At 43.2% G+C, this 70,182-nt stretch overlaps 2 protein-coding genes and 1 long non-coding RNA gene across 3 annotated transcripts; all 3 read right to left on the bottom strand.

Moving 5' to 3' along the window:
• Positions 1-10,250: 10,250 nt before the first annotated feature.
• On the bottom strand, positions 10,251-34,434 carry SMC3 (structural maintenance of chromosomes 3). The gene is made up of 29 exons (XM_068198029.1): positions 34,278-34,434; positions 30,315-30,390; positions 28,729-28,767; positions 27,835-27,902; positions 27,398-27,469; positions 27,131-27,210; positions 26,517-26,595; positions 25,035-25,152; positions 24,312-24,487; positions 23,623-23,703; positions 23,200-23,364; positions 22,931-23,052; positions 22,403-22,616; positions 20,686-20,789; positions 20,370-20,469; positions 19,753-19,913; positions 18,318-18,459; positions 17,864-18,014; positions 16,698-16,850; positions 15,651-15,802; positions 15,259-15,417; positions 14,463-14,570; positions 13,968-14,076; positions 13,220-13,467; positions 12,886-13,098; positions 12,013-12,204; positions 11,673-11,850; positions 11,035-11,141; positions 10,251-10,725 (listed from the first exon to the last, which is right to left on the bottom strand). The coding sequence occupies exons 1-29, from the start codon at positions 34,290-34,292 to the stop codon at positions 10,654-10,656; spliced, it is 3,654 nt and encodes a 1,217-aa protein (XP_068054130.1). The 5' UTR covers positions 34,293-34,434; the 3' UTR covers positions 10,251-10,653.
• A 4,824-nt stretch (positions 34,435-39,258) lies between these two features.
• Positions 39,259-45,725, bottom strand: LOC137478285 (uncharacterized). Its single transcript, XR_011001490.1, has 3 exons — positions 45,390-45,725; positions 44,006-44,064; positions 39,259-39,718 (listed from the first exon to the last, which is right to left on the bottom strand). It is a non-coding gene; the product is annotated as an uncharacterized lncRNA (long non-coding RNA).
• Positions 45,726-46,857: 1,132 nt separating this feature from the next.
• DUSP5 (dual specificity phosphatase 5) lies at positions 46,858-56,921 on the bottom strand. Its single transcript, XM_068198023.1, has 4 exons — positions 56,356-56,921; positions 52,055-52,197; positions 50,427-50,646; positions 46,858-48,633 (listed from the first exon to the last, which is right to left on the bottom strand). The coding sequence occupies exons 1-4, from the start codon at positions 56,747-56,749 to the stop codon at positions 48,233-48,235; spliced, it is 1,158 nt and encodes a 385-aa protein (XP_068054124.1). The 5' UTR covers positions 56,750-56,921; the 3' UTR covers positions 46,858-48,232.
• Positions 56,922-70,182: the final 13,261 nt, after the last annotated feature.

The raw sequence follows: 70,182 nt of genomic DNA, 5'->3' as shown, positions 1-70,182 counted from the left end.
AGTAATCTGAATTTTATGGTTCTGAACTTTTCTCCCTTACAAGGAGCAAACAATTTTTTGTTTTGGTCTTTGAGGGATTATTAGTACAGAGGAACTATTATAACAACAATGAAGGGAATGTTTGATTTTCATTTCAACTCATAAGTCCATCTCTGTTCTTGAAACTGTGATCCCTTATGTTGTGGCATACACTACGAATTGATCAAAAATTGTCTCTAAGACTCATTAACACTTCAACACTAAAAAAAGCATCAGGAAAACACATTAAACATTTTATCAGTCACTCCACCACCAAACGCCCATTACCTCACAGTGAGGTTACATGCAGTGGATTCATTTTCTCTCCCTCTGGTTCACTCCATAATAACTCCCAGTAAAGTCACTGAGACAGACTTAAGGGGGTTTTTTTAAGCTAAATTCCAGAAAAACCAAGGCTATGTCTGTGTTGCCTGTTACAGAAGGGCCAAGGCTCCCTCGTGGCAGATCTACTAATTCTCTACAGCGTGGTCCTATAAGTGCCTGTGAATGTACACTCTGGGCCACATGTGAGGGAGTGGCACAGCATCCAGCTTCATGTGCCAAGACAGGCAGTCATGTGGCCTCACATACCTGTGAGTGCTCTAAGACCAACCTTTTAGTGCAGCATAAGCAGGACCTCATCTCAGAGCAGTAATCTCATCTGTTAATAGACAAACACAGCTGAGTCTGGGCAGGCTCTGATCTTTAGAAGAGGCTGGACTCTTCTCAAGGGGTGAGATCAGCTATTTGTATTTGCAATTATCATCCTTCAGCATCAACTTCTTCAGCTACTTCACATCCAGACAGGACTGCTTTGGACCCACAAGACAAACCTCTGAACACTGCAGCCAAAAGAGGTACAAAAACATGTCGTCAAGCTGAAAAAAAAAAAAAAAAAGGAGAGCTGAACATTAACAGCTCTTTGGAGTTGTTGGGTTAAATTATATTGTGCATAGAATTCACATAGCACTACACATAACTTTTCCTTGTCAGAGGTAATCCTGATCTAGAATAACACAAGAGTTATTTCTTTTCCATGCATGCTACGTCTGCTCTGTCATTTACTTTCTACATGAAGGAATTTCCTCCTCTTCCTCACTGCTGGTCAACTTCAATAAATCTCATTCCACCAATCCCTCTGCTAGCTCAGTATCACCTCTTCCAGAGGTGTTAATGTAAATCCATGATCTCTGTACCATCTTTTAGTCATATCACTGCATGGCAATTTCAGGTTCTGATTGGGAAGTTGTTCCTAGCCCTTTTGGGTACATACAACTGCTTTGAATATGGTTTGCAGGCACCTTTAAAGGCCAAAAGGGAAGCATCAAACAAAAAGAACCTACAGCCTTCTATTTAAAAACAAAGCCCCATCATTTCCATACACTCTCACTGTTTTTTTTAATACTTGACTCATCATCTTGCAACAGCACTGGCAATACTACAAAAGTCACTTCCCTGAGGAGCTGCCCAGGCACTTGTATATCCCTGTGGGGGCTGCCAAAAGCAGTAAATAAACTTTCCAGTCTTACACTCATGCTAAAGATCTAGCTATTTACAGGAAACCTTCCAAAAGATTCCCCAAGTGCTTGCAGACATTTTACTGTAACATAAAATCTTTTGCATCTACACACTTAATCTAAAACACAATTAAACTCCATTGAAAAATTTCCATTAATCTCAGAAATCTTGGACCAAGTTCTAGAGTTACTAGTGTTAGCCCAGTTTATAAGGGTTGACCTTCATACCTGTTTGGCTGCTGCTACTTATGTCACTATCATATATTTTTATTTCAGGCAAGGAGCACAATGGGATAAGCCAAGATAATTTTACTTGGCTATTTTTGTTGCATCAAAGCTTGCCTCGTCTCAGTATGTTTAAGTGCATCTGCATTCAATATTTTAAGACCTATGTTCAGTTCATTTGGTCAAGTGTCCTCTGCCATTTTAGATGCAAACCAGGAAGTGTCTCATTTATGATTTGAAAAACTGGTCCTCTTGTTAACTTTGGGCTTAAATAAAGTACTCTGCAAGCACTGGCTCTGTGTGTGAAGGAAGTTCCTATTATCGCATTCTTAATGTTACTGTAAACAGATCCCTCCTCCTTCCATGGCATCTCAGGCCAGTGGGTGCATAACATACTGGAGAATTACCCTGGGAAACTGAGGACTGAGCCCTCGAGGGCTCAGCAGCGAAGGTCACAGACTCAGCCTCCAGACCTTGACCTTGGCTGACTGTGTGACAGAGCCAACATACCAGGCAAGAGGAGAGTGGGGGAGAAGGGTCAGCAGACACTGGAGACAGATGGCCTAATTCATCATACACCAGAAATAAATAATAAAAAAAGCTGTTCCAAGCTTTACATGCACAGCAATGGTTGTAAATTCCACAACTGTGGAGACCTGCCAAGCCATTATACACATATCCATACTGCAGTCACTGGGTATAGCTCCTGAAAGGTGAGCTCAGGAGAAACTGCAAAGCATGAAGGGTGCTGAGGTCTCAGGAAATTGGTTCATAAAATGATCATCCAAGCCCTAGTGGAAAAACAGCATGCAGAAGTTAGGGATTGATGTGATATTACAGGTTATTTATGAACAATGCACTTATGCAATGCATAAGTTGTCTGTGAACCTGATACTAAGTATTTTATACCTAATAAGCTTCTTTCAATAATATTTTTTTTTATTTACTTTGCTCTTAATAGTTTCCCAGTTGGAGCTATTTGATGGCATGTCCTGCTAAATAAAGTTCTCTTGTCACCAAGCAGAGAACCTCATAGGAACTGGCAAGGCTGGTGATCCTGCTTTGGGAGGATAGAATGCAAACCAAACAGAGATTTTCCCAGATCATGTATTTTGGTTTCTCTGCAGAAAGAGCAATAGAGCATCCTGGATGCTGCCTTTCAAATTTTGGCATCTAGAAATCCACAGAGAGAAGGAAATAGAGTGGCATCAGTAATGGTGTTTGTTGCACAGGCTGACTGCTCAAAGTGGTTTTGTTGCACAGCTTCCCTACAAAGACAACAGCAGCCATTGAGTTACTGAATGTCACAAAGCAAGCGCCAGAGAGCTTGACCATGGCCTTCATCCAGCCCTTTAGCTCTCTTTCTACACAGTCCAACATCTGTGCTCTACACAACAGAGAGTTATTAATACAACGTCCACACTCAGCCAGTGTAAAAACCCACACATAGATCCGAGGGCTCCATTCAGGGGTTCCTTAGGAGCACATGGTATGGATAACTCTGCAAATTCTTGTCACTAATCTGAAACTGCAACCCACGGAGCAGCCTTTCCTTTTGCTGCCAGGTGACCTTGGAGGGATCAGACAGGAGAAGGAATTCCTTTCTGTACAAGTAGGTTCAACAAGAAAAATGCATTTAACAATTCAAGTATCCCTAACTGACTGCCAGTCTCCAAGTTTGTGGTTCTGGATTGGTCTCCTAGAAGGTGGTGCTGACTCAGAGAACCAACACAACACCCTCCCCGCTACCTCAGAGCCACCACAGACACTTCTCCTGAACTGTTATATAGCCAAGATAAAAGCCACCCTGAAGACCTGGCTGTCTCCTTTTATCACACCAGCTGTATGCATCCATGTTTTTCCCTTGTCTCACTGCACATTCCAGAAACAAACCCAAGCTGCATCACTCAGCAACTCAAACAGAGGAATTAGACAATGAAGCCCAGGTGTAGTGTGCTGAGTATCACCAGCTGATCCCATTCTGACAAGGGAACATTTTATTCACTGAAGAACTGCTCTACATCCAGGAAGTACCCCAGCCTCCTGAGGAAGAGGTAGGAGGAACTACAAGACAGAAAGCAGGCAAATATTCTCCGGTTTTCCCTCTTATTCTAGCTATCCACCAAATTATTTCTTCATGAAAACAAATCCTTCACCTCCATTCAGCTTGTGATCTCTGCTTTACCCTTACACTGGATACTGAGGGAATATTTATGTGATCAACCTTGATATCTAATCTAGGAATGGTTCTCTTATGGCTTGGACCCTTGACGTCTTATGTAACAGATTGAGATGTCTTCCCAGGACACGACACCAAATGGGTCATTTTGGATTCAGGTGCCTCACACTAATACAACCCCAGTTGTTTTATTTCTCCTCCCTCATTTGAAGAAGTACAATTGTAGGGGTTCCCATCTCTTTTTCACCCTCAAATTTGCAAGAGGCCTTTTACTAGATTTGCAAGACACCCTTCATCTAGATACACAGACCATTGTTCTTGAAAACTTTGAGATATATTCATCAAAGTACAGTTGTGAACACACCTTTTAGAGTGTCCCTTATTAAACAAGGGATTTAAATGTTGCCATACTTCCAAGTTGTGCATGCATCTACCCAGGTATCCATCTGAATCTTTCTTTAGCATCAAAGCCATCTTCAGCATAAATATCTTTGTGGGGTAAGAGAGGATTAATGAAGGCAATGAGACTGAGTAATTTAAAACTTGGTTTCACAAATACTGTCTGGTCCTCCATAGTATTTTTCTGTTGGAAATTTGTTCTCTGAATGAACCAGAGAACAGCACCAATCAAGGAAGATCAGTTTGAACCTCATCCTCAGCCTGTGTCTGGTATGGCTTATGCTAGGGATCAAAAATCCTGGAGCACTGACTAGAAGGTGGTCAAAGAATTGTCATGCATAAAAGAAAGAGGCTTGGCAAAAGACTGTTTGAAAGGGGCTGTAGTCGTAACAATGATTGAGTTTCTTGGTATCCTTTCAAGATAAATAACCCACACTATAACTCATCAAATATCCCCAAAGTTATCTAGGGGCAAACACACGATACTATTGTAGGCAAGCACAACTGGGAAATAAATGTTTAAACCCAGAACTGACATGGCACATGTCTTTTTTGAGCCTTCTTAAATAAAAAGTATTTTTTAAAGTAGGTCATAGATACCACCACTGTGCATTGCAAGAACTGTGTGAATGCCTCCTCTGCATTAGAAAAGGGGTTTTACCATTTAAGCAAGCAAACCCTATGCTGCTCTGTCCAAATTCACACAAAATTTAGAATACAGCTGTAGGCTAAACTTAAGAAGACTATTTCTTTACTATGTCTTTATATATTCTAGATGCTTTTACATCTATTATATATTTATACCTTTTAATATTACATATTTTATAATTTATACATATTATAAAATTTAGAAATCCCTCTTAGCTGTCATGGAAGCAACATAGAGTAACCCCAGCACAGTTTTGTCAGACTGACTGTAACTACAAAGCAATGGGAATGTAATTTATTTGCAAGTAACCAGTGCTGCAAATTACAGCTGTACTTGAGAGATCCCAGCTACTCAATATTTACAAGTGTGAATTCTAAAACTGGCCAGAAATTAATTCACAAGCTGAGTTCCCCCAGTTTAAGCAAGAGGATGTTTTCCTCTGCACTGTGAGGGTCTGCATCCAGCTGGCCAGATCTGAACACTGAGGGTCACAGATGCATTTTTGTTCTTCAAAATGTAAGCAGAAAAACCTGTGAAGGAACAGAGGCAGATTTTCATTGTGCTCAAAGCTCCAGCAGCATCTGCCTACAACCTTTAATGATATCAACAGCAATTAGATGTACTTCTGACTCAAACACATGCTCTGTCTGGAATGCCTCCTATTTAAAGCCCAGTGCACGCAGATTCTATATCATTGACATCCCGTAACCCAACAAACATCTAATAGGCATAGCTGCAGAAGTGAGGTCTAAATGCTCATCCCACCCAATGTAAATCTCATTTTTAGAATGGTGGGAACTGTCAGGCATCAGAACCTGAGAACCTGCATGTCATTTCTCATCATTACATTTCCCCACAGAGGAATTAAGCTATCCCAAATGCAAGCCATGACTACAGTAAGAAATTACAAGCCCTTATCTGAATTAGCAAACAGAAATTTGAGGCACTTAATAAATAAAAAAAAATAATGTCAAGGACAACTGAACAATGATTTTTGTTCTTCACTATTGCTGCATTATGTAAGAAACATTTGCCTGAGACAAAATACATAGGTAGAAAACTAAAATCAAAAACTCAAGGCAGTCAAGGTGACCAAACCCAAGAATTGTCCTCTTGTGGCTGCAGCCAAAATATGGGGAACTAAAGAGATCAAGAAGGAAAGAGTAAAAATGACACTAAAGGAGGAAAAAAGCAGAGTAACTAGAAATAAGGATCTTAGCCTAATTCAGTTTCTCTCTACACTTCAGCTGACTGTAAGAGGGAGAAAAGGGATGCAATGCCAGGACTAGACGAGAAATACCTCCAACTAATATAGTCCCCAAATACATTTATAATTGCACTAGAATAAGTGGCTACATATTTGCTTTTTTGTAAAACCAAATTCCCTCTTTCATAACCCTCCTGGAAGTTAAAATGCTGTCACTGGTGAAGTGAACTTTAGCACACACGTGAAAAAAGATTTTCATCTTGTAACTGGGAATACTTTTACTGGCTATTAGTGAGACTGTAAAAGCATCCATTGTGTCCAAGGAAGAAAGCAAGCAGATGCTGGAAATAAAGATCAATGTCTGAAGACTCTCAGCTTGCAAAATCAACAGCTATTTCCCCCCAGATGAAGAACTGTTATCCATCAGAACCTGGTGCTCCAAGCACAGAGCAGCTGTTCTTTGGCTATGCTGTTGTGTGCCTATGGAAAAAATACACTCAAATAGGAGCAGCTGAGAGGATCCCAGCAGATACTGACTTCAACAGTCAGGGCAACTCACTTCATACCTCCAGTTTGACAGAAGAACTTTAACAGGAGCAGCCTACCCCCTCTGATCATTGGTGCCTGGGGAATCATCACCTCCCACACCCACAAGTTCATCTGCATGAAGAGAACAAGGTTCTCAATCACTAGAAAAAATTATTAGTAATTTCTCATAGAGGAACCAGAATCAACTACCTTTGTGATATTTTGTTCCAATTTTTACTTTATCTGAGCAATGTTTATTCTTACATAAATTTATATATACTTTTTTCTAGATTGGCAAAGTTCTACCCAATAAGGATATTTTAGCAAATTATTAAAATCTAAAAGGCTTTTATAAATTTTTAAAGCAAAACCTGTGAATTATTTCCATTTACTTACATTCAGGTCCATGTAAAACTATCTGTAACTAGTATTTCTCAATTTGTTCAGAATCCTCACAACGACTGTAGAAGTCTCTGGAACTCCAAAAATCCTCACAGGAAAGCTATGATTTAGCCCTCAACTTTAACAATAAAGAAAACTTCCAGTTTGCATTTAGTCCAGTTTGGCTCCATCTCCTGCTCAAAGTTACAAACTACATATTGTAACATTTAGATAAGCTTAAAAATAAGAACCTCAAAGGTGTTAATCTTACAAAGTACTTGAAGAATGTTTACTGGAGATGAAAATTATCCTAAGATATTAGAAGTGATCAGTGACTCAGGTGTTAAATTTCACATATTGATAATTAAGAAAAAGAACAACTGAACACCTATATTAGTGAAACCAGTGGCATTCTGGATATCTACAATTTCTGAGATATCCAACATTTAAAAGCAAGTGTGTAGTTTCACTGAATTCTGCCTTTAAAATTATAGGTGGAAAAACCAGGACACTGAAGAAACTCAGGGATGTAGTAACTCTCAACAAAGCTTATTTTTAAAACTCTAGGAAATTTAAAGCACTGACAGACTGAAAAGGCAACTTGTAAACTCTGATGTTGTATGGAGCAGATATGAACCATTACAAAGAGAACACAAGATCATCCACCTTGGACACCTTACTCCAATCACTGCATTCCATAGCAATCTGAAGCAAACAGCAAGGAAAATTCTCTGCTACTCCTGACCTTAATAGCAGTCTTGGGGGAAAAACAAAAAAAACCACAACTCCTTTAGGTTATAAGTACTGGTATTTTTTTCACAACAATACTTTGACCTTTGTATATGGACTTTCCTTAAAAAAATACAGCAACAAATGAGGTTCTACTTTTCCTACTTTCATGCAGTTCTCTCCCATGCAATTAATTTTTCAACACAGTGAGCTGACATGGATTTTGCTACATAATCTGCCTGATTCATCCCTGCTTGAGGCCCTCTTTAATTCTAACGGTAGCTTTTAACCAAGCTCACTGCAGGGCATTCACAGCACTTTAGAGGCTGTACTTTCACATCTCGAGGAGGTGCTGCTATTTCAGCCTTTCCCATTCCAGTCTCGTGTACCAATTTTACTGCAACACACTCAGTACACCAGATCAAACAACTGGTGACATCATGTTTTTTCACAGTAGCTACACAACAGAGGCATCACAGCATTAAAAAGGAGCACGTAGGAAGGAGTATGGTCACAGGGCAACAAAGTGTCAACTAGAAAGTAGCCTCTCTAAAAATACCTTTTCAAGGACAGATTGAAGCTTAGCAGCAATTAAACAAAGAAACAGCACCCCTCTCCAAACTTACCTTGAAGAGGGATTCTGAAAATCTTGATTAATCTCCCAAAATTTGTGCAAGAAGTTCAAACCTTATTCTTTAGCAGATGAGAAACTGAATAATAGCTAAAGGCCTATTCTTCCTCTGTGCTGTTACCAACATAGTGCTCAGTTGTTTCCACCAGATTGTTGGTTACCCATTTTCCTACTGTGCTTGTTAACCCAATTTAATGCTCCACCCAACCCAGAGATCTCCTAACACAGATGAAGCTGTTCAAATGACTCAGGCTTCTCTACGCTGAGCATTGTAGGAAAAAAACCCACCAAAACAAAACCCCTTGCTCTAATCTACTTCACTTTAATGAGATTATGTGATAAAATTCATGATCAATCTTAGATGGATTTAGTATGACACTTCTTAGTAAGCACAGTAATTAGCTTCACGGCATGTGTACTTCTCTCTTCCAAAATTCAAACTAACAACTGTCGTGCTGATATCCCTAGCACTAGCAAGCCTAATGAACTAGCTGAGAGCAGAGCCTGCTACCACTACAGCAAGTTATGTATCTGGTGGTCATGGATTAGACACCTCAAGTGTGTCCTTACACACACTGGACCACGTGGCACTGAATCAGTAACCTGAGGTGCTAACCTGTGGCCATATTCTTTGGGTCCTTCTCTAAACTCACTGGCTTCACCTGTGAGTAATTCAGGAACACCCAGGTCTGCAGCAGCCACCCTAACCCTAATATTCAGAGCTCTGTTTGAAGAGGACAAATTTCAGATTCTTCAGGGTTCTCAAACATAGTCTCTTTCCATGCTAGAAATTTTGGGGTCATTTGGGACACTTTGTTTCTTCTCTCTTCACTGAGTCTTGTCTGCAGCTATTGAGACCCTGGAACTACAGAAAGCTTTATGCCACAATATCCTTCTCCTGGCGTAAGACTTACTGCAGGTAGTAATTTCCATCACTACCTGGGGAAGTTGCTCCATATCAGCTTCAGTAGTCTTCTCTCAGCCTACCTTGTGATGCAAGGATAAGCACTCCTGAGCCCAGCCATCACAGTTCATGCTCTCCTTTCCTGCACTTCCTGAAGTTCTCAGTGGGGAGCAAGAGTGTGTGCAGATCAAAACCGATCAGAGAGCTTTATTCATCTGCTGTGCTGAACGCGCCCTACGCAGAATAAATGCAACATACAAATTCACTGTTTCTCACTGTGCTACTGAAAGTCATGTATGCTATTGTTTAAGGTTATTATGTTCTTATAGGTGTACTGTTTTAACATCAGTGGATTCTCTTTTTACAACTGCTTTTCTACCTACAGAATTCATGGTTTGTGGTAAATCTTTTAAGTGCTCCAGGAGAACACATCAAACTATTCAATATCCCTTTGCCAGAACTGTAGACAGCAGGAAAAGATTTCACTTTTTGTCACTTGGCTCAAGTTATGCTGGTCTGGGGGATGTATGGGATGTAATTGGAGGAGCTGTTACACGGGACAATGTGCAGGAAAAGAAGGGGCTGTGATTTGTCTTGACACAGTTCTAGGGTCTTTTCAGACTTTTCAGGATTCTCTGATACTTACCTTTTTTCAGTTCAATAACCAGAACACTATGAATTTGGGCAAGCATAGGTCTGGGGCAGTTTTTTTTTTCTGGCACTGGCAATGTGCAGAAGAGGGGAAAAAGGAAGAGTTGTCTGGGAGAATTACTTTGTCTCATATTCTGAAATATGCCACTTCAATATGACTGAAGTGTTTCCTCCATCTCAGTGTATTCTTCTTCAGAGAGACAACATAAACCAAAAACTTAATATATACAAGTTACAGCCATAAAACCAACCACTTTAATTGAAGCCATTAAAAAAAACGTGTGAAGCAATATAAATGATAAAACTATACTTAAGAAGAAATAGCTAGCACTTTCTGAAAAGCTTTAAAACAGCAACAAACACTTTACAAAATATTTGAAGGAAGAGAATAAAATTTCCAAACTACAGGTATTGTATAAAGGTAACATTAACAATTATCTTATAAAATACAGCAACAGAGACAAAATGGATACTCGAGCTCATTTGAAACTAAGCCTTTTGAGGTCTTGGTTAAAATGTGAGTTCAAAAACTATTTTAAACAAGGACTAAATACTTCATCTTTTAAATGTACAGGTCCCTGGCATAAACATAGCACTATACACATCTTCCAAATAAGCAGTAATTACAAGTTCCTTTAACCATGCGTGGTGTCATCTTCTACGAAGTCTTTGGCCATTTCTGCTGTGATCACATCAATATGACTGACCTGATGGAACAAAGAAGCATTCCGTTATTACAGGACCTCCTGCAGAATAAGACAGACATTTCTGAAGGCTCCAGGACTCAGCAACAGGTCTATGATCGATTTATAATCCCTTTAAATAATGTGACATGGGACATCTGCAGGTATTTAAATTCTCTTTCAAGAACGAGAGAACTTTTAGTAGAAGACTGTGTCACAAATAGGAATTTATCAGCTGAAGTGAGTCTGATTCACTCTGAACTCTTGCTAAGTCTCAAATACACAACTTATCTTAATTAAGGTGTTTACTGAGAAGCCTATCATACTACTTACCTTGTTTCTGAATTTTACACCATAGAACTTGTCAGCTGACTCAAGCAGTTCCGGCCTAAAAGTTGTTGTAATAAACTGAGCATGTTCAGCTAGTTCCATAATCATATCTAAAAAAGAACACAAAAATTCTTTATTAATGTAGTATTTTCAATAAAGTGAGACAGACAAGAATAGCAAACTCTTTGCCTTATTCAAAATGAGGTTTTGGTTAATGAAGCAAACCTCACAAATCAAGAAAGTATCTATACCAGTTTCATTTCCCAGATAATACATACAAGTATTCTCATTAATTCCAGTATGAACTCTGACAAGTCCAGCCACTCAGCAAACCTAGTATGGTATAAAATCTCTATAACAAAAAACAGATTAAGCATTTGTCCGTTAATTTTTAAAATGAAACTAGACTTCAAAACAGGACTGTTTTTCAACACACTGAAATGCAGTAAGGAGACCCTTTAGATGCAGTAACAGAACAGAGCTTCTACATAAAACCAAATTCATGAAAACTTCCCCAAACACACAGTGGGCTTCTCAAAAATGTGTTTTTATGATCAAAAGCTTTATTCTTAAACATCAGAGATGAGAAGACAAACTATTACCTTCAATCACAATGAAGATTATTAAAGGTAGACAAGTACCTGACACAGCTTTTCTATGCTGGGCATCCAAGGCTTGATCAATTTCATCAAACAAGTAAAATGGAGCTGGATCACATTTCTGGATGGCAAATATTAGGGCCAGGGCCACTAAAGATTTCTGTCCACCTGAAAGTTGCTGCATTTCTCTCATTTCACCCTGCTTCCCCGTGAACGATACCTAAGAAAACAATGCAACAGCAAGATGAGTTCAAAACACTAAACCACAGCATCACTTGCTATTAAACAAATAGGATCAACTAAATGCTGCCTTTTAAAAATATAATTAAAAGACAACCCAAACAAACATTCAAAGGACTAAAAACCAAATATTTTTCTTTACCCTTATGCCAACTCCAGTAAACTGATCTACAGATGGAACACTGCTCTGAGATCCAGATCCCCTTTCGCTCTCAGTACTGCCTTCACCTTCATCCTGGGACTGACTGCCCTCCACATCTCCTTTCTTCATCACCAATGTGGCCTTACCACCAGGTACTAACTTTTGGAATACTTCACTGAAATTTTTTGACACCTGAAAAAGAAACAATCAATAAACCTACTCATTTTTACAGAGTGAAATCAAATGCAGGCAAGTGTTTTTGCATGAACACAAGAAGTATGTACTTCAAAGAAGAGACCCACATTCTTAAGCAGAAGTGAGAAATGTATGCTGTACAAAGCTTGGCTTAATACAAACAAGAGTCAGAACAACTGGTTTTGTAGTATGAGAAGTTTCAAAATTTTTTTCAAGAAAATGGTACAATTAAAACATAGAACTGTAGCAAAAATAAAATTTACTTAGTAACCTTCAGTTAAGCAAAAAACCTTTAAAGAGAACAATTCACACATTTCGTAGTTAAGATTCTTTGCTAATATTAGAATTACTTTCACTAAATCTGGAGAAGGGATTTGGTGTCATTTTTTGCCACAGTTCCCAGAAAGGGTCGTACACAGTATACAAGAGCTTACTTGACAGGAAGTATTTAAGAAGTTTAAAGCAAAGCTAGAGTTGTATTGGAGATGGGAACATACTGAAAATGGTAGCTTTATTTACTTTTCAGTATTTAAAAAACCCACAAGCCTCAAGTTACATGACACTGCCTTCTCTTAGTACAGATTTATTTAGTATCTTCTTCTCACATTGCTGCTACACCATGGGACAACTTGACTGATTTCAGCACCAGTGTCTTTACAATTTTTCCCATTTTGTTACCTGCTTGAAAGTCAGCTGAATAGCCTCATATTTCCTGAGCTCAAGGACATTCATCAGCTCCATGATGGATTTGTAGCCCCTGTCCAGCTCCTCTTGTCTTTTTATCAATTTTTCCTTCTGCTCTGAGAAATTCACAAACTGATCTAAAGCTTTTTTATTAACGTGACTGTATTTCTTCAGTTCAGTATTGCACTGCTCCAGCTTGCGGAATAACTGTAAACGGAAAACATTAACACATCAAAGTGACTTGCAATTCTAGCCACATTTGACATGCGAGATTCAGGTGACACTAATGTTTCAGGTCATAAAACATGAAACCAAGCACACTATTTACCTGCTTTAAACTTAAAGTCTGATACTTTTCAAAAGCCTCCTGTGGAAGTGAACCCAACTCTCGTATTTTCTTCATGCATTCCTCTTTCTTCTTGAGGAGCATGCCTTGCCTGTTTGTCATTTTTTCAAGTTCTTTTGTATCATGGTTAATAGCATCCATATGCTCCTTTTCCATGTTCTTCCAGCGTTCCATGCTCTTCTGAAGTTCTTTAATTCCTGCTTCTGTTTTGTCAATAGAGTTATCCAGATCTGCAATATTGAGCAAGAGTACAAAACCCAAAGCTTTACACACCTCTGTAAGATCAGCAATCATCCAACAAAGTATTTATGAAACAAAAAGACAGACTAAAGAAGATCTATTAAGGAACACAAGGTTAAAGTTCAGGCAAAAGGCTGAAAATCCCTCTTTTCTTCCCCATGAGTATATGGCTTTAAAAAACCCCAAACAAATGTACTACAGTCATATTGTTCAAGTCTAGAAAGAGAAGCAAAGGAAGTTTCAAGCCAAACAGATGTGATAGCCTATTTGACAGCAGCTGAGTTTTAAATGGGTTAGACAAAATTCAGGAACAATTGCACAAGATCTTGCTTGTAGGACAGCTGCCTTACAAGTATCACACCCTCAAGCTGGAAGCCCATTACCACCAACACAAGTTAATTACATTATGGTCTATTTCTAAATCAAATATGGTATGTGTGAACTTTCAAAACCCTGGAGAGTTTTCTTTCCAAAACATGATGTTACCAACCATCTGACCGTGCCAGTGTATCCTTCACTCGTTTGTTGATAGCTTCAAGTTCTGATGTTGTGGCAGTAAGAACTGTGCCACCTTCTGTTTCTCGAAGCTCATTCAGTTCCTATGGGACAAATAAATGCCACCAGGCTTCAGCATGAATGGGAACATAGGCCAGACAAACAAGCTAACTTCTGTTAGTCTACATACAACTACATATAACTATTACATAATATACTATTCAATATTTTGGTGATGTTCTAAGAGAATAGTTAGATTTTCAAACAAATTATTATAGTCCTATTGATACACAGGCAGCGTATTCACAGTAGCTTTTGGCAAAAACTTGCTGAAATTCAAATGAATGCTTAACTCAGTTTATACATAGGGAAGCAAACCCCACCACAGACAATGCAGTGTAACAAATAAGTATGTATCATTTATATGTGTTAGCTCTAGAAATAAACCAAAACCCAGACTGCAAAAGTACATTTAAAAGAAAATCCTTACTTGTTCCACTTGGTCCAAGCGTTTTCTCAGATTCTCATTGAGGTATGTTTCAACTCTTGTGATAATGCCTTCTAATTTAATCCTCTCATTCAAAAGCTGTCTGTTTTCCTGAAGAAAGTAGAGAAGTATATCAGTTGCCTTACCAGGACTAGTTTTACCTTGTAATAGAAAAAAAAAATACTACAACAACAAAAAAACCCTCCTCACACAATTCTGTGTGTTAAAATATCACAATTCGCTGGACTGTTCCTCTAAATTTAACTGACAGAAAAAAAACAAATTAAAAGGTGCCTAGTGTAAAAATCAACTGTACAGATCCCTGAGTTTATTAATCTATATTTGTATCTGAACCCAATTCTTAAACCCAGAAATACTTTAGAGAGTACATTAAAACAGTATTTTTCCAGCAACATGTGCATCAATCAAAAGCTTAGTTTTGTCTCACCTACCACACACTTATAGAAATTTTCCTTTCTCATACTGTGCATCCTCCCTTCAAATGATATCTATTTGTATTTATTGTTGGAAAGTCAATAGCAAGCGCAAGAAAATTGCGATGATTCCAACACAAATAGCCTTAATTCTCACACAATCAACTGGAAAAATTCACCTAGGGTTTGAGAAAAACTTGTAAATACCCTTTGCAAATGACAGAACGTTAAACACACCTACCTACTACTGATGAAACACTAATTTACTAACACTATATTCATAAGTGACTTTTCATACAAAAGGACAAAAGTTTATTGCTAAGAAAGGTACCACATTTAATGGCAAGATATTTTTGTTTCCTTACTTGCTGTAGTTGTCGAATTTCATCATTAAGAGCATCCACACGTTTCTGATCTTCAAGACTGAGCTGAGACAACAAATCTGTCCCCAGTTCTGCTTTTAACGATTCTCTAGTTGACTCCATGGCATGTAAACTTGCCTCCAGGCTCTGCAAGCTACGTTGCTATGGGACAGATAGACAGAATCACTCTTCAAAGCAATCTCTAGATTTCTATGAATTTCACCTGTTCATATCAACGTGTCTCTACTTAACTCTAGTTATCTAGTGACATATCGCTAGTTATCTCTTCATATTTCATATTATGATGTTAACAGAAGGGAATGCAATTTTATCAGTAACATTAATGAAACAATTAAAATAAACCAAGCAATAGTTTTCAATATCCTCATACCAACCTTAGGCATAAATGTCTTTTCAGACTGCTGCCTTTTCTCCTTCAGCATTTTCATCTCTGACAAAATACTGTCTCGTGAGGCTTTGAATTTTCTCTGCTGTGTTTCAATTTGCTGCATTTGATTCATTAGCTGGTCAATCTCATTATTAATCCGTACTGTGGGCTAAGGAAAATTCTGTCCTTGTTTTAAAAATCATTTTATTCCTACTAGTACTTCAATTTTTTTCTATCTGACATATTAATCTTTCATCAAAATAGGAAACAAATCAAAACTCCACCAAACCATAATGATCACCTGTAGAGTAAAAATCAATAATCATCACAAAAATAAGATGAGCAATTTATCAACTTATCAAGTAACTTATCAATATCAGGAACTAAGCTAAAATGAAGACTTCCTTGCTTATTTCACAACATGACATTCAGAAGAACACAGGGATATATTTGAACATGCAAGGAAAGCTCAGATCGTACAAAATACAAAACAGATGTCTCTAATGCACTGATGCAAGTCAAAATGCAAAGGAGTTCAGTTTGAAGGACAGAATGACCTGGGTGATGTATAAGAAAAATGTATAAACCTCCCTTACTCCTGAACTGTAGATATTAGATCTCAAAAGGACACAGTTCAAAGAGACTGGAAAGACCAAACTGTCAAGCAACTCAGAGCTTATTACAACAGTACTGTCTCCCACCTCACCTCCACAGCATAAGTGGACTATTTAACACATCAATTCAGGACACAAGTACTAAAAATATAGCCTGAGTCAGAAGAAGCAGTGAAGATTAACACAGATAACAAGAATATCTGGTTATGGCAGTTTCTACAACAGACTCTAAAAGTAATAGAAAGCCTCATAATCTAGGGTTTAACCTCACCTCTAAGCTTTAAAGATCAATATCAAATACAGTAACACAGAGAACCAGGCTGCTCACAAAACACAGATAATATGTAACAAGTCAGTCTCCTGTTTTCCATCTATTACTGTAACCACAAAAGAAAAGCTTTGTCATCATACAACCTTCCCCATTAACAACAAAAGGATATTTTCAATGTTTCTACGTAAGTTTTCATTGAGCTTTGCTTCGAGTTCACCAAGTTCCTCTTCTGCTTTTCTAACATCTTTTTGCAATTCAAGCCGAGACTTCCTGGTGTCATAATAACCTCCAGTCAAAGCACCTCGGTGGCTGACTTGATCACCTGAGGGCAGAACAGAATGAGATGTAAAATGCACACTACACTCTTGCCATAAGTCCAGCATGGTTTCTACAGCGCAACTTAGCAGATCAACCAGAACATTTCAATTAAGCTACAAAAGCACTGAATGTCTCAGCAACCATGCATGTTTACAGTAATTAGGGAAATGTTTATTTCTGTATTCAATTTAAGTGCTATTTCCTTTCTCAAGATCGTCACAGATGGCTAGGATCTCCTTTAAGCATTGGCTTATCTTTGTTTTTAATTAACTTCTGAAACCATGTAGCTTGAAGGAAAAAAATACTTATATTAAGGGAAAAATGCAAATGCCTAGCACTACCAGTTTGAAAAAAAAAAAAATCTCAAGTCTTCTATGAGGAAATAAAGAGATGAAGTAATTAGCAGCATCTGCGGCTTATACAGTATGCCAATACTGAAAAATTAGTAATTTCTTCCTCAGACACCCTTAGGAATTTTTTCAGATTGACTTTAAGATACAAAGAGACAACAATAAGCCTGCAGGGAACCTGCCTTCTTTAATACAGGCAATTAACAACAGATATAGATTACTTCAGTGAACGTAAGATGTAAATACCTTTGTTGCACAGAAGAATTCACATTGCCTTTATAAGGAAATAAGGCCATTCATTCACACTCTAAACACTGCTTTGAGCTTGGGGAAAACACCATAAAATCTCCAGGAAAATAAACGTCGGTTAAACTGGATTAAAAAACTGGATGGATTCAAACCCAATCTGCTCTGTAATTCTCAGGATGGAGATACATTGCTACTAAAATTTAGATCATAAGAAAATTCCATACCTTGTAAAGAAATCCTGTATTTTTAAGCACTGTACTTAACCAAGTGCAACCTTGTACATACATCTCAGTCACGTATACTACTATTTTTAATAATCTTAATTCAACAACACTAAACAGACCAGGTTTAATGAGCCCCATGTACCCAGGAATTCTATTTTTGCAAAAAATAACTTATAAAAAATTGCAGTATTTACCTTCCAGAGTGATACAATCCATTGTGAAAGCTCTGGCCAGCTGGGTAGACACTTCCATGCTACGACAAATTAAAGTCTTCCCAAAAACATGTTTGAAAGCTTTATCAAATCTTGGATTGTATCTCAGTTTACTGATCATAGGAATAGCATCCTGAAGTGAGAGAACTACAACTCAGTAATTAAAGTAATTCTTGAGTATCAGGTTACAATAAAGCTCTACTTATTAGTATTGCCTTTTCACTTGTAAAGTGCACTTAATAAAGAGCAGATACCTTGTAGAAAAATGTTTTTCTATAACATTGTTTTTTTATGTTCAGAAGTATACATTAGAAATAGTATTTTACTGCAGACAAACAGAAAAGCAACTGCTGGGCAATAAGCAATGTAAACAGCTCAAAATACAAGGCTTTGTAGTCATGAAGCACCAATAGGTTCAGAAGTAATTCTAACTCACATTAGTCTCAGGATAAGCAGTATCTCTAACATCCAGCTTGTTCAGAGGGAGGAAAGTAACTTCTCCAGGAAGGTTCATTTTGTTAAATTCCATTAGGATCTTTGTACTGACCTCATCAGAATCCACAATGTGATAAAACAACCTGTTTAACAAGGCAAACAAGTAGGTAAAACTTTACTATGCTAAAAGGACAAATGTATTTGTATACAGACAGTGTTCATGCAGATATCGTAACATAACACATCGTAACATAACACATCACTATAAAGCTGCACTGCATTTCCAATTCCATGCCTTAGAAAAAGCAAGTGGATACTCTTTTCACTTTGGTTAAAACAGGCTTAGCCAATAACTTTACACTCCACTGTCCAGCCAGGAGCAGCTCAATATGTGTACAGTGTCACTGTGTCCACACCTCTGTCCTGCATTCCCATCACACAACATTCAGCCCCCCACCCCTGCATGCATCTCCCAAGTTTGCCTCTGCTGCCTCTATAAACCACATAGAGACAGAGACCCCATCTCCCTGTGCACTATGAAGACTGGCACCAGAGGGACTGAAATAAGTGATTTTTCCTTGTTACAGCGTTTTCCAAACTATGGGGCACAGGATTCAGGGAGAACTGTGAAGTGCTTGGAAGAGATGCCCTTGTTCACACTGACACAAGTTTCAGAAGAGACTGCACTTCCAATCATAGTGGTATCAACATTTCTATGTGACACTTTGCAATACCGTGTCACCTCTGTCCTCTTTCCTGCTCTTATGCACTATCTGCACTTCATTAGAACAAGAACGTTTATGACTACTCCTGAGCTGGATCAGGGAGTGATCACACAAAAAGACGATTTAAATTAATTTGAAGTGTTAAATGCTGCATCAAGTGGTGGATCACCCAACAGGCATTTACTTCTTCGAGAAAACATCTTGCACAAACTCATTAACACTCAACATCTTTTCAGATAACTTTTAGACAGCAATTTTTGACAGTTTAGAGACCATTCTCAACCATGAGATTTCCTAGTACAAGTGAAGAAATTCTTACTATTATTGAAATGTCAGCCTTGCTTACTGTAGAATTCTCCACACTGGAATATGCTGTCCATTTTATTCAATATAATTCAGTCTCACCACCAATCCTCCCCTGGCAAGTGTCAGGAGTGTGGGTCTGGGACCTTTTTTGGTTTTTTCTTTTTTTTTTTCCTCTCTGGTTTTGTTTCAGTTTTTTTTAGACAAAGTCAGGAGCAGCTAGGATTACTATTTAAATAGTCAGAATTCTTCTTAGGTCCTTCACATAGAAATAGCAATTTGATCATGCCATAGAGAAGGCACTTTGACAAAAAGAAGGCATGACATCAAGTTCAAAAGAATAAAATTTCAGTAGAAGCTTGCAACAACAACTAAGCTGTGATGCTGCACTAAATAGCACATAATTACCTGTTCCCTGCAGTGACTTCAACACAGGTGTAGAATGCTGGTTCACATTCAAAGTTATTCATCACGATTCCATGATAGCCATTCAGAACATGCTGGTTTATGCCTTTTCGACGGAAGTGCTCCAAAACTTTGTTTATGCTGTCTATACCATTCAAAATGGCCTGTTAAAATACAGCTAATTACTGTATTGCAGTTACAATGCGTGGGCATAATATTCATTCTAGCTTTAACTTTGTGACAGCTGTAATCTCCATTTTTGCCAAATTTCTGTTAACTAACCTACAGCCCTAAGAGGAGATGCCCCAAACAAAACTGAAAAGTGATGGTCTCTTACTTAGGTTTTTTAAAGCAAAAAAGGTATCAGAGAAAATTTTGAAAATATTCCATTTCTGCCTAGTCTCCTCACATCAACTACCCTGAGTTTAGAAAATTAATTTTCAAGTCATCCTAGAGCTATAAATATTTGAAAAATTCAGCCCAGAATATAATTTGTTCATCTTAATTATGACAGAAAGACTGTAATTTAAAAAAACAACTATCATCTCTTTCAGATAAAACTGACTGGTCCTTTAAGAATGAGATTCCACAAGGAATTATGAAGAGTGAGGTTATCTTACCTTTCCTGTTGCTGCTCTGAGAAGCTGCTGTTTCTTTTCTAGATCCTCCCTCTTTGCAGCAAGAGCTTGCTGTTCTGCATTCTCTTCTCTCCATAGATAACTACAAAACAAAACCAATAAAATTTTGTAAGTGTGAATGCAATCTGTAAGTTTTATTACTGTTTTCTTAAAGACTGCTAATCTAATGGGAAGGCAAAGTGCAGAAGTTCATACATGGCCATATTTAAAAAACATACCTACATGACACGTTAACAACTACACAGTTGGGGTCCTTCACATTAAGTGAGATTGAGACATATTTCAATTAATTACTAACTTTCTTTCACTCTGTAGTTCATCCTTTTTATTTTTCACTTCATAGTATTTTCTGTCCAATTCTTCAACACGAGCCTTCACTTCATTAAGATCCTGGTCCAGTTTCTAACACAAAGAAAAGAACAGCATGAAACCACAGCTCTCTATATTAAAAAAAAAAAAAAAAACCACTTTGTTTTATTCAAATCTGAACTACTAAAAATTTAGAAAATTCCAACAAACATTTTAACCAGTTTACAACACGCTGCAAAAGCACTAAGAATAAAGACAGCTTTGTAAAGAAGCAGTAACAAGGTGTAGGTGCCACACAGATGGCAAGGCAGGCACTGAGTTGAATTGTGCCTCTGGGCATTAAAGTGAAATGGATCCCTGTAAGTCACAGCAAGAACAGGAATCAAAACAGTAACTAACATACATATAACTTCTGTGTCATCATGCTCTGAAATGACATTTGTGATAAGTACAACTAATCTTGTGTACCATGTCAACCTGCTATTAGTCAAAATCCTTAGCCTGCTCTCCAGCAGTACTAGACTTTCAAGGCTGCTGCTGTCAACAGTGTGCTGTTTAAGCCAATGCACAGACATCCTCCCTTTGCTCATTTAACACCTGCCATTTTCAAAGCAGTTCAGGGCTAGCACTCGATAGTGTTTATGTATTTATATGTGTACAAGCAGTAACTGTTCTAAAAACACAGACAGCTCATTCCAAACTAACCTCGCAAGCTCTCAATCACATTCGCCCGAGACACCTTCTCTTTGAACAACAAAAAGCTAAACAACTTTTCACCTAAGCATAAATCAACCTTCCTTGAGGAGGAAAAGGAAACCAAGACATGTTTCTAGAAAGGAATCAAAATCCAAAACAAATTTAAGCCCTTCAATTCTACAGAATTACCACTGAGCAGTACAGTGCAATTGCAGTCAGCCAGTGGTAAATGCTATTTTCTTCATTGACCAACTCAGAGAATCACAATTTTGCTAATGTGGGTCTCAATCAAGCAGTATTTTAGCAGAACACCATCTTTCTACAACTACACTCCTGCACAGTGTCAGACTGACTCTCAGTTTCAGTAGGTATATTACACAAAGACCAAGAAGACCATCAGCATTTGCACTATATGCTCTCTCAATATAAAAGCAGGGTTTTCACAGCTGGAGCTCCTAGCAGGAATGCTATCTTAGGATTGTTTTACTGTACTTGCACTGTAAAAGCCATTCCTGTATGGAAATGAAAATCTAAGTTATGCAGATAACAGATTAATCTTCTAATATGGCTAGGGATGTATCTTCTAACTAGCTGCAACCATGGTACAAGGGTGCAGTGCCTGCTTCATAGTCAAAAAGACCCTGTTGCTTGGGGAAAATGAGAGAAGCGAAAACAACACGGACTTCTATAAGAATGTAACAAATTGTTTTCTATGACATGGCTCTGTTCAACAAAGACAAGAGCAAGGCAGATAGAAGCCTATTCCTGATAACTCAGGACAAACACATTGGGCAAAGTACCAGAAGGCAAAGCCAACATAGAGACTGAAGACAGTGCAATGCTAAAGGAGTTTAAAGTTTATATGTAGATGGTTCCAATAAGCATTTTTCAAAGACCACATCCAACCAGAACGTCACATCTTCCTTATAAATAGGTATTGAAGACTGACTATCCAAGATTGAGTATTTAACCCTTCTCTCAAAAAGACTGAGAATAAGCTGAAAACTTACACTGTACTGTTCCAAGTTTTTCTCCTTGTTTGCCTCTGTATCCTCCAAGTCCTTGTGTATAGCTGCAATCTGCCGCTTCTTGTCATTGATGGCTTGATCTAAAGACTTCAGTTCTTTCTTTATCCACTTATCCCTTTCCTCTTTGGAAGTAAACTGGCTCCCTCGACCTTGCTTTGCATAAAGATCTGTTCTTTCTTGTGTAGCCTGTGCAAGTCTGTTTTGAGAAGGGAAAGACTTGCTGTATTATAAAGAAATCTTGATTTTATTAGGAGCAAGCATTAAGAATTACTATTGGAATTTTCAAGAAGTCTCATACCAGGCTCTCAAATTCGAGCACCAAATCAGCAACAAAAAGGAAAGGATCATGTATAAACAATAAAATCATCCTCAAGAAGTGGTTAAGCTTAGAAAATCATTTTGCCAAATACTGTTCCCACCCCAACATAAAGCAGGCTTTTTACAGACCATCTCCAAGTAGTTAACTGCAGATGGATAGCATTGATAAAATTTGCACAGAATGCCACAGACCTAGCAATTCCCCTCTCTTCTTTTTCTTTTACGCTGTTAAATTTTGGCTCTGTTTCGGCCAATTCTTTCTGCTTCTCCTCGATTTTCTCAAGAAGTTTTTGCCTCTCTTTTAGCAGTCTTTTCTGAAAGTCAAACAAAGCAGTATTTAAAGTTAGTATTTAACAAACCTTACAAAATAGTGACAGGCTCAAGTCTGAAACCAAAACTTCAGTGTACATGAACACTTCCTTGTGCCAATGACATTTTAAGACTTCATTGGTGTTACGTACCCTTTGCTCACTGTTGCCAGCCAATTCATCCTGTAGATCTTTAGCCTTCAGCTCTAATTTAGTCCTCTGTTTAATCTGCTCCTGTCTTTCAGCACTGAGTTGCTCTTTCTCTTCTTTCATTGCAGAAATCTTTGTCTTCAGTTCTCGAACCTGCCGTTCTATTTCCTACGAAAATTTAAGTATGCAGTATCTTAAAACACTGAATGAACATTTCACTATTTATCAAAACTCACAAGATTCTGTAGATCACAATACACTAGATGTGTGAAAAACCCCAAGTTTCCAAACAGGATGAAATCATGCAACTGAATTTAATATATACACCACCAGCCATCATCCTCTCCCTCCCTGCCTCCTCTAAAAAATCCCCAAAACCACAAAGCAAAACACACCACTGGAGAGCCCTTTTCAAAGTATTTTTACCTCCATTTTATCTCTAGCATCTTGCTGTGCATCTCTCAGCTGCCTCGATTTTTCTCCACTTGTCTCTCGTTTAGCAGAAAGCTGTATGGAAATATCACCAATAGTTTAAGTGGCCAGATTCTGCTTTAGTAGTGGTTCCAGAAAGAAAATAATTTATTTAGTGAAGAACAGTGATGCTGAGGAGTACATACAATGCAGGTAGTTCGGTGTGCAGCTGCAGATTGCTGCAGATTAAGTTCTGCATGGTGGAAGCCACAGACAACAGAACTAATGTCCTTTTGCAAAATAAAGGGCACAGGAACCTGTGGCACTCAGAGACACAGCAGAAGCCCTACACTTCTACTCTGATGGGATAAAAAGCCAGTTTCCTTTGCTGGGGTCCCACCTTCCTTTGTTATTTAGTTATTGCACCAAGATTAAATTATTTTAAGGATCAAGACATCTGAGACTCTGCTATGGGAATCCCGGTCAGACTGAGTGTGGTGCAGGGAGTCAAGCAAGGCACCTGTGCTGGGAAGGGGGTTCAGTCCTAGCTCAGGTGGTGCAGTTCTGACTGTCAGAGTGGCTCCTGGATGGCTGGACAGGAAGGTTTTCTTAACACTGTCAGGATTCTATCAAGGATCACAAGGAGATGGTAGCAAAAACAAACCAACAGCTCATTACATTTTGTACTAGCCAAGATATTTTACCTCATCAAGTTTAGCTCGGGTTTCATTAAGTTCCTGATTATAAATGGTGTATTCTAATGCTCTCCTCATTTTATCCCATTTCTGGTACTGTGCCAGCTCTTCTTTCTCCTCTTCTAGAGTATGCAGTCGCTCCTCAATGTATTTCAACAACTCATTGATTTTCTCTCGCTTGCCCTCTTTAGAAAACATGACAATTGAAATTCAGTTAAACACTGTAATATAATCCCCTACCTTTACAGCCACTGAATCTATTCCAGTGATTCACAATTTGTCAACATACTTGAAATGTAAAAACACCCCATGGTCAGAAGTTCTCCAAAAAAAAATCCCAACAGCAGAACTGTTGATACTTGTTATGTAAGGCAACAGAAGCATGGACCCTGTTGGCTCACACACTTAATACACACTGTACAACATGAACTTCAGTGTTTGCACAGCAGTAGGTATCCTGATTTCTGGATCACTACCAGCTGACATCACTTACATGTTTTGAACAGTAAATTTATCTGTATTAGCTTAGCTAAAAGGTTTTATTACTAAAAGCACACAGAAAGTAACTTAGTAAACCTTCTGAGATATTGGAAATTCAAGGGAGAAATATGAGAAGCTCTGCATTGTTTAACATACCACAAATAACATCTATGTAGCTTTACTGAAAAAGCTTGAAGATTTAGTTTTAATTGAATTACTGTGGCATAAAGCAATAATTTCTTAAAGTTTTACCTGTTTCTTTCATTAGTGAAATACTCTCCTCTTTACGTTCATCATACACTCTGGTACCAGCTACTTCTCTTAGTAACTTCAATCTTTGAGAGTCAGGAGCTGTGGCCATCTGGTTGATCTGAAAATGCAAGATCTATGATTTCAATAACCTGCTCTGGATGTATGGCTAACCACAACAAAGATTGCACTCTTTTGCTCTGCCTGCTTGCCTGAGGTTTTGGCAGGAAGATTCAGATACATAGCATACACCACACTGCTCTCCTTGTGAGACCATTACTTCAGGACAGCAAGTATTCTTCTTGTAATGAAATTTGCTGCTTTTCAAATGTTACCATTTGTTGCTAAAACTCAGGATACAAGTCCTATGTACACTGAAGAAAACATAAACCACCACTCTGTTTAGAGAAACTCAAGCTTGGGCTTTTAAGTCCTGGTGCTAAATCAAATAGTTTAAATGCCTCCATAAAACCACACTAAAATGCAGGGGTTATAAATCTTAGAGTAATTCACATCATGAAACACTCATTAATATGACATCAAATCAGTCATACAATTACACCCAGCATAAAACCCACTTCCTTTCAATAGAATTTCAGTGGCTGCATGCTTTTCTAAGAAGGTAACTGTTTCTAATTTGTCTTATATTAAAACCAGTATGTGTATTTTGGCTGTTAAATAGCGTGCACCAATCCCTACTACTAGCAACCTTCCAGCTCAAGCTGTTTCTTTCAAACACACACATTCAAATGTATAGGAAAATGTATGCTGATAAATATCTGGCCGACTGTATTATGGGTTAGCATCCCTGACATCAAGTGCTCCTCAAGTCTTCTCCTCTTGCATTCCTCTTCAAGTATGACTTCCAGTAACCTTTGGAGGTGACAGTTCCCGGTCTTGATGACCCATGCTGTGAGCCATTACAAGTAGTCTGTGCATTACAAGTAGTCTGCTTGTCTGCAGATGTCAGTGCCCTTTGAAAGCTCTAGAAAGCTGCTTGGATCTTGAAGACCAGTTAAGACAGCCCATGCCATGAGCCCTTTTCCTGATGTGCGTTCACTTTTGGTACTTCTGCATTTTCCATTCATTCTCCATTAACAGTATTTTCAACCTCTTAAAATTCTCTACCATTACCTTGCAGCCTCATCTATAGGCACAGAAATCTCTGAATTTACACTGAACTACTGCACAGGAATCAAGCCTGCTTTGTATTACAGTATATGGGAAAAAAAACTGATTGCAATGATCACCATGATAAAAACCCTCTGATAAATATCAATATTTACAGACATGATTTTTTTTTAAATCAACATCAACTACTAAAACAATAATATCTGCCAAAGAAGCATTTACATACAAGAACTACTTCAAACAGAGGTAGATTTAGGTTTTGGTTTACTCCTGAAATAAATGAATTAAGTTTGGCATCCAGGAAACATGATACCTTTGACAGCGATTCTTCTACTTTGTGAAAAAGAATCTTACCTTTCCTTGTTTGACAATATAGTAGGGATTACTGCGAGAAAATCCAGCACTTTCAAGAAGATTCATGACATCATTTTTCCTGAAATGTTATTATGAATCCATTAAAAACTTAGAGTAGAAGTGAGAGCTACAAAAATGCAGTAAAATCACTGTGTGCAATGCATGCTCTGTTTGAACAACCTTCTTTATTTGAAAATGGTTAATCCTAAAATGAAATGAGAGAATAAAAATGGAAAATATCTAAAATACTATAGAATTGGAAAGAGATTAAGAAATAAGCACCTCAAAGCACAGAGGAGGGAAATACAGGCAAACATATCTCAAGGAAGGATATAAAACCACTGAGAGTGTGGTAACTCTTCTATTTCAAAAAAAACCTGAAATAAATACTATGCAAGCAGTTAAACACCACATCAATGGATGCATTAAACTGCAAATTCAAAGTCTGCTGTCTATTGCACAAGGACTGATGTTCCAGCTGTCAAACTACTGGCACTCAGTATTACACAACAGGAATAAATTATTTCATGCTAGGGATGCAAGTGTTGGGTTTGTCTACAGAATTTTACAGAAATACTACTGTTCTCATTCAGATAAGGAAAAGAAGTACCTACGTCACCATTTTCTTGTCTAAGAAATATTGGTCCTTCTTGGCTCCAATGACTCTGCGAAGTGAGACTTCCTCTTTATCAATCTTAAGAAAACAAAACCCAGTAAATACACGCACCTACTGCAAGCAGCTGTAACTAACACCAGAACATTTATGACACTTTTTACCAGAAATTACTCAAAACCAGGTACTGTGCTGAAGCCTTCCATAAGACTGAGATCACTTGAGTCTGAAAGGACAATCTATGTCCAAAGCAGTTCACTGAACTTACCGGCAATCTGTTGTCAGAATTGTCAAATATAATCTCCACAAATGCCGAAATGACACGAGGACCTGTGCCTTCCTAAGAGAAGAGATGTTCTTGTTAGACAGCTGCCATCTTAGAAAAGACTTTGAACTCATTCTTGTCCTCTTTTCCCTGATGACCCACCTCCCCTTTCCTTTCAAGGACTTGAGATGCAAGAGCATCTACATAAGATCCAGCACACATTTTTATTTCTGATAATCTTGGCTACACATCCACTGGTGTGCATTATCAACATAATGTACTACTGTGTAATAACTTCCCTTTTGCCAACTGAAACAAAGAAAGTTACTTTCAAAATAATTGGCTTAAAATATCCACAGCCCAGCAATTTAACATTTTTGTTGTACCATTCAAATGTATTAGCTTATTCTTTAGTTTTGCTGCTATACACATTCACTTACATGCAACAAAGCCAGTCTCTGCTCTGGGCGAAGATGACTAAACTCATCACTGAGGACAAACTGAATTGCTGTAATAAAATAGTAAAGAAACAGAAAATTTATTCTTTCCTTCAGGGAAATACGCAACAAGCAACAATTTCATTAACTCAAAACACACTGGTTTACTGTTGTATAATACAATCAAGCTGTTGCTAAAATCTTACAATATTTCTTCATTAAAAACCTTAATCTGCTGGATCTTTATCACTCAACCTGCTGTATAGCAGGATTTATCTGAAGTAGTCATTGTTGCCACATTACTGGTTCACTGTATAATCACTAACAATGCTGAACTATTAGGGATTCATGAGCTTCCCTCTACATATACACAGCACACAGGCTAGGCTAAAAATATTGCTAAAATACTTAGCATTAGACAATTTATAAACACAACTGTCACAAAGCCTACTAACACCTCATTTAATTAGCATCTTTGTTCCTCCATTAATACTCCCACCTCACAAAATCCCTCTCATAACCTTATATTAAAAGAATGTCTAAGCTGTGCCAAACTGCTATTTAGCAGAAATTAGCCACTAAGGATGTCTAAAACAACTGCAAATATCATAATTATCTTTCATGGAGGGCAACTTTCAGAATCAGTTTTCTCCTGTAAATACTTTTGCTAGCTGAAAGCCTTAGAAGGCCCTTAGTAAGAGAAGCTGAATTCTAGAGAAAAACCTAGACTAAGTATTAAACAAGTGCATTGAGATCTGCCCTTCATCACTGCCAAGTAATTTCCAATCTGCCACTCCTTATTGAGGAGGATCATTTGTTAAACCAAGTTCTAGCAAAAACAAGAAAAGAAACCTGGTATCTTCAGCATCTCTTGGCTAATAAGAAATCCATGCTTACCATAAAAAAAGTTGCTTTTTCCAGATCCATTTCTTCCCACTGAAAATTAAAACACAAAGTATGACAAGTTACAGCTGACATAGGTCAACAGTGCAATGTACCTTAAATGCGACCCAAAATTATTCAAGATCAGAACCCAAATATAACACAGGCAAATGAAATCTCCAGGGAATGAGATGAACTTGGCAGATGGATCACTTGAGTACAAGACAGTAGCCCTTTGCCCACTCAGACACATTACCTTGACTTACAAACTCCAAAACTATTCCACAATGAGAATAATAGTTAAACCAATCCTATTTATTGCCACCTTTTTGGTTCTTATACTGATAATCTGATGGATAAGAACAGTAAACCTAAGTCAAATTCTCCTGGCTCCAGAACATTTATCCAGAGGAAACAACTTGCCTATACATTCAGGTTGACTGTATGAACTTCATGTAGCACATTAACTTCTTAATACTCCACTTGTTAATCATAAAATACCGGAATAAGTACTACTTCTATATAAAAAAATAAAGGTGTAAGAACACAGCACTACACCAATATAATCTCAGTGTTTATACCACAGTGTTTCAGCAAGATGCAGTGTCTTCTCTTTAAGATCAGCACCTACTGTATCAGTTTCAAATCCCCTTGTCTTCCAGCAGCAATGAACATCCCAGGCTTTCCCTCTCAGTCTGCCTACATAGCATCCAGACTCACCTCATTCCAAACACCACTTGAGATTACTATGAAGTCTTTAAAAAAAAAGCAAAATCTCTCAGTGAAAAGAGATTTTTTTAGTGTATTTTAAAAATATTAATACCTGGATAAAGTTTTAGATCCTGCAGAAATAACAGTACTAAGCAAGACATCTGTTCATGTCATATGCATTGTTTTTTCCTAGTGCCAGAGTTAAATCCTGGCTATTAAGATTTTATGTCCAAAATTGACTGTTTGCTGTTGGGTCAGCAGTCTCAAAAGTTGCTGCACAATCACTAAAATCAATGCAAACAAAGGGCCAGGCATCCATAGGCAGAAATAGAAGAAGTGTGAGAATGGTGGACAACAACATGCTATTAAAATAGGAATTATTCATGAAACTGCACTTCAAACTTATATTTTTTGACAGGCTACAGTTCAGAAATTAATTCCTTTTAAACTGGAAGAAATATGATCTTCTTTCTCTGCAGGAGTTTATAATTGCTGGTGTGCTTATTTATAAAAATAATGACAGTTGCACAGACAAAAAAAAAAAAAAAAAAAAAAAAGAATCCCATGCAAATGCTCTGCTGCTGTTCCTGCAAGAACAACCTTTAAAAGAGGTCTGGTGAATACAGAGATGTGCACCCAGGAAGGAGTTTATGTACCTCACTCAGTTTCTGAAGACTCAGCTCTTGTCCCAGCAAAACTGAACGTTAATAGCTGTTTGCTGTAAGTGGAACACACCCTCTGGTACATTACATACAGAAGTTTCCAAAACAGACAATATAATCATCAAATGTAACCAGAATATTAAAAACTATAAAGGAGATTAACATGAATATCATCTGAAATAAAAGTGCAATTTTAACTAGCGATAAAAGGCAAGTATCAGAACTTACCAATGACATTGTGTTTAGAGCTGAATGGGTCCACAATGGTTTGGTCCCTGTAGCTTCGGAAGCCCTGAATGATTACCTGGTGAGAAGAGGGAGTTATTTTAACAAAGTTCTTTCTGTTCTTGAACAGTTTTTCTACTATAAGGATTGACAGAATAGTTATATAAATTATAATTTGCCTACCCTTCCTGCACACACTCAACTTTCCAGCTCAAGATCAGAAACTTACATCAAACTTGCCCCCCACCTAAGCATCAATTCAGGGACAGATTTCTCCCCCAGCAAGAAATGCTGGCTCTTGTGCAGGCCAAAGCATGGCAAGCAAGAGAGTTCCAAGAGGTTTTTTGTAACAAACTAGGAAAAAAAATCTATTTCCCTGAAGTATCATATAGAGAAAAGAAAACTGAGTGTAACAAGCATTTATTTTTAATTTTTAGAATGCAATCTATTTACAGCATGAGAATTTTATTGGTGAATTCTCCAAGCAGTGCCATTGCAGGCTGCAAAAACTGTACTAGACTGCCTATTTTACATGCAATAGTCTTATTTTACTATGCAATCTAAAGGGAAACATAAAAAAGCAAGCTGGTCTTGGCTCCAATTCACAGCCTAAAGAGACAAAAATGTACACAAATAACTTCAAGAGCTATGCAGCAAACAGTCATCTGAAAGCAGCACATCAAACTTCAACTCTTTAATTCCAGCAGCATTTTGAGGTTTGCCAGGCCTATCAATACACAAGGTACAGAGTTACAACAACCTAAAACTTCAGCTCTGCATAGCAACAAAACTAATCAAAACTAATCCACCTTCCAGCACCAAGCAGCCTGTTCCATACATCAAAGCTGTGGTAAAAGCACAGCAGCTTTGCTCTGTTCAGTACAACACCAGGAAGGCAGCAGCCACCTGAAGGTTTGACATCTGCAGATTTTTCAGCAAGAACACTTGAAACAGGACTACAGTTACCAATTAATAGCTGTGTTCCTTACCCAGCTCTTCCCCAAAAGAAACAGGATACAGTTAAAACAGTGACAGTGTTTCTCTAGGACACCTACAATACACTAAAAATTACTTCTTAAGAAGACACAAAAACAGCTTGCAAGATACTTCTCAGTATTATTAGTGCTGAAGCTTAAGATATGAAATTACTTAGATTTTTTTTGTTTCTAAGGTCTATGGTCCCATCACTATTTCTCTGAACATGTTGTTCCTTCTCTCACACCTTCAACTATTAAAGTAGCCCATATTCCACAAAATGAGCATAATACTTTTTATTCAAGAAGCACAACTTCAACAAAAATCCTAGAAGTAGTACTGCAAACATTTTAGCAAACCTTTCCTCACTACCACAAAAGCCTCTATTAAGTGTACACCCCAGCACCTCAAGAAACAACTACCTTCAGAACTGCATTCATATTCTGTCATATTCTGTCAGCGTTAAAAAAACAGTGGGGAAAAAATCCTGCCCACAAAAAGTACTGAACAAAAGACTGGGAGAAGAAAATGCCCATATTTACTCATGACAAGTTCAATCTTCAGTCTTTCTCCCATTATGTGGCAGGCCACTATTAAGTATTGTGGTGGAAAACTCCTCTTATCACCTGTTTGTACTAATGGATTAAAACCATCTCACTAATACTGAATGAAAATGCCATGTCAGACAGCAAATCAAACACTGGAATTTATAAAAACCAAAATGAAATAAAACTTTAAGGCATTAACTAACTTTTAATCAGACCTTGAAAGCCCTTCTCTTCCCAGGCACTATGGCTTTCTGGTCAAATTCTCTTTGCAAAATTATTTCATTACTGGAATCCGAAGGTAAGAATTCCTACCTGTAAGAATACAGGTAGGCAGCAAATTACTAATCCTTGACCATCAAACATCAGACTGAAGCAGAAGCTATTCTGGAAAAGGAACACCATTCCACTGCAGCTTCCTTCAATACTCTGCCTACCTTAAACCTCTTCTGAACTGCAATTGTCTGTGCTCCCTCTCCTTAGGCCAGACATAGTTTTCTTTAGCCACTCAGATCCACTGCACTGGAAGCAATCAAAGATTTCAGAATTTAACGGACCAAACTACAGAAAGCAAGTTTAAGACGATGTATGGACTGAAGACTACCCAGGTACTGTGGCTGTGAACACAAACACCGACCGCCCCTAAAAAAACCAGTCTCCCTCATCTGCCAGATGGAGACTTTTTCAGCAAGCTCTGTGCCAGCAGCTTTCAAAGGAAAAGCAGGAACAGAATATCTTAATCAGGTCTTGCCACTGACCATAGGCCACAGCAACTATGTTCATTCATTTTGATTTAACATATTTAACAATATTTTTTAAAGCCCAAACATTTTGAGACACTGCTGATTCCAAACTCACTAGATTTCAAGGGGAAGGGGAGAAATTAAATAATGGGCAAAAAAGTTGGTCTCTACTACTTTTCATTTTTTCACATAATATATAAAGAACATTAAATTGGAATAATGCACTTACTTTATTCTCATAAGAACCTGAAAGCCTCTACAAAATGAGAAATCCAACCAATTACTTTTTCTTGAATACTGCTATAGAAGCACAAACTTTCAGCAGCCACAGACCTGGGCACCATGGAGTGTGATACAGGTAGACTCTGAATACCATCACCTCCTCCACAAAGCTTTTCTCTAGATGGTTTATCACTTCATCCATCCTATATATTCTGAAACCTCATGACTTCTTCATTGCCTTGTACTGACTCAGATTAAGACTTAAATATTTTTAATGTGCAAACTCCAGGAACAATTTATGGAAAGCAACAAAACAGGGGATACTGATGGAATCAAATTCATTCTCGTTCTTTTTGTTCTCACGTCTACACAGTGCTACACTTTCTTCTATAGCCCCTATAACAGTACTGGTTATTGGCCACCCAAATTTCTTTTAGTTTTTGTCAAAATGAAACGTTTCCCCTGTTCTGAGCTAATTTAGACTTACTCTATAGATCTCCACTACTGTTTGCTTTAAGTAATTCAAATGTAGAGAACAAAAACTCTTATTCAAAGTCTTTAAAGCAATGTGCCCACCTATGACGATTAATCAAGAGTGATTTACAAAAGTATGATCAAAAGGCGTTTGAAACACTGCCCAGTCAGCCAAACAGTAGATGAAAACCTGGTACCTATGCAGAACATGCATTTCAAAGTTAATAAAGTATTCTTCTTAAGAAAAGCACCTGCAGGGTGTGAGAAACAGGTCAATTTTGAGTCCACCAGGAAATGAGAGTCCTGGAAGGCTTTGTATGAACACACATATGCAGCAATACGAGAGCAGTAATAGAAATCTGCTGCTAAACTAGCTGCACGGAAACTGCAGAAGTAATATAATGATGACCTCAAAAACAGTTTGAAAAAGATGTATACCAGGATCCTTTTAACTGAGCACCAGCCATAGATCGTTTGGCAAGGGTGAAACCTAACAGGTAAAATGGTTCATGCCCGGGGGCCTGAGACAGCATCCCAAGGCAGAGACCCCACAATCTGAACAGCTGAAAGATGCCGCTGACAGCTGAGCAGAGCCCTTTGTTTTGGGTACGAGCCTTCCGCGGCCGGGACACCGGGGATTGCGTACAGAGGGTCCCCGCGAACAAGTCTCGGGTCCGTGAAAGAGACCCCAGCGCCGCTTCGCACCTGCAATGAATGAAAGGGGAGCAGAGAAGGAGAGAAAGCGCTGCCAGCCCGGCCGGCGGTAGGACCTGACCCGTGGACGGGCCGGGGGCGCCTCCCTCAGCCTGGACCTCGATCCGCCCCCCGGGACAGAAAAGATCGAAGCAAAGGCCTCCGAGCCCGCCGCAAGCCCACGGGCCCCCTGCTTCGGGCCTGGCAGATGTGAAGGTGCAGAGCCCCCAGCCCCAGGGCGGGCTGGGCCAGCCCCCTAGGCCAGGCACAGGCCGCACCGCACACTGCGGGCGGTGCGAATCCCGCCGGCTCACCTGCTTGATGTACATATTTGCCGAGGATGGGGTAGGCCCGCCAGGCTGTCGTTCAGCCCGCCCTCGCCGTCTCTCTCCGGTCCGAGCGCTCGGCTTGACCGCGGGTCTCCGCCGCCGCTTCCCGCCCCCTCAGCCGCCCGCCGCTTCCCGCACAGGGCCCGCTCACCCCTCACGCAAACAAAATGGCGGCGGACCCTCCCCGTCCCGTCCTGGCGCGAACCATTCAGCGCCACTTGGAGGGAGGACTGCGGAGCAGAGAATGCGCTCCTGTACCGCCGAAGAAGGACACCACGTGAAGCAGCGGGAATTTCCTTTTTGCAATCTTCTAAAGTGCCTCGGTGGTCTTTTGGAGGGCGCTGCGTACCGGGGAAGGCAGGCCACTCTGCCTCCCGGGCGCCGGGTTCCCCCCGGAGAGTTGTGAGAAGTGGTTTCTCCCGTCGAGGGGCGGATTGGGCGCCAAAGGCAAGTTGAGGCGAGCGGAGCGAGCGGCGGCGCGCGCCTCTAGGGGGCGCTGTCGGGGCCGCCCTGAGGGGCCGCTCGCGCGGGAGGTCGAATAAAGGCTGGCTTTGGACAGCCGGCTTCCGTTCGAGGATCTAAAAATAATTTTTTAAAATAAAAATGATAATAAAAAATAGGCATCAGCAGCCTTAGAGCCTGCGCTGACGCGCCCCTCGCCCTAGCACAGCCGCTCCCTCAGCCACGTCCTCCTGGCTGTGTGGGGCTGGGAGCAGAGCTCTGCATCCACGGGGCAAAAGTCTGGGCGAAGCCAAACAGGTGCCCGGGGTGAGCTGGGCAAGCAGCGATGGTGCGAAACATTCCCGGGAAAACAGCTCGGCTGGAGTCCGTGCCCACTCCTTTACCTCGCCGAGCCACTATGCAGCTCCCCGGAGGAGCTGTCAAACAAAAATAAGCGAAATGGTGGGAGAGAAACATTAATTTTCACCTAATCTCTTCCACTTGCGGTGACTTCAGGTGGTGTTGTGACAACAGTCGGGGTGCGACATCTCAGAGAAAATGCAATTTTCGATTCGACAGTGCTCCTTCAAAACTGCAGCTGGAGCCAGCGCTTCTAGTCGTGCGATAGAATTCCGCCTCTGAGCCTCTTAACGCTAATAAAAACTAGATTTAAACAGAAAGGTCTAGTTTCTGCTTCTCCTAGAATAATAGATGGATTAATTACTTCTCTTCTCTAATGGGAAAATCTCACCAGTCCCAGACATTCTCAAGTGCCATGTAATTAAATGATTTTACTAACAGCCCTTCAAGAGGCTATTGTAACAGATTATTACCAGCACCTATAAAGAAACGGTCCATTGTTTCTTCAGAAAACATAGGGCTTAAAAAACTAAAGCGTTTAATGGTTGCTCTACAAACAAATTCAAAATGAAAATTTCCTGCCTGTCTTATTTGGCTTTTAAATACTTTAGCTCAATGTGACTGAGGGAAAAATATTTTCTCTGTCTGCATTTCCAAAATCCCTTTCATTTTAGGATTTCAGGGAATTTTAAATCCTCAAATAAGTCTCACTGCATCTTTCTGGGATTAGTTTGTGAAACCAAATTTACTCTTCTTCGCTTTTTCTGGGGTGAAGTGAGTTAGAGATGCCGGTAGTTCAGATCCCACATGCCTGGCCCATCCAAGGACACTCCTGGCAGGGGGGAGAAGAGAGTTTAAGAAAAGAAACAGAAGTCACATTCCCCACTTTTCCTTACAACACAATTAAACAATCTTGTACCTGGTTAAAAGAATTATTTACATCTATTTTTGTGTTAACATCATCATGGAAATAAATGGTATCCATTTACACAATCTAGATGACACAGATTTACATGTTCTAAGTAAACCTGGAATTGTCAAAACCACCTGAGAGCACTCAAATGGGAGAAAACAGAAATATGTTTTGCATCTGCATTTGAGACTCTGTTGGCACTCCACAGCAGGCAGGGCAGTCCAACCTCTGCTGAGACACGGCAGCGAGGGTTTTGTCCCAGCAAACAGCCGGGATTTCTCCTCACTACCAAACTCCTGCTAAAGACACAGGTGGATGTGGACGGTAAAGTTCATTCCTCTTTGTCTTCTGCTTTTAGAGGTACAGGACGCCTTGAGTCACGATTTAGAGATTTCCTTTGTAGTTCAGAAGCTTATTTTCACTTAATCATAGACCCCCCAGAGCAAGGAATTAATCTTCCTGCCCTAAAGGAGGGATTCGGAGAAACCAGCTGAGGAAAATTTGCCTTTTCTCTTGACTGCTGCAACGACATTTTTGTGCCTGAATGCACCAAGTCTTCTTGAAAACCCTGTGTCAAGCCAAACAACCCACATCTGGCGCTCCAGACAGTTTCCTGTTGTTGAGGTGCACCAAGAAGTGCATCACTCTATTATGAACAAGCACAAACAAGGACCTGGCATCTCTTTTATCCCCAGGTGTTCATTCCCTCTCGAGGACTTTGGATATACAGCACACTCTGGCAGTTTTGAGAGGGCTCGTGTGCATACAAATGTGCACAGACACCACATTATATTTATTCATAAGAATAAAATCACATCCCACTGATATTCCATCAGCAAACGTTCTCACCAGTGTGACGTGCTTGCAAAAATAGCAACTGTATTCATTAAGGATTAAGTGGCAAATGATTGTCTGGTTCAAAGAGTGTTTCAAATACTCAAATAAGGCCCCTGCACACAGGTTTTGCCACATAGCTTTTAGAGATTGTACTTGAGGGAGTGGAGTGGTGGGGTAGGTATATTTTCTGTTATTCTTTCGGTTTTGTAGTACTTGCTGAAAATATGCTTCCAACCCAAGTATGATGCATGTAATCTTTATTCTGTCAAGCTGCTGTGGCTGTAGGAGTGCAGAAAGCTGGCAGCTCGTAAAACAGCACTCTATATTGAGAACCTGCAAACATATAATCAGTGCTTGCTACATGAGGAGTTCACCTTGCTTCAGTAGGTGCTGCAGAGATTTTTTTTCCATGGCCCTGCTTTATAAGCAGCGTTTTTGTATAATTATGCTAGAATTAGACATTAGCATCAGAAAGGAGGAAGTGGGAACACTGCTTTAATTCATCTAGTCTTCATCAGCATAAATATATGTCAAGCATTTCTTTTATTAAACTTAACAGTAACATGTAGATGGGATTTCAGTTCTGTCGAATTTTTTTCTCTCTTCTCAAATAGTAGAATTTCCTCAGAAAAAAATGTTAAACCTATTGCAGGGAGGGACAAAGCACTTGAAGTGTTATTAACCTCTTCTATTACCACTTTCAGTTGTGAACCAGCACGTGTATAGACTGCTTTCATTCATGAATGGCTGCAATCACTGAGGTATTTACTGCCTTTTTCAAATGCTTGTAGAAATCAGTAGGTTCACTGCAACATCAATCTCTTGTGCTCCCATGGCTTGAAATTATTAGGGGAGGCAGAACTTAGGGAGACTGTTTTTCTTAGTGCTGGTGTCGCAGCAGAATCTCAGGAGCAAACCGGGGAACTTGGATTTTGGTCGACATTTTGATTAGACCCTGCAGAAACCAGTGTCCAATGGTACTTTGAACTCACAAACTGATATTCCGATGTTCTACTTCCAGGCTGGGAAACAAAGGCAATGAGAAAATACCTTGCCCAAGGTCAAGCAAGGTAACAGTGGGACAGCCAAGAATACCTCTCCTCCTAGAACACCCAGTCCTGAATCCTAAGGCAGCAGGGCCATAATGCAACTTTTTCTCACCTTTGAACTCACTAGAGATTCCAGCAGGTGAAGTGAGAGAAACCACTTCACACACCCTGGCACATGCATCCATCTCAATGCAGACAACCCACCAAGCTTTTGAGGGACAAGGAGCACTTATGGTGAAAAAAATGCAAGCAAGCCACACATGGGCTTCCTTTCCAACAATTTATTTTTGTCTTGAACAAATTACTGAGCTCTGTTGTTCTCAAGCCCTGTAGTGACCCATGCCTTGCAATGCACAGTCTGACTCCTCAGCAGCACCTGCAGAAATGTCTGTAATTTTGACAGTGAACAACTGCCTGCCACAAAACATAGAACTGGGAGCCCTAAGCCTGTAAGAGCCTTTAAAGAATCTCAATTTGATAAGGGGTGGATGTAATTACAGGTTGAGATGCTGGCTGCACAGCATTAACCAGTGACATCTCTGTTCCATGGTGGTTTCTACCACCTACAGACCCTTTTCTTGCTCTTTCTTGTCTCCTGCTCCCTGTCCCCACCACAGTGTGCCCTGAGGGGCGCCAGGGTGACGCGCTGTACTGGGGAATTGGCTGGGAGGCATCTATATCAAAAACATGCATGAAAAGAACCAGAGGGTTTTTCTTTTTTTTTCTTCTCCTTTTCCGACTCAGTTTCTAGGCACTTTGAACAACTCAAAGAGTCAGACAGCCTCTTTTTAAAAATTAAAAAAAAGTTTTTCTTGATCTGTATGATCCTTTGAATGTGTAAAGTTAAATAATTTTTGTTGACTGTTAAGTATTCATCCATAAACCCTTTAATCCAACAACATTTTAAGAAAGCTAACATGTTTGTCAAGAAGAGACTGGCAGGGTAAAGCATCGACACAAAATGAACAACATAGAAAGGCTCCTTTTTGAGAAGAGCATACGTTATTACAAATTAATCTGCCGCAGGTTTACTAAGGAAAACAGTTGTTTTGCTCATCGTCTTTCAGCTGAACCTCTCTGTGAATAAAATGTGGCTGTGGTTGAATGAATTTCCCTCGCTTCACCAATTTCATAAATGAAGATATTGTGCACACGGGGAGTGAGCGCCGCACCCGGGGCCGCGCCGAGAGCGCCGCTGGCAGGTGCCGTGGGCTGGGCCGGCTCCGGTCACGGGGCGACCTGGGTCACATCCTGCCCAAGGGGGGAAAGCGATGCTTTCCTTTGCTGCAATGCAAAAAAAACCTTTGTTGCATTTGGAAATTATGTGGAAGAAAGCATTGCTCTCTGTTTTTTCTATTTTAAACTCCAGAGAAGTGAAGGGACCTGCATTGAGCTGTTTACGGGGTCAGCTGTGCTGGAGGGCACCCATAGATGCAACTGCAGACCGGGTTTTGGATGGATAAACACAAAGGAGAAGTGAATCAGGGATGCTGGATCCCACAGATCTGTTGCACCCAGTAGCTGTCCTAGCAGTGAGGGTGGCAGCCCACACCATCCCTTGGCTTCAGTAGAGGCTTCCCTGAAGAGAGCCTGGGTTGGAACCAGCTCACAGGCATCAGGGCAAGGGGGTGGCTCCTTTCACGGGGCTCTTTGACATTCCTGAGGCCAGCACCTGCCCATCCATCAGTAGGTCTGAGGGACAGCCCACAGAGGACAAGATCAACTGGTTCTCCTTAAAATAAATCATAAACAAAGGTAGAAATTTAAAGACTTGTTTAATTCCAAGCTCCAGGTGAAAGCTTGCCAGCTCAGACAACAGTGCAAGACTAGGTAATAGGGAGGTGAATTAAAAGCAGTCAGTTTTACTTCCAAAAGTCTCCTAATGTTCAAGCGAGTGGTAAATGCAATCCCGACAGCAGGAGGGCCACACAGACATAAGTACATGTTCCCCATCTGCAGGACTGGCTGCTTGCTCTGGAGATGTGCCTGCAGGACGGCGGGCACTGATTCTTGCCCTCACACAAGAGGGCGTGAGCAGCCAAGGGAAGCAGCGGTGCCTGTCTTGGCCCTGGAGGTGTTGCTGGTTTGATGACATAATTGACCAAAGGGATATTTTGCAACCTGTTCCCAGCAGTGGCAGGACAGAGACTGACTGAGGGAAATTCCTTGGAGAAACTGGGGGATGGATGCAGAGAAATCTCTGAATGTCTGCACTCAGCACATGTGATGAGCCAGACAGTGGGGCAGAGGCAGAAAGAGCCCGTGTAGGTCTGTGACCCAGACTGCCTCATCTTGGGTTAGCTTTTTCAGTCTTTGTGGCCAGTACAAACAAAATTACGTCTGACAGAGATGCCAGACTGGATATTTGACTTCCACAGAGCATCCTGGAATTCTGAAAAGACCTTTTCCCCTTGCCTCTGCTCTTAATTAGCACCCTGGAAGGAGGTGGCTGCAGTAAATTTGTAATTAAGTTAGAACAAAAATAGTTATTTAGGCTGACCACATCCATTCAACACAGTAATACATATGTAAAGTGATCAGAATCACACTGCCTGGGCTTTACTCCCTCTTTAAGCCATCGGTCGACAGCCTTGGGATCCACAAAGGTGATTTTTAAACCAGAGAACTAAACGAGCCCCACGAAAAGGCAGCCTCCTTTCTGCAAGGCATTTTCACACTGAGGCAGGTGAGTTGCTGACCTTATGGCATCTGACTGACTTTAACAAGCTGCAGCAGCTTCACCTGACACCGGGTGGCCTCCCCTAAGTGTGAACATTCCCCCTGTGCTTTGAAGATCAAAGGAAAACAAAGATAACTTCCAGTTTTGACATGGAAACTGAAACCACTGCCCCAGGGACTATCTTGGGCTTCACTCCCATGAGCGCTCAGCATTTTTCAGGCTTTTCCCAGGCAGAGCCCAGGGACACAGCAGGACATTGTCCTGTCACACCCAAGCTGGCAGGCTTCACCGCCGCAATTTTCACCGTTCGGTCGGGATAACAGGCATCTTTATTATCTTTTCCAGCCCTCCAAGGAAGTGTCTTGCTGTTTATTCTGCACGATCTCTCCTAGCCCTGACCTGCTGCGCCAGCTGCCTCTTCTTGCACCCCCAGCTCCCTCACAGAGGGAGGACGAAGAAGGAAATGAGAAGAGAAACCAGGATGGGAACACTGTCTGAAGCCTCTTGGCAGCCTTGCGTGCTGTCTGCAGACATTTCCCACGTGTCCCGACAACCTTTCCCCAGGATCCCACAGGCCGCAGCACGGAGTGTGGCAGTAGCTGGCTACGCAGAACTCTTCTGCTTCCCCCTTCTTCATGGCTGGAGTGTATCCCCACCAGATCTCACAGCCAGGTCCAGAAAAACGCCTCTCAGCTGGCTTTAGTAATCAGAGCTGCCAGGAGCCACTTTAACACTTAGTAGCACAGGGAACAATTTACCCTCCCCTTCTCTCCACTGGTGGTCCCTGATCAATTCTCTCGAGCATATCTGCCTGCCTCTGTCATGCTGACTGCCAGAAAACCAGCTGCTCTTCACAGCTGGATTTAGTAAACTGAACCATGTCATTGCTTTAGCACTCAGTAGCAGACAGATTTCTTGCCACCCACCCAGGTCTCCCATCGCCTGGCAGAGTGGCTGTAGTGGCTGTCTGAAAGTGCTCCACAATTGGTTTTGTTTTTAATTAAGTAATACATTATATCCTGGGGGAAAAGAATAAAAAAACCCACCAAAAAAAAAAAAAAAAAAAAAAAAAAAAAAAAAAAAAAGCAAAACCCCACAACAAACTCTCTCTTCTAATAAGGAACATATGGACTTACAAGCACAGTACAATAAATACATCATGGTAACAAGATTTTGTGCTTAGGACAGTCTTTGTCATGGGTCTAATATGCATTGCAAACATATGAATAAAGCTTTATGCCCTTCTCAGATATCATTATCCCTGATGCAAGACAGGATCCAGAGACATATAGATAAGCCTGTGAGAAATATTTAGAGAGAATTCCAGGTTTGCTCTAGCACCAAAATGCTTCTTTCATGAGCAAAACCACATCAGCAAAGCTCTGTTTTACCAACAGAGCAGAAATATCCTCTGCAGAAGTGAGCTGTCCTGTGGAAAACACAGTTTTGCTGCTATAGTCCTTTTCTATATACTCAAGGGATCCATCTGGTCAGTTTGGTCAGTCCAGGTCTCACTCACTTCCTTTATGCTTTTGACAAATGTGGCTGTGCCAGCAGGAGCAGCTGCATCACTTGCCCTGAAAATCCACAGGGAGAGCCCACAACTGATCCCAGACTGCCTGACCCTGGGCTCTCTGTGAGCCGCAGTAATTACTCAGGGTAATGTGGGTAGTGCTGGGGAGACCTCAGGCTGAAAGCATATCTAGGAGATGAGCACAGTTCTGCTCCATCCCTGCTAGGAATCTCTTCACCCTGGCCAGCCGCTTGGGGCCCAGCTGGATGGAAGTTAATGGTCATGCTGGAATTCCTGTCAATTGATTTTCCAGTTAACTTGACTTAACATGATTGGAAGCATTAGAGCAGAGAGGATATACCCATTGCTCCAGTTGAGTCCTGTAGACTTCAAATGTCATTTCAATGCAGAAGCAAGTCTTAGCTCCAATTAGAACCAAAGCTTCCTTAAAATAAAGATATAATGGAAAGATTAATCCAGGGCCTGATCCAAATCCCAGTGTGTTCTGGGGCTCTTCTCCCCACCAAGGAAATAGGCTTTGGTTCAGAGCCTGGAGGCAGCTCACGATGTATGGGCAATTTAATAACGAGAGATGACTCACCCACTGTCTGCTTTACAAAGGAATCTCAGAAATGGGGTATCACTGTGACAGAAATCAACCACTATTCACACACAGACAACCCCCCCAAGCCCCCCACAAAAAAAGAGAGCCCATAAAAACTACATTGTCATGTCACTTGGGAGACAAACCTGGTCCAATTACCACTTACTCAAATGTTTAACTTTACTAACATGAGTAGTTTAGAAAACCAAATCTGGGGAAAAAATGGTTATGCCAAGGGGGTTTGAAGTTCAAATTGAGGCCTTTATCAGTTTGCCTTTAATTTCTGAGCCTCTAACATCCCAACAGATCAGCAACCTTTATGTGGTGCATGTTCTGAAGTCCTAGTTGTGACTGCAGGTAGCACAGGCTGAGGCTGGAGCAGGATTTATAATAAAGGTCTTTCCCACTTCTCCTCATGCAGTGTGTCTTATGGGTCACATGGCTCCCATGAAAGCTTGTGTCCTATGTGCTTTCCATCCATGATCTGCCCAACACAGGTCATATTCTGGGATATGAGAAGAATCCCTGACAGAAATATGGGAGTCCCCAGGCAATGCCATCCCTGAGGCCCTTTAAGGTTCTTTCCCCCTTTCTATCTACCATGGTCACTCCTGATCTTGAGTTGCCGCCTTTATGGGTTTGTTTGGTGTCCTGCTAGGATTCCCAGAAGCTACCAATAACATCCAGTGACTTTGATAGGCTAGTGCATGAAAGGGATATCTAGGGGCCACACTTCTCAATAGCTAGACAAAGCTGGAAGAAGTACTGAGCATTTCAGCTATTGCTGCAGAAGCTTTTTGTCTTGGTAACCTTTACATTCCCTGCAAGTGTTCATAGGCAGGACACATAGGGATGTATCACCACTGCTGATGGAAAGCATGAATGGATTTAGAAGGCTTTACTTAGATGTCAGAGTACATTGAATTTTGAAGCTGAAATAAAAAGATTGAAATGACCCCAAAGTTTCTAATGCAATGGTAAAATAAAGTAGGATTTTACAACTGAGGCCCTGGTGTCAGAACTCCATTTGATTTTCTCTGATGACTCAACCTATTTCATGAGCTATTTTCATATTTCCTATTTAGCAAACTTACTCATGTCTCAGTAAAAGACTATGATGTGATAAAGCCAAGAAACCGTAATGTGTGGTACTGGTAACACCTCCCACGTAAAAAAAAAATCCTACTTCCATATTTATGTGGCTCTGCAAATTGGTTCCTGTCTCTTTCTCCCCAGAGAGTGAGCTGGCAGTGTGTCTACTCTCCAATTAACATGAAGCTGTGAAAAGTGGAGATGGAGGGTCAAATTCACCATACCTGGGGCCTCACACATTTTTTTTTTCCATGTTACAGGCACATTTGGACCTTTGACTTCCCTGCAAGGCAAGTGTTGTTTTTAGCATACAAATGACAATGCCTGCAGAATACCTTCTTCATTCATACTTTGTCTCCTAAAAAAAGAAGCTCCCATGATAAGGCAAGAAGCTAAGAAGAGCTGTCTACCTTGTGGTGCTCAGGGAATGGGGATGGGCCAGCTCAGGACCAGCTCCCCATGGAGCAGCTCAGTTTGAACTGGGTTTTACTGGTAAGGATGCAATTTCTACCTATTGGAAAGCTCTTTAGGCAGGAAGAAGCAGGAGAAAGCCTATGTTTTGTAACCAGAATAGACTGCAAATCACACCAGCAAATGTATGGACTAAAAAGACATTTAGGGACACTTAAGGACAGCACCCACTCATCCAACTCCACCCTAGATTTCTTCACAATCTGATTTGCAGTGATGTAAAGATATGTATTTTTTTGTGGCAGTTTCTTGAATGCTTGTTTCTCCCGGAGACAGAAAGGAAAGACAGCATGTGCAGAGCAGAGCCAGAGGCTGAGCAACTGCTCTTATGCTTGCAGCATAATTGCTCCTTGCAAACCTAAAAGCAAGGGACCAAAAGCTACATGGCACAAGCCCTGTTCAGTCCTCCAGGATCTGCAACAGGTCCTGAGAGGCACCCAGCTGTCCCTGGAGAGCACAAGGGTGCTCCATCAGGAGTGTGAATGGGGAGATGTCATGTTCCAGCACAGCTCTGAACTAGCACAGCTCTGCCTAGCTATAGGCAACAGAACTTGCAAAATCCTCTTTAACATTTGCTCTCATATTCTCTGGATTCTGGTATCATAATGGATAAGCTCTAACTAAAGCTCAGAGTATACCAGTCCTGACATCTTTCCCTCATTTTCTTCTTCTGAAGAATGAAAGCATCCTGATAGCAGCCTTCCCCTTGCTGTTATAGCTACAAGGGTCTCTACTTTCCATCAGAATTTTGTTTTTGAGGCCCCTATTCCTTTGTGAAGCTTAGCTGGCAGAGGGACACAGGCACATTGAACCAGGCAGTTCAGCCTTCCACCCTTCAGCTCTGAGATTCCCCACACACCTGCCTGACCTGAGCTTCCATCCTTAGCAATGAGCCACTCAAACCCAAGCTCATTTGGGCTATAAAAGCCTCCTGAATCTTCCATCCAACCAAATCTGGTGAATTTCCTCAGTGCACAACCACAAAACATGAGTGGAACTGTTCCTTTCCCCAAGGATGAAGGTACCTATTGGGTGCTGCTGTTTGGAAGCAGAGAACCAGGGACCCTACCCTGCACATGTGACTTCAAACACATTGCCTTTTCCCAGGTAGGTTCTATCCTGATTTGACACACTCACCTTCATATATTAGTGCTCAGATCAGAGATCTCACACTAGCACTGAAGTAGCAGAGCAGGCATCAGCATGAACATGGGAATACAGCCCTCTGGGAGGCAGCATTTGCATCCCACTCTGACTTGGATGCTGGGATTTCCCTTTGCAAGAAGGAGAGGTGAATTGATCTTCTCCAGCCAAGAAGAGGGGGCCCCTGCCCTGAGCAGGAGCATAAACATCAGTGTGCTGTGTCCAGGCATGACAACAACTCCTATTCAGGCTCCCACAGGGCTGTGGCCTTCTATCCTTGCTGAATCCCAGCCCAGCATCTCCCTCTGCTAACACTGTGCTTAAAGCCCAGGATAAGACCTCTCTTCCAAACACAAAGCAGTGCCCTTCCCTCTCTGCTAATACCTGGCTCCTCCATCTGGCCTGTGATCTTTTCCAGCTGCCTTGGTCAAAGGTCAAGATCAGCAGTCCCTCTGTTAACCCCTTCAGCCCACTGCCTTGTGCCCTGCAAATATTCCATCATTAACTCTGCTGAGGGTTTCAGCTTTCCAATCCTTAAGAAACAAAGCTGGTTGTCCGCCCAGAAGGGTTTAGTGCAGTTGTAATGAGAACTGTTGGCTGCTCTGTTTCTGTCCAGACTGTAGGTCTCAGTACTCTGGACATGGCCACACTCACTAAGCTCAACGGCCTTTCTGCTTGGGTGCTTGTGTGGGCTGAGAGGCAGAAAGCCCTTTCCAGAGTTTCCCAAAGGGGACCAATTAGGTCTTTCATAAAATTAATTGATCTGCTCTTACTAGATCATCTGCTTTACCTCCCTGGCTGCTGGTTCCTGTGTTCAGGTTTCCCAGAGCGCAGGCAGGGCTGCTGACACATCCCTCTGACTCTGGGTAAGAAATCCAAGGCACATCTCCAGTAAGACCTTCTCATCTGTCAGATTTACTTCCCTGGAGGTAAGAAGTTGCAAGCGCCTGGTATATGCACACATGCTTTGCAGCCCAGATATTTGCCATAGATTTTTCAGCTCCATAATTTGGAACTGCAGATCATAAATGTGCTGTAGTGATGAGCCAGGAAGAGCCTAGAAAATTCAAGATGGAAAGGGGTACAGAATACATCAGACATGCTGGTTCTTCTAACTTATTTTTTTTTAATTTTAAGAAGTGAAAAGATGAGTATTACCCACATGCCTCGGCTCCTGGCACCCAGAGGTGCTGCATGTCACACGTAAGCTTTGCTCTAAGGAGCAGGGCAAGTAGCACCCCTTGTCATGGGTTGGAAGGAAGTGGGGGCTGTGCCCAGTTCAGATTTTCATCTTCAGCAAGATGGTAAATCTTATATAAAACATGCATGAATCAAAACAGAAGTGCCTGCCCGGCTGCTGGGAAGTGACGCCACCATGACTCATGTCATTCTGTTTAAAACAATCCTCCCCCTCACCTTCTCCCCTCTGTAGTGATGCACCTTGGTGGCTTTTCAGCACACAGCACAGTGATACTTTCCCGTCTCTCCTACCTTCTTACACCACTTTTGCACCATGGTGTTTTTCTCAGGTGACCTCTCCTGCCACCAAGCTCTCCCAAAGCACTCTCACAGATCACTCCAAGTAAAACAAACAGCTCGCTTTTCCTGGCATTTTTTTTCCTTTATTATTTTTTACACACCATAAAAACCATTGCAGGTTTTTTTCACATTCATGAGATCTCCTGGAAATTATTGCCATTTCCCATACATATTACATATTAAAAAATACTAAAAAGGTCAACAGACAGAGACACTCATTCTGAACTCCCTGTGGACACGGAAGCCAACGTGAGCAAGACAGAAATATTTTTTTTCTGGACAGAGGCTGACTAGAGGTGACCACACACTCTAAGCAAGTCACGTAACACTGAAAAAGACCACTTGACCATACATAATACACGATGGGAACACTTGGGAAGGGATGGAGAAAAAGTTGTTTTGGAGCTGAAAGCTTGTCAGGTTTTTTTGGTGTGAAGTCCAGCAGTTACAGTGTTTTACAGTGTTATCTGATGGGATGTGGATGTGATGAGGATTGTTGAGACATTCAAGTATTCTAGGGCTGTTCTTAAATAACAGAAGGGAGGATAATAACTCAGCAGGGTAGCTGATAGACCTTAAGTCCCTGCTTTACTTAAAAGCACATCCAGTACAAAGGCGAATACAGAAGTACAGGAAATGCCACACCTGAATGGACTCACTGGTTGGGGTTGGTATCCAGTTACACTGTGGACAATACCTGACACTTCAGAGGCTGGAGCACAAGAGGGGATGTTCACCTGGGTTGTGCAGCAGTGTCCTGGAAAAGGTGCTCCCTCTCCCCACTCCAGCCCTTTGCTACCTGAAACATGACACAGGAGAGGGGAGGAGGAAAGCCAGAGAAAGATTTGAACAAATATTCATTCCTGCCACCTCTGTGGTTGCAAAGGTAGTGCTTTTCCTTTTGCTTGCTTGCCTGCTGCTGCTGTTTATTGCTAGAAACTTTAAGTAAGGGTCTTTTCAAAAAGATTGGAAGGAGATGGGAACTGAGAACATAATAAATGGATTTCTCATTGTTCCCCAGGAATCTGGAAATACAGTAATGGGTGCACATTGTGTGGTTAAAACCCTAAAAAAGCACTTTGTATTTTTTTAAAAAAAGAGCAATAAAAGTTCAGAAAACCTGCCACGCTTAGACCTCTTGCATCTTACAGTCACAGCATATGGGAAGTATGACCCATGACAACCACTCCATCTCAGAGTAAGTGGATGAAGTTTTTCTATTGCACATTCATGAAATGTTCTTGTTGGGGATCACAGTTTGGATCAGGACCACACCAGCTCCAGGCTCCCCACGGTGTTCAGCAGGACGAAGATGCCGTCATTGGGCTGAGCTTCAGCTGGTGGACAGGAGAGTGGATGGGCACAGAACTCAACACTGAGGTAGGAAAGGCGAAGCATGAGCCCTCAAAGCTTTTGCCTAAAGTCAGTTCCTCTGCAAAGAAAGATGCAGCTTCTCTCTTGCACGAGGTGACAGGGGGGCTGGGGGTGGAAGACAAGATCTCTGACTCGTATTGCAGCAACTGGCCCATGAAACCAAAGTTTGGTGAGATCAGGCTCCGGCGCTGCTTGATGTAATCAAAGGCTTCGTCCAGGCGCAGCTTCTTTGTCTTCATGAGATAGGCCATGCAGATGGTGGGGGAGCGCGAGATCCCCGCCTCGCAGTGCACCAGGATCTTGCCGCCTGTTCGCCTGACGTAATCTGGGGGGGAAAGCCATTGCAGACATCAGCTGTTGTTGGGCATGGAGAGGACACTGTGACACACCCAGTGCTGGGGGGGACACAGCCAGTCTACCAGCAAAGAGAGGCTTGCTCCTCTCTTGGGTACTAAGGTGACATGGAGATTAAATACAAGGAGGACAAAATGCAGCTTGTGACAGACCTGAACATGGCTTCAGAATCTGTGGATCTTGATTTGGTTATTTTTGCACTTTTTAGGAAAGTCCATACCTGTGTCCTTCCTTGTGCCTACTTCTCTTTTGGAGCAACTGACATTCAAGAACATTATGATGCAGGCAATGCTGTACCTGCATTTCTCTGCCTGCAGCTCAAGATGTTGTATAAAGCTAAGCCTGGCCAGCCCTCCCACTACCTGGTCACTCAAAAACTGCAGGAGCTGTCATCATCTTTGCTAGAAAAACAGGATTTTTCTTCAAAATACTAACTCCCTGCTTGGCCAGTTGGCAGCAAACAGCAGTACTAGGAGGTACCCTTGGGTGGAGAGGCTGAGCTCAGTCCCTGGGGCCTCACCACAAAGCACACAGGCACTGGTAGGCAGCTGCTAATTATAGCCCGGTTAAAGGATGCTTGGACTTAAGTCAGGATATAAAAGGCTTATGCAAAACACCCATTTTACACAACAGGAGCCACTGTGGTTACTCACAGAACACAATGATTGTTATTAAAGAGAATGCACTTAAAATAAGCCGTTTCCACACAAAAACGCTGTTCAAAAAATAGACTTGTCTCTGCTCTATTGCCTTGAGCAACATGTTCAATTTCCAATTTATGGATAACTGTGAGTGCAGTGCCCAGGGAAACACACAGAGCTGAGGAAGTTATCATTTGCCTGCCTTCAATTGTCTGCCAGGGGACTGCCACCACAACCAGTTATATTTAGCTACTGCACAAAATAAGGAAGACAGGGGTTTGACTCATCCCCGCATCTACACTACATGTCCAGTTCTAAAAGAAAGTGAAAATTAAAGTTGTCCTCAAAATCTGGGAAATTTCTAAGTGACTCGACATCTATAAGAAGGGGTTGAGGATAGAACAGAAAGGTGCCATAAATTATTATTTCCCTGAAAGGTGTGAGATGTCCAGGAAGGGGATGGACTTAGAGAGCACCCTCAGGTCAGGTTTTTGTAATTCTGCCTGCACTGATGAAAGACTCAAACTCAGCTGAGCAATGAGTCCAGTGAGTCTGTAACTGTGTTTTATTCTTTCTCTTGGATATTCCTGGGGAGCAACAGTACCAATTTCAACATGATATCCACCCAGGCTAAGGCTTCTCCACCCCACAAAACCATGTTGTGCTTCTCGGGGAGAATCCTCTCTCCTGTGCTCCCTGGCACAGCTCGTGTTCAGTCACCCACTCAGCCGAACACAGGAAGATTTGAAATGGAATAGCACAAACTTTTCTAAAGGCCTCCTCATTTTTTTGCATTAGGGTGTTTGATTAAAGGGTGAGATACCAGTATGATCAAAAGGAGGAATGTAAAGAGCTCTGTGATAAAGGGAGGACACTGGATTTCTAAGACTCCACCTTTGGGATATCTCAGCACAGTAAGGCAGTAAGCTGACTCTGCTTCACCTGGTGGTTACTGACTGTGGCATGCAAGTCCAAGGAACTGGGTTTTTTTTCCTTCACAAAATTCAGTAGACTTCTATGTGTATTTTATTTTAAAATTAATTAAATGTATTTTTAATTGATTTTACATTTTAAATGAGTTTAAAATACATAAAGAATTGAAAATTTGTTCATTTGTACCTACCAATGAAATCTATGGCTTCCTGGAAGTGAGAGCTGATGTCTGCTGTGTGGCTGTCCTCCACTGGGATCCACTTGTAGCAATACTGGTCTTTGAAGGACTCTGAGCTTTTCCTGGAGACATTTAGCAGGGCTGTGATGTGCAGGTTAGCGAGAAACTCGCACTTGGAAGCATGATAAGCACTACCAAGGTAGAGAAAAGGCAGGATTTCAACTGGACCACCCTGGAAGGGAAGGAGCAGAAACATGTAATTCTTTTTTCAAAAGTCCTGAGACCCATGAGCAACCAAGGGAGTCCATGTGGGTGCCTGCTCCCTCCCTCTCTCACTTTTTTGGACCCCAGTGCTGCTGGCCAATCAATCGGTGACAAAGCCCATGCAGGAAAAATGTTTTCATTTTCTTGTCCACATCTGCAAGGTATGAAGTCAGAGCCAACAGACTAATGTGCAGGATGTTTGTGGTTTTCTTTAAAATGCTGCCCCTTGCAGCGCACCCAAAGTGCTTTCATAGGTGGTGCCCATTCCCACTGAGGCTTTACCAAAATGGGGCAAGGCAGGGAGCCACATCCAGCAGGGATGAAGATTAGGACAAAAGAAGAAGCTGCTTTGGCTCAGCCAGGGCTTTACCCCTCTGGTCACACCTCCAAAAGTGAAACAAAGCAAAAAAACTGGACATAGGCTCCCCATCTCCGTTCACCCCACACCTCTCTGGAGCACAGCACCTGCTGCATCACCCACTCTGAGACGTCAGCTCAGTTCTTCCTTCCATCCTCAGCACAATCAAAGGCTGGATGACGAGATGGTGAAAGAAAAGCCACCATCTGACACAGCTTTCTGAGCTGGCAGGTAACTTTCCATGATGCACAGGAGCTGCTGCCACCCCCCAGCTGCAAAAAACTGCCTTTCCACTCCCCCTGAACTGCCCACAGGGTGGGTTCCCATGCATCGGGGACAGCTGACAGCCAGCCAAGGTGGCAGGAGGACGCCTGGGGTAGGAGGTACTCCCTGGAGAGCAGAGAGGCATCACAAGGGACTCCCCTGAGCAGCAGGAAATGCACGCCCTGGCGGAAGCTCCTGACCGCAGGGTGACATCTCGGAGCACACACAATCCCCAGGCTGGGTGGGCACAGGATGGCTTCCTCTGTGGAAACCCCACTTCCCCAGTCCAATGGTGGGTCTCTCTTCTCAGAGGCATTGGCCCCTTGCCAGCCTCAAATTCCTCCTGAGATCTCAGAGGAGTCATGGGCAAAATGTGCCCCACTGTCCGATGGAAAAGTGACACTCCTGGCAGCCTCTCCCCTGCCCATTCTCAGTCTCCTCTGGAGGAGTGAGCTGCTGACAGCTCATGCTGCCTGGGTGTGTGATAAGAGAGTTCATAAATACAGTTTGGGGGGCTAGATACAGTGCTTTGCCTCCTTCTGCCTAATTTTGAAGCCAGGTGGAGGTGATGCCGACCAGCCACACACAAGGGCAACTTATTCAGCACACAGGCTGTCAGCCTGGACTGTGACAACTTATTCACAGCCCACAGCAGCACCAGGCCCACTGACACCCTGCCAGCCTCCAACAGAGCCCGGTGGCAGCAGGGAGAATTCCCAAGGGGAGGGTCACCCACCACAGCCGTGACACACACCTGGTCGTAAGCAGGTTTGTGGTTGGCACTCTGCTTCTCACAGTGGCTGGCAAGGTTTCTCTCTGCTTCTGTCCTCTCTGGAGAAATGAGTTTTCCATTCACGCAGCACTCGGGATATTGAGAGTTAAAGGTTTCATATCCCCCTAGGGAAACAACAAAAAGAAGAAAATATGAATATTTGCCCTCCCATGGACTGGTTTAATTCAAGTGAAGGACAAACGAAGCTCCAGCACTGGCAATTCAGCGGGACAGCAGTGCCCAGCAATGAGCACCAGGGGACTGTCAACGAAGGATAGTGCTCCTCTGGGAAAATGCGTTTGCTTAAAAGAATTTGGGCACCCAAGGAAAAACCTCTGATACCACTGACAATTATTAACTTGCCAAAACCCAGTGAATCCAGATTAAAGCTGTTAGCAAATGTAATACTGTTGGGTCCAGCAACCATTAACTCCTGTACACTGGGGACTAAACTCCCTCCCCCAGGTTTTATACGTGACCACTAATTCCAGCATTTGAGGCAAAGATTTCTGTACTCAGGGTCACCTTTTCTAAACCTGTCATTAATATATTCACTATGACAACACACAAAATATTTTATTTGCATTTTTAAATGGACATAAACACAAGAGGGGGATGCTTGCATGTGTCTCATTAATCACCACAATGCATGAAGACAGTGAAGTAATGAAGATGGTCCCACTGAAACCAATCTATTTAATAACAGCTATAAAACTTAATGAAATCCTGTGACAGCATTTGACAACTGAAAAGCCCCACATGAGCTATTCTGCACAGTTAAGCACTGCGTTCATTTCATTCCATGTGCCGCTAATGAAAAGGAATTAATCCTATTATTACATTGTTACTCAAAGTTTGTCGTCAGCTAAATTGTTGCCTGTTTCTAGGCTGGGAATATTCTGCATGGAAGAACATCATCTCCAAAAAGTACCTGAATAAGTCAGGTAGCAGAAGCAGCCTGGAAAGGTCAGCAGTGTGCCACATGTCTGCCACCTGTGCTTTCTCAGAGCAGAAATGAATGGCTCCTGAACAGCCACATTCAATTATCCTTCAGTGTGGCCCTCAAGTAAACAAGGCTTGGAAGGCAAAGCCTCCCGCTTGTGATTCATTCACCTGCAACTGTTTCACCCTGATAAGCTGTGTCGGTGTGGGTGCCCGGGTGCAAGGAAGGATTTTGAAACCAGGGAAGTGCTGAGGATCAGAGCAGCTGCAGGACCCCCACCAGCGTCACTGCCAGGGCTGCCTGGTACAGCCACCTCTGACAGTTCAGCCCCGCAATGCCGGTGTCTCATCTGTTTGCAATGTTTGAGCAGTTGTGTGCTCAAATTCATGACGTGCTGCTGTCACCCACTCATTCCTGCCGTGGGGTCCTCATGTTGCAAGTGGCCCGCACGATCCAAAGCCCGCTGAATGTGATGAAAATCTGTTTTCCATGACAGAGGGCAGGAGAGTGACTTTACAGCAGATACTCAGCACCTGCACCTTTCCTCCTACCCCCGGCCACATTCTGCCAGCTCATCCCAGAGCTCACAGCATGAGAAAGTGGTCCAAGCAGTCAAATGACCGTGGAGAACATGGCGGTGGTGGGAGGTGTTTGATAAAATGATATCTGCAACAACTGGGTTGAAAAAATTATATCCCTAGCAACTCACTGTGTGAAAAAACAACAAACACAAGAAGCTCTACAGAATTCCCTGATCTCCAACTGCCCTTCATGGGGTGAACTTTTAAATCCTCTTGTTTTGCATAGCTGACCTTATCTTCCCCCAGTCCTTGCCATCGAATAGGAAAAGTATGTCCAGTTTATATACATAGCCATGATCCCCATTTATGCCCTATGTTGCTGTTTTTACACTTGAATGAACACAGAAATTTGCCCGAGCCAAATGTGCATGTGTGTTTGAACAGACATGCAAGTCTCGTGTCTCTTGGGGCAGTTAACACATGCAGCTGGTGAATGGTTAATTACAAGCCTTGGGGATCAGGATATTTGCAGGCCATTCTTACAGTGAGTCATCTGCTCATCCCATCCTCCAGCAATCTCCTCTCTTCCCCCTCCCCACTCAACCTACCTTCCCTGAGGTCATTTCTGCAAATACTGGGTTGCTCATCATGGAGAGCTGAGCTGCACTTCCCTTTTAATCGATAAGTAATAGAATCGTTATCAGCGCCAAGGGAGGATCTGTTATTTTATCTTTTTTTTTCCCCTGACACACAATCACTCTCACCATGCTGTGGCTGAGCTCACCCAGAGTGAAACTGCACCTACACAGATGAAAGATGTGACCCTGCAAGCCAGAAAGCAGCGGAGGGAACAGGGCCTGGCATGCAATGACTCAGTTCCAGCTTCTCTCTCTGGGATCAGATCCTCAGCATCTTGATGACCTGGTGGTCTTGATGACCTCCTCATATCTTATTTCCACGAGACCCCCTTAGCACTTAAGTAGCCAACACCTCCTCCCAGCTCTCCATGCCCAGGGAGAACAGGAATATAAGGGGAAACCTCAAGGAGGATTTTTCCTGGTGATTTTACAGCCTATTATTTGCAAAGTTGGTAGCAGAGGCCTCCAAAGGACCCTTTCTCCTGATCAGAACAGTGTTCCAGGGTGATTTATATCCCCACTGTGCCAAGGATCTTCCCCCAGGCCACAAGAGCTTCCTGGGGGTCTGTGGCCCCAGTGAATCACCAGTGCTGCCCACTGAGTCATGGGCCTGAACTTGCAGCCCTAAGCACTTCCAGAAAAGCAAAAGGAAACTGCAGCAGGAAAAGCAGGAAACTTTCTCATACACTGAGAGGAAATGTCTTTAGCCTCAAAACAACAGGCTTTCAAGATAAGACGCTTCACAACTCACAAGATGTACAGAGCAGAGCCTACACTAACCCCTCACTCCGGATAAACTGCCCACAGCCACAGTCACCACTTCAAAGTGTGGGGCTGGTACATGAAGAGAAAAGGATGATCGTGTGGCCAAAAAAGCAGTTTGAGAGTCAGCAGAGCTTAATTCGGCCCCTAGTTTACCACAGACTTCCCACCGTGACCCTGAAGATATTTCTTCATCTCTAGTTTAGTGTAGTCCCTAAAGATTTGAACGACACAGTGCCAATATCTCCACCCTCCAGTAGCAGAATTTGTGCTTTTGGGTGACTGTCAGATCCAGCAAAGGCTGATAGTGGCTGGACAGAACCAGGATGGTGGCAAACAGCCAGGGGACATCCTCCTATCTCGGTACCAGGCAATACACGGGCTGAAGATGCCTCTGCCCCAGCGAGAGGTCGTTACAGAAGGCTTAAAACTGGGTACCTCAGGTCAAAAAGTAGTGATAAAAGACTTATTAAAAGTGAATTAACCCTGGCCCTTTAGAGCACAGGCGCAGGCTTTATTCAAGAAACATCTCCTGGTTTTCCCCTCCCTTTTATGGCCTCACGCTATGGCAAGGGGGTCTTTAGGAACTCTGCTCGGCGTGGTGCCGCTGCGGGAGTGTGCGGGGCTTGGGGCGGGAGCGGGCACGGCCCCGCTCCCAGAGCGGGTGGGAGCTGCGCTGAGAAAACCGAGAGGGCAGAAGGACAAAGGAGCTGCCAGAAGTGGGGGGAGGCAGGGGCGGAAGGACAGGGAAAGGGCGGGCTGCTATGCTCGCTATGCTATTTATCGTTTTATTAGCCCGGGTTACACGGAAGGAAAACAAAGAACCGCAATCGAAGGGCTGTAATACACGTGAGGTATTTCTGTCTCCCGACGAGCCCCGGAGTTTCGCCTCTAGGTTACCCCTGCCAGCGTCCCGATGTGCCCGACGGAGAGAAACCTCTCTGCCCTCGGTGGAGGGGCGGGCATCGGTCCCAGAGTTTCGGGCGCCCAACACGGGCGTCCGTGTGTCACCGGGCGGAGAGCGAGTAGCGGTGGCCTCGTCTCTCCTCATATCCGCAGGGCTGATTTTGTTTCCCACGCAGTGCCGATGTCTCTCCCCCTTTGATAATCTGCAACTTTTGCTGTTCTTTACTGATATTCTCTGCTTTCCCCTCGGCGTCTTAAACGCGTGGTGGGGGTGAGCGGAAAGGCATTTCGGCTCAGCCCGCAGAGTCTATCCGGGATTTATTTCCAGTGGGTGGAAAAGAAACAAAATCCCGGTGTTACCTCCCTGCCCTCCACCAATAATCAGGTTCACTGCAGGGCGAAGGAGAGGGAACGGGAGCAGCTCGGGGCCGCCCCCAACCAGGGGTGTTTTGAGGGTCGACCGCGCCGCTCTCCCCCAGCCCCTGTGCGTCGGCTCCCCGCGACCCCTCTCACCTTTCAGGAAGCAGACCCTGGCCCCGGCCTCCGGCAGGCTGGAGAGCAGGGCGTTCAGGACGATCTGGGCCGTGCTGTCCTTCTTCAGCTTCTGCCAGTGGCCCGTGTCCTGGTCCAGCACCACCACGGCCGCCAGGCGGGCAGCCCCCGCCGCCCCCTCGGCGCCCGGCAGCAGCCGGGCTCGGGCCGCCGCGTCGGGCACCACGAAGTGGAGCGGCACGGCCCCGCCGCGGGCCCGCCGCATCACCACCGAGTTGAGGTTGACGTTGAGCGAGCCGCGGAGGCAGGAGGCCGAGTAGGACAGGTAGGGCCGGCAGTCCAGCACCAGGCAGCGGGAGGGCTCCTTCCGCAGCAGCTTCCGCAGCTGGCGGCAGTCGAGGGACGTGACTTTCATGCCGGCCGAGGGTCGCGCCCCGCCGCAGCCGGGGCAGGAGCGGAGAAAGCGGTAGGAGGATGCCCGGTGCTAGCGCGGAGCCGGCGGCGATGGGACGGGAGGGAGGGACGGAGGCACCGCGGGGCCGCACCGAGCCCGGGCAGGGAATCCCGGCCGGCGCCGCCGGGCATTTATATGAATGGGAGGCCGGGCCGTGACGACACTGCCCAAATAAGGGGAGTGACGCGCCCGCCTCCCAAACATGGGCATCCCCCGCCCCGCGCGCCGCCCCCTGGCGGGGATCCCCTCCCTCCCTACCGGCGGTAGGTCAGCATCGGAGGCAGAGGAAGCTGAAAAACGCTGCAAACATTCTCCACTCATCGGCTGGGGCTCATCCCGACATCATCCCCGCCCCCTCCCCCGAGCGTCAGGAGACTAGGGAAGCGTGCCGGGGGGACGAGGGAGGGAGGGAGGAAGGAAGGGAGGAAGGAAGGAAGGAAGAAGGAAGGGCAGCGCTAGGGCAGGCTTCTCGCACCAGGTTGCGAATGGAGTTTCAGTTCCCTTTATTCCCCCCTCACTGTATATCCTCACCCCCAGAAAAGCCTGAGCCCGGGCAGACCTGCCTGCGAGACCTCTGCTGCTCGCGGGATGGGAGATGCCCGCTCCTAGATCCCCTCGGAAAGAGCTGGGTCCCCTGCTTAGGCCATGGTTTGCATTAAGGCAGCTTTGACAACCGAGTGATCAGCGAGAACTGCCTGGGGAACAACCCCGAGGATGCTGTTACTGAGCCCAAGGTTTACAGCCGAAGGAACAAACAAAGAGTAGTAGACTGAGACAAAGCAAGATGTGCCTTTTCTGCAAAATTAGTGAATGCTCTGAAGCAATGGGGACAAGGATGAGAGGGCCACTTGCAACACAGAAATTGCTGGTATGGCTGTTTGAGTGGAGGGTCCCTTTCCCTGTGGCTGCAAGATTGTGTCTCAAGGACTTGCAAGACTTACACCACACACTGCTGACTGTGCCTGTGTCCAGACGTCATGACACTAAGACGCACAAGAATTAGGAAATTTAGCACTTGCCCTCTCATTGTAGTTTTGTAAAGGCACCAAAACGATGAGTGGAAATTCCTAGAAGAAGTTAAGCAAAAGGGTGAACTCCAGTCAGGCTCATTGAAGCCCAGGTAGATGACAGTAGAGCTATCTAAGAGCAGGCTGTCATTTATTCTGATGGTGCCCTGAAAGAATGCTCACCTCAACAGCAGGCAGGAAGTGCCATCCCTGCCTCAAATTGCCTGCAGCTGAAACAGAGAAGCATGAAAGAGACTGTGCAAAGAGAACGTTCAAGCTGATTGAAAGAATGGCAACTACTGGTTTTGAAGCAACTCCTCCTCTTCTTCCTCTTTCAATTCCCCTAGAGTCCTCCCATCTGGCTCCTTCTAACCTGACCCCCACCCCCCCCCACTCCCCTCCTCTGAGTCAGCCAGGGTATGAGAGGGAACAAAAATAGAAGTAGCTTGTGGGTAGGGGCAGATGCTCACAGCACATCTCAGCGTGGGTGTTGTCTTCACCTGGCCACTGCCATCACAGCAGCCTGGCTCCTTCCTTTGCCCTGCACCCACCCTGGGAGGCAGCTGGGCATTGTCAGAGCCACATGGCTGAGTGAGACCCACGTGCCAGCAAGGTTCCTGTCAGAACTGGATCACTACAGCTGTGCCAAAAGGTGGACTAGATGGGAAATCTGGTATAGGCAGGGGTGCTGTGACCTAGTCCCGCTCACACAGGAAACCTCCACACCACCTGAACACAACCTGCCTTTCCTGCCTCTCAGCCCCCAGCTTCAGGGGCCACTGTTTCCTCTCCGACAAGCAGCCTACTTCCCTTGGGACTCAGACCCCAATAACAGCTCAGCTGGCAAACTGGTCCCAGTAGGTCATAGGGAGGGGAAGAAATGCTGTGAGCAGATGCTGGCGTGCTCCTCCCTCCTGAGAGGAAGGAGGGGGCCAGCACAGTCACAATATCATTTCCTCTCAGGAAACCCAACTGAAATGTGGAGGGGTGAGAAAAAGAGCTTTTTCTCCCTCCACACTCCTGCCTGAAGTGATGCTTCTGAAGCCGGGGCAAATTACTCCAGCCCAGAAAATCGGTTCTCTGGGGAGTACCTGAAGTTTGGCCCGTGCTGGTGGTAAGGTGTATATCACCAGACCTGACCTGCAGCTGACCTTCCTCCTTTACAGGCCTAATGCTGAGCATCCAAACAACTGCCTTTCAGCAGATTACAACTCTGCTTTTGTTTCTTAATGGAGTGAGTCACGACCACCTTTTTATTAGGAGAAAATAACAAGGCTAACAACAGCAGTACTAATGCTTCCTCTGCTGCAGGGTGCTGGATGCAGTGTCCCTGACTTCTCTACCCACCAGCAAAATGTCTCAGCTGTACTTGGAAACAGATGAGCAATCGGGGCTGACGCTGTCAGGGCTATGGGATGGACATGGATACTCCTTCCCGCTGAACCAGCCCCTACATTTGTCAGGTGCTCCCAGCCAGAAGAAAGAAAGGGCCTCGATTGCTGTAAATGGAAGTGGTTGAGTAAATTAAACCACTCTCCTTTAGGTAGGAAACTCCCCTCCTCCCTGCAGCATTTTACATCATTCCCACTTAGGTTCTGCTGCATCTCTGCTCCTCCTCCCGCTTCCCCTCATAATCTCCCAGGCTCTTTCGGCCTTTGTCTTGGGCTTTTATCGGGACTTTCAGATCAGCTGGTCCTTTCCTTTTCTTCCAGGCTGTGTTTCCCCTAACCTATCTCATTCTCCCCTTCTCCCCTCCCCACCTCCTCTCGGCTCTTTGTTTCTGCCTGTTCTCAGCGCTGCAAAGGGAAACTTTTCGCTGCAGCTGGGGAGTGGTCACCCCATCTCCCGAGGGGTGTAGCTGGACCTCCACCCGAGGGAACAGCAAAAAAAGGAGGCTTACATGAATAAATGAACATCATTTCTTGAAAAGTAAAAGAAACAGGCTCAGCCAAGTTTCTAGGGCTTGACTTGCCTCACCTGAGACATGGGATGTCCTGTCCTGGATGTTACAAATGTGCTTGTAACTCCAAAGAGTTAAGACCAAACCTCAGCAAGACCAAAGGTGAGAGAAAGCCAGTGAGCTCCTGGAAAGGAGAAGACCAAAGATCATTCAGGAGATAGGTCAGGGAGGTTTAGTATAGAGAGTAACATGAATGCCATGGGGTCTTAGTCTGGGGCTTGAGCTGCATCACATCCCTGATGGGGAACAATCCTGAACCCACATCCTCCTGTTGGTTGTGAAATGCAAGACATTCCTCAGATGAACAAAGCATAGCACAAGGCAGCAGAGAAGATGGGCTGGCATTTATTTAATGTTATTAAGCTTTCCATATCATCAGTTTCTAATTTTGGAGTGACTGATGTCAAAACACTTACAGGACAAGCAGTCAGATAGGTTTGTGCCAGTAAATGGAGAGCCTCAAGACACTGAAATTTATACCCAGGGCTAAGGTCAGCTGAGCAGTGGCAATAGGAGATTGTCAGACTGAGACCTCATTTGTGTCGTGACTTGGTCACTCACAAAATAAAGTCTAGGATCTAAGATCAGATCATGATCATTCATCTCATTATGAATTTCTCTCAGCCTCAACAGAACACCTGTTGCCAAAAGCTGATTCTACAGGGTGAAAAGCACTATCAGACACAGACAGGAGTTGGCTGCACTCAGCATTTCTGAAAATCAGGCTGAAAGGGAATCTCAGTCTTGGTCTGATTTTTTTACCTGACTCATGCCTATGTGACTGTGACTGCTGTGACTGCTGTAAGCTGTTGTCAACAGCTAACATCAGGAGTGAAAGAGGAATGAACCAAACCACCTGTCACCTTTTAGAAGCCTCTGTTCTTTCTGTTCCACTAGCTAGTGGCTTAACCCTACATACAGATGGAAGATAATTTTTAAAACAGGGAATCCATCTATCTGCACAATTAAGTTTCAGTTTCTCTGCTTGCCTGATATGGCCCACAGCACCATGAGCCACATTGATGGAGCACTTGCCAGACCCAGTTATGAATGTAAAGAACCCGTCTTCCCATTTTCAACCACATACTATCCCTGGGGTAGCTGCAGTAATTGCTTACATGGGAAAATGATTTCTGCAGTTAGCTGCCTTTAATGTCATTAGAGACAAAGCCCTTTTGTTTTTTTATCAACTTGCCAGTTCTCATTTGTTCTTTTCTCTTCCTGCCACTGCTTCCCCACGTGCATTTCTTACCTTCTTATCCTGTCTCTTCCATTTTCCTGGATGTATTTCCCAGGAACCTGCTCCTATTCTGCATAGGCAGATCTCCCTGCACTAACACAGCTATCACCAGCTTGGCTGGGCTTTCACTCACGTCTCCCAGCTATTCCTGCCTTTCTGTACTCAACTAACCTGTCATACTGCAAGTCCTTGCGTGTGGTTATTGCTTCTTTAGACTGTTGTGAGACACCAAATAACGTAAAATATTCCTACATGTGCTGTTTAATTGGCTATTAGGACAAGCATATCTTGAAAGAATGCTGTCTTGAAAGAATACTTCAGTCCAGATCTATTGGAAGCAAATCTTATCGTTGCTGAATCTGATTCCCTCTGCCTTGGTCTTTCTGACTGACTCATTTCTTAAGCACCAGGTTGTTGCCTAGAGGCTATAATCACATAAGTATAATCCACTGCACAGTGTGAGTTACTATGCCCATTCCGCCGAGAATGAGTACAGCTCCTGGGTACAGAAATTACTTTTTAAGCTTAAAATGGAACAGCTCACGCTTTTAGCAGAGAATGTTTTTGAGCCCTTTCAGTAGGCTACACAGATATAAGCAAACAAACACATTCAGTAAAACCCCATATGCCTCTGCTATCTATAGCACTGCCAGTAACAAGAAAAATTCCCATCCCACAGCCCCCACTTCTTTTTAAGGATCCCCAGGCATGACACAGTCAGGACAGGACAACCAGTGGGTCATGGTGCAGACTACAAACCAACCCACTCCAACACAAGTATGGCATTGCACATCCCATGCCCAAAAAGCTTTCTCCCACTTTTGCAAACAGAAAACACACAAAAAGTAGATCTTGGCTTTGGTCTGCCCTCTGGACATCACCCTAGATGGTGTTTCTGAGCGCTGTTTGGACCTGCTCAGGGTGTCTAGAAGGCAGCTGTGGGGAAAAGGGAAGCAGCTGGAGTCAGTGGGCTGGGGGAAGCTGGGGCCACCTGGAGTGGTGGAGGGGAAGCGGATAAAGCAGAGCTCGCCTTTCCCAGCAGTAACACGGGTAATGGCTGACAGGGAAGGCAGGACAGCCACCGCAGGAGCAGGGAAGCTGAGTGCCGGCGTCGCTCCCTGCGGCTCTCCGTGACTGAGGGCTCCAGGAACAGGCTCAACAAAACTCTGTCCAGAAAGACTCAACAGAACCGATCCTGCCTCGGGGTACAGGTGGGCTGGATGACCTTTCAAGGAGTCTTCTTACAAATCCCTGTTTTACAGGATTATGTGGGTCACGTTCAGGCACACATGCCTGTGACTTGGTAACTGTCTTAAAATTAAATGGCAAAGTAACCTGAATTAATAACTTGATAAATTTATTTCTTTTTACTGAGGGTCCTCTCTGCTCAAGTTGCTCTGCGGTTACTTCAAATATTGTTTCCCTCCTCTGACAATCATCTGAATCATCTAGAGAACAAAAAAATAATTTGAATGAAAGTTTCTTTTCCCAAAATAAACCCAGTGAAATAAACTTGCAAAAGAGAGGAAATACTTTATGTCTTTTATGTTCCTTTCTCTTAGGTATCTACTTACTTAACCCCATTTAAACTTTGTATCAGCTTATTACATCCGGTGAAAGTACACTACAGCTTATTAAAATTTAAAGCTGTTACTCCAAGGGAAAACACTGAAAGCTCTTTTATGGATTAGCCAAGCTGGCAGGATGTGGCTTCGACTTTGCATCCTTCTGATGGCATAGCTCACTTGAGCATCTTTATAAAATAAACCTTCGCCATCACTTCGGGCCCATTATAGTTTTCTTTGCACCAAAGTGTTTTGTGCAAGTAGGACTACATTCCACCCCTGTATTTCACGGGCAGAGTAAGAGGGTATCATATTTAAGGTAAAATGGAAGTAAATACCAGCAACAATGCCATTCATTTAAAAACAGAAGAGTTAAAAATAAGGGATGATACCTGCCATTCTTTTGCTCACCTCTGTCCTGTAGGAAGAACAAGATCTGAGACCAGCAGGAGATGAGCAATGATTTGTATTGGTATTATCAAACACACAGTTGTACCACTGCAGCACCTTGGCTTCTTCTAAGTCAACTTTGTATTGGAAACCCTTGCCAATACAAAGCTGCTGCTTATAATATGAGCCTTCACCACAGTTTCCTACTGACAGAAGTCTGTGGGGTGACACAGCTGATTTCCTCTGCAGCTATGGCAAACGGCCTCTTGCACAGGAACTCTTGCACCAGAAACTGCCTTGCCCATTGGCGTGCAAACTGCACCCCAGCAAGCAGGGCTTGGGTCTTCAGTCCTGTGATCCTTCAGCTTTGAGCCCATTTAATCTCACTTCCTATTACTTCCTCCCTGAAGCTTGGGAGTCGGGAAGAGGCCAGTGTATCAAATTTAAAAGGGGAATTTCCAGGTTTATAAAGAACCTCTTGTTTATTAAAGAGAAAAAAACCTTCAAAGTCAAGCCCTTCCCATTGCCCTGCCAAAGTTTGTCCTGGGAAATGACTGTTCTGACAGAGACTGCTCATAGTGAAGGATCTCTAGGGCTACCTTATAGCCTACAGCTAGCAGAGGGTCTCATCCTACAATCCTGATGAAGAAAGTAAGTCAGTCCTTCGGAGCATGAGGAAAATGTTCCCCTATAAACTGCTGCTTGCTCCACCCCTTTTGCACCCAGCAGATTCAGCTTTGCTTTCCTTTGCCAAGATATCAGCAGAAAGGTCCCAGCAGAACCAGTGGCTGCCATGCTGGAGGAGCTGGACTATCCATCACCATCCCTCACTCCAGCTCTGGGGTGAGGAGTGTAACCTCTGGCTGAAGATCAGCACAAAGACATCCCATTTCATATCACTACAGCTGTTTGCTGCCTGTGTGCTGGAGGTCCCATGGAATGTGGCTTTGGGGCTGCAAGCTTTGGCAGGGTTTATTATTCATGAACTGTGAACAGGGACTTCAGTCACTCAGCATCATGCTGCTGTCTGCCCACGTGCATGAAAATCTAGAAATCCAGGGGTAGAAAATGTGCCTCAGTGCAAACTCACCATCCCATCAGAGCAAAATGAAGAGGGCATTCAGGCTGCTCTGGAAGCATCTGTGTAGGCAGAAGTTGACTCACAAGGGAAAAAAAAAAGGTGGGAAGAGAATGGGGCTGAGCTGGGAAACAATTTGTCACTTGCCAGAACATTTGTCCAGCATTGCTTACAATGGTACTGGAAGTCCAGTTTAGGAGTGGGTGGCAAAGTGAGCCTCCATGGCAGTTGCTCATCTCTCTTCCCACCAACCTCCTCCTCCAGGAACGTGGCTCAGACATGAATGTTTCCTTTCCTGCACCCTGGGATCTCTCAGGAGCCCCTTAACAGATAGTGCTCTGGGAAGCAGTGCTGTAACAGGAGTGCGGATTAAGGGGCAGTGGGGAAGGCTGGTTACTGGGACATGTCACTACCAAGACCTCAGCAGTACTGCTTTGGGAATAGGGACATCTGACACATCTTCCACTGGCTGAATCACTGACAGTTTCAGTTGTTTACAACACATCCTTCATCTACCAGGAAAGGGAAAAATATATATTTGGACTGATTTGGAAAGACCTTGGGCACCTGAACTCAAGGGGCTTAAAGATACACAAACCCAGGTATTCCTTTAGAAATCATTCCACCAAGGGAGGTCAGTCCTAGAGAAACTCTTCACTGTGCAGACATGGCATTCCTGTCCTACTACTCAAGCCTACAGAAAACAGGCTGCTCAAGCTGCCGCTCCTTTTTTATCCTAACAACCCCAGAAGTGCCTACCCATAAGCTAAAGCTTTTCCAGGAATAAAACATATTTGTGATATTGCAAATCTGCTCCTGGGGCTGTGCCTGGCACCATGTTGAGCTATGAATGTATAGTGACAGGCAGTCTTTTCCACATGGATCAGAACAGCACCCTCTGTGCATTCTAGCTAGCCAGAAATACCATCAGCCCACATAGGTGTCCCACCAAGAAGCACACACATGGTGTGACACCTCCCAGCACAAACCTCCAGAGGCAGAGAGGGAAAGCACAGAGAGATGTGCAAACAATGGAGCTTCTTAGGGCTTACCTCTGCCTGGTGCCTTCTGGTGGAGTGGCAGCAAAGGGTCCACAGAAGGGCAGTAACAGGCTGAGACAGGCCTGGAGAATCTCAGCTCAGCGTCGCTTTCCTGTATGGTGACTCTACTTTGTCACAAGGTTAGCATGAAAGGACTGTCTGTGCATCTTCTGATGTCTTTAAAGAGGGGAGAAATCACCCTCACTGCAGCAGGGAGAGCACAGAAGATCAATTTGCACATTTTGGCAATACCCCAATGTCATTCCTAAAGGCAGGTTTAAGTATCTGCTCCTCTCCCACTGCGGGCCAAAGCCTTCTCCTGAGGGTCTCCTGGAGCAGCACAGAGCACCTTGCAGGGACCATGAACAGAGGTGTGATGAGTCCTCCCTGCCCAGTGCAGACCTACAGTAGATTTGGGACAAGCCTGTGGAATTTCTTTCTGATTGACACAGATTCTGCTGATATTTCCAGAGGCCTCAGCTTGACCAGCTCACACTTTGGCCCTTCTTTGCCCTTTCTGTGCTGCAGCTTTAAGCCCAGAGTGATGAATTTGCGTGTCTGCTTTGTGCTGGCCGTTCACCTCAGTGTGGTGTAGGTGGCTCTATTTTAAGATAATTCCGAGGTTAAAAAAAAAAACCCAAAAAACACAGGAGAGAGGTAGATGTGTCTGCTTCTGCTGCTCTTGCTGTGGGGACAGAAACCTGCAAGAGGGAGATGGGTATGGGGGCAATCACTCCCCAGAAGAAGCAGCAGGCAGGAATCCCTCCCTCCATTAACGCTCACCTTGGCACCATTCACATCAGAGGCTGGTGCTGGACAGTGCTGCACGGCTCAGCCCCCTCCCTACGGGCTTATTCCTTCACAAGAGGGCATTGTCCCTGCTGCCAGGAGCCTGGCCTCATGATGCTGAGCAGGACAAAGGCTCAATTTACCCTGTGAAAGAGCTGGAAACCAGGAAGGGGCCAGAGGCAGCCAAAGCCCATTCTCCCTGTCTGAGACACTTTGGATTTTGGTGCAGTGGGTTGGTCAGCTGCAGGCACAAGTGCTCAGGGCCTAGAGCCGCCTGCCTTCAGCAGGAAGTGCTCTGGGACAGCGTGGAAGTGGGAGGTGTTGGGGCTTTACTCAACAAGAGGAGCACTTCAGATGCTTCAGACATGAATATACACATTTTGTGTTTCACTTGGCATTTAAGTAGAAGTCTCCTGCATGGCATATCCACCCTAGTGCACAAGAGGAAAAGTGGGGCCTGATGTTTGGAAAAGTCATGTATGACTCTCCAGCTTTTTGCTACTGGCAGTGCTGTGCCTGCTTCAGAGGACAATGTACAGTGTGTTGTTCTTTACAAATGGTTTCTGCACTCCAAAAATACAGAAACTCCTGCCTCCTGTCATGCACCAAGATAAACAAGACAGGAATTATGGGGAAGATTCAAACATCCCTTTGAATGCAGACCTGCAGAGAGGAGGAGGAAACCCACGTCCAAAGCCAAACACAGAACCATTTACTCTAGGACAAGTCACACATGTCAATCAGTGACAGAAGAAAAACTCTTTGACTGCCTTCCTGGAAGGTTGAAAGGACTCTTTTTTCCACCACCTCTAGTTAAAAAAGACAAAAAGGGTTGAAATTATGAAGATAAGGGGGAAACTGTGGCATTGTGTAAAGTTGTGCAAGAACATGCAACCACAGATGACGTAATTAATCTTGAGAGGGAGGAGCTCAGGGAGCTACACAGGCATCTGGCATGGACAGTGTCTTGAAACTAAACTGTTGTGAGAAATGTCTTCCTCCAGCCAGAAACGAAGCAGCTTTGTACCACACCAGATGATGGCTTGGACATCCTCCAGGGGGCTGTACCTGGACACAGGCACACAGACACGCAGAAAAGCCTTCCACCACCAAAAAGAAAAAAAAAATCCCACTCCAAACCAACCTCAAGTCATTTAACTGGGGCCAGGCTTTAGGACCATTTAGTACCTACCATTTCTCACAGCAGGCAATTCTATCCATTTGTTCAGCTTCAATCCTTTATCTGAAAATTCAGCACTTATGTAGAAGATATTTCTCCAGTCTAGGCTCAGCTGATAGGACCATCACAATACATATTTATTCTTGTGTGTTGTAGCTGTCAGCCTAAATTGGATCACTTTGGACACCCCAGGAGAAGGCACAGTGAAGCCTGTCACATTGGCTGCCATGCAGATGTTGCCTGGGGAGGCAGGAGGTGTTGTGACATGCTGAGCTCAGTGCAGAAGGAGGTGGCCACATAGCCACAAATAAACTCTGTCTGGTGGTGGACACTCATTAAATACTTGGCTGCAAATGATTCCCAGGCACCCATGTCAGCTGGATATGTTAGAGAAAAAACAGAGGAGTAATTGACAGGAGTTTTAACACTGACATTTGGGATTAGGAGACACTATTAGAGCGGTGCTGTCACATCAAGTATCATCTCATCAATTCTCCAGTGAGCACAGGTCAGTGGGAGATAGAGCCCATCAACAGGCAACAATTGTGGTGATATTTCCTTGCTCTTGAATGCTAATAGCTCAGGCTTGTAGGATTGTACTGCAAAAACATCCAGATACAGAAATTCTCTCTTTCAGCTCCTTAAAGTTTTTTTTCTTCTCTTTTTAGATTACAGTTCAAGAAGGGATATGAAAGTAGAGATAGATTTTATATCAGATTTTGGTTACATCAGGCTTTTGTCTACAAGATTAATTGCAAGGGTTTTTTTAAGCTGAAATGTGCATTATAAAGGATATATAAAAGCAACTGTAATTAAACTTACATTGAAGCATTTTTCTTTTGCTTCCAAACACAAGAACTGGATTGCATCTCTATATAAAGCTGCCAGCCAGCTTATTCTGTGGCTCTTAAAAAGATTATCTTGCTGTGCATTGATGTGGGCCTGATTTTTGAAAAGTTCCTCCTAACAATGCAATCCCAGCTTGATTAGACACAGAGTGCCCATTCCTGAAAAGGGATTTTTCTATTTCAGTTTCTTCTTCAAGCAGGGGATTCCCTCTTAATCAGCTGCAGAAAAAGATTGGAGAACAGAGTTGGAGGCAGAGAGAGAGAGGAGAGGGTGGGGGTCAATTCTTTAAAATCAGAAGGGTTATTTCTTACCAGCTGTTGCAGAATATTTTGTCCATCACGTCCCTGAAGAAAATAAATTGCAGTCCTCCAGAAAATTTAGCAGGATTACTAGAATTTGAACTTGAGATGCTCTCAGTCATCTGGCCTACTTCCACTGCTCACACTGGATGAGACTAGCATAAAAGACAATGGGAAGCAAAAGTCAACCAAGTTCATGTGAGAAATGAGACTTACATTTTTAGCAGCAATAATTATTAACTGCTGGAACAAACTACCAAAGGAAGTGGAGGAGTTTCCCTACATTGATGTCTTCAAAACAAAAAATGCTCTTGTCAAGTAGGAGTTACAGGGTTTGGACCAGGAATTGCTGGATCAGTTCATCACACCTCAAAAACCATGAACTGCTTGTAGTGTGCAGATCCAGGGATCACATGGCTGTCCTGTGATCAGACACACTGGTTGGAACCTATTAGCAGCTGCAGTGTATTACAAATGAGGTGTGTGTACCAGTTCAGCCTGGCCCCTGTATCACTGTGCAGTGAGGAGGCAGGAGAGCACATCCTGGGATGGCTGTGCTCTCCCAGGAAAGCTGCTGGTTTACAGCTCTAAGTGTTTAAAAGCTGACCAGGGCATCTTCCTGTCTGCTTGCAACACCAGTCCTCAACTAAATCAATATTTTTAAGACAAACTTGCAACATGTCTGATAACTGATATCTTGCAAGTGAAAAAAAAGTATCTGGGAACACCTGGCTTTGGCACTGAATCCACCCAGAGATCAAAGCACTTACAGAAAGGAAATAGATAAGGAAAAGGACACCATCCTGCAGAGAGAGGAGGGATTAGAGCTGCCACGTGTGATCAGGTGTGGGGCTGGAGTCAGGGATCCTGCAGCTCCTGATGCTGGTCTCTGCACCAAGCAGTGCTGTGGGACAGCGCCTCTAGCATTCTTCTAAAAAGGAGCCAACCTCCCCAGCCCTCACAGTGGGAATGGGGCTCCTAAAGACACCACAAAGTCAGGATTCCACCTCACTATGGCCACTATCACCTAAAAGGATGAGGTTCACATACAGCTGACACAACATACTTGAAAAATTCTTCCAGCCTCAGCATGTCTGAATGACAGAGAGGATTGGTCCTTGGCAGGTCCCCATCAGCACAATTCCCCATGGTCCCCTACCTGCTCTTCTGTAGCCCCGGGGCCCAAACATGAGGATTGCAGTTCAGATCCTCAGACAACGCAGAAAAATGGGGAGAAAGTTGCATATTTGTGTCTCTTGTGATTATAGCCCACTTGAGACCAACAGCTGTCAAAGCAGTCTCTGAAGTACAGCTCTGCTTCCACCCAAACCAAGGACTACCTTGTCCTTACAGGGAGGTCATGCTCTCAACTTCTCTTAATTTCTCTTGCATCTGGTGTGAAGAGCACTCAAATGTGACAGCACACAAGTCTCTTGCCTGTCTTTGGGCAGAAAGATAAACTATTAACTGAATCTGTATTAATTTCCCATGTCTAAGAATTTGAGTGGGTGCAATGTAAAATCCTTCAGCAGGTTCTCCTCTATCAAGTAGGAGAAATCTCCTACGCCATACTAGAAACAGACACAAAGCCCAGCTGGGCTATGTTTACACTTCCAACCAAGTCTCAGCCAGCAGACAGGATAAAGGGGAACTTTGTTTTGACTAATATCCACCCAAAGGTCTGGCTGCCACATTTGTGCTCCTGCACTTGCACCAAGACACCTCTGCCCTCCTCCATGGCCAACCTCCACACAGGAGAAGAGATCCCCAAGTGGAGCAGCCTGTGGGTCCTCCAGTGCCAGCAGCTATAAGGGCACGTATTCCAGTTTACGCAGGCCATGACTGATACCTCCGTTACCTTTGATTTCACTCAAGAAAATTTAGGAGATCTTCATTGTTCATCTAGAGCTCAGTGTTACTTACAAAGCCGTGTCAGCCTCCCAGACCATGTAGTTTTGGTAGGGTTTTTTGCAAACACCAGCCCTTCCCACTTTAAT

This window comes from Anomalospiza imberbis, chromosome 8 (genome assembly GCF_031753505.1).
Source record: "Anomalospiza imberbis isolate Cuckoo-Finch-1a 21T00152 chromosome 8, ASM3175350v1, whole genome shotgun sequence".
Classification (NCBI taxonomy): Eukaryota; Metazoa; Chordata; class Aves; order Passeriformes; family Viduidae; genus Anomalospiza; species Anomalospiza imberbis.
This window is presented reverse-complemented; position numbering and strand designations above follow the sequence as displayed.

What these genes read in the sequence shown, in the direction of transcription:
- DUSP5 (XM_068198023.1), bottom strand. Translation starts at nt 56,749, where the DNA reads ATGAAAGTCACGTCCCTCGACTGCCGCCAGCTGCGGAAGCTGCTGCGG. An exon ending in CAGGGTCTGCTTCCTGAAAG is followed by an intron (nt 52,198 to 56,355) that starts GTGAGAGGGGTC and finishes TTGTTTCCCTAG; the next exon opens with GGGGATATGAAACCTTTAAC. An exon ending in GGAAGCCATAGATTTCATTG is followed by an intron (nt 48,634 to 50,426) that starts GTAGGTACAAAT and finishes TTTCCCCCCCAG; the next exon opens with ATTACGTCAGGCGAACAGGC.
- SMC3 (XM_068198029.1), bottom strand. An exon ending in AAAAGACATTTATGCCTAAG is followed by an intron (nt 15,418 to 15,650) that starts GTTGGTATGAGG and finishes TCTGTCCCATAG; the next exon opens with CAACGTAGCTTGCAGAGCCT. An exon ending in TTACTGGAGTTGGCATAAGG is followed by an intron (nt 11,851 to 12,012) that starts GTAAAGAAAAAT and finishes TTGTTTTCTTAG; the next exon opens with GTATCGTTCACGGGGAAGCA.